Consider the following 72089-nt stretch of genomic DNA (forward strand, 5'->3'; position numbering starts at 1 on the left):
ACTTTATAATTTGCAAAAAAAAAAAAAAACGAATATCCTTGTTTATCCAAAAGTGAAAGGGAAACTAAATTTCTCTTATGTAATTCAAGAATAAAGGTGCCAACATAGCAAACTTCAAATCCAACATCATTTCCTACTTTAAGTTTTGACTCCCTATGATTTGGTTTCCTAAGATCCTTTGGCCCCTGCAAGGTAGTAGTAACATGAACTGTGGCACCACTATCCAACCACCAAGAATCAATAGGAACATCAACTAGATTGGATTCAAAACAAACACAAGCTAAAGGAGTACCTAGTTGTTTTTTCTTATTTTCTAGCCAAATCTTAAATTTGTGACAATTAGTTCTTCTATGGACCATTTTATCACAGAAGAAACACTTAACATTAGCATACTTCGATTGGGCATTCTCCTTTTTCTGTCCATTGTTATGCTCCTTTTTATTATCAGCGTTCTTAGAAGTGTTGTTCCTCTGATGTTTGAATCTCCCTTTTCCTTTATTTGGCTTGAGTTAAGAAACATAATGAGCTGATGTAACGCCCCATGTCACTATGGCTGCTTCCTGGAATGACGACTGGCCCTACAAACCAACACGAGTTTTTCCAGCATGCTTTGTCCTCATACACACGCTTCCTGGGAAACTTCCCAAGAGGTCACCCATCTTGAGATTACTCCAGGTCAAGCACGCTTAACTTTAAAGTTCTCAAGTGATGGGCTACCGAAAAGAAGATGCATCTTGTTGATATAGGTAGTACCCATCAATCCATTTAAGCCCCCTTCAACTTTGTAGTCCTATACCTACACAGTCTTAGAATCATCACACTTGACCTTCCTCAGGCGGTGTGGGATTGCACAACTTTTTACCCGGTCTTTCCCCTTACGGATCACATGATTCTGACTGTCACAGCTGACTCATTCTTCTCCTTTTTTACATCTAATGAGTCTGACATCTTCAGGTGGGTCTACAAGATTCTAGACAGAATTAGAATACATAGATTCCATTTCTTTGTTCATGGCTTCTTGCCATTTCTCCTTTTCAGGATCATCCATAGCCTTTTTAAAGGTTAATGGATCGTCCTTATCTGTATCAGAAACAAGGACACGTGCCTCATGTTTGTGGCGAACTAGTTGTCTCACAATCCTCCCACTACGATGTTGCAATAGGTTTCCTTTTCAGGAAAAATATTCACATCAGTTTGTCGTTTATCATTTAATGATGATGGTAAAGGTGATGGAGTCTTATCAGCTGTGAGTTCCTCCAATACTACCTTGCTTTGAGGTTTATAGTTATTCATATAATCGTATCCAAGGAATGTTGCATTTGTTGAAACAAATACAGTTTGTGTAATGCCCCGGAATCCCTAATGTGGTTTAATGGCTGGATTAGTAGGTCGGGAGGGCCATAACTATTTAATTATGCCATTAAATGATAATATGCATGTTTATGGGAATTGTATTATAATATGATGTTATATGCATGCATGTGAGTCCACATTTAGTTATTATGATATTTCGGTAATTTGGCCTGTTGAGGGCATAATTGTATATTTGTATGCATGTTGGTGATATATTGTTGAGACCACATTATAGTGTGGGTCCGTTCGAGCTATTCGGCATGAGACGATCTTGGAATATTAATTAGCGGATTAGTCATAACAGGTTTAAGTTCGGGGCTCGGGATGAGTCTTGGGGTGTTCTTAATGATTAGAGCGTTACCGGGAATTAAATGGTAATGGGATATGGATTATTGGTGTTTAAGATTATTGAGAATAGCGAGAATTGGAGAGCGTTAATTATGATTAACGAGATAGGTGGGAAATACCAACTTTGCCCTTGGGAGCCTTTAGAAACCTTTAATTGACCTAGGGGTGGTCTTTTCACCCTTAGTATTGATATAAACCATTTTAGGCTGTAAAAGAAGTAGAAAAACAGAGCATCTTCAAGAGCCTTCCCGTATCTTTTTCTCCTTCAGTTTCCTTTGAGATTTTTGAGCCATTCTTGAGGATTCAAGCTTGGGAAGTAAGCCTTGGGAGTTTGGGAGAGTGTTCCACCATTGAAAAGCATCATAATTTGAGCTTGGGGCAAGTTTCTAGCCATTGAATTCTCTGGTTTGCCCTGTTTTGGTTCTAGTTTTCTGTTGTGATTTCTAGGTTGAATACTTGGTTTTGTTGGGAGATTTGGCTAGGGTTCTTATGGTTGTGATGTTTGGGGTATGTTAGGATGGTTTTTGAGTTCATTTGGCACCAAAAATGGGATTTGGAAGCATTGGAAATAGGTTGGAATTGAAGGAGTCGAAGAAGAAAGTTTCAGGGGAGTTTCAGTCTGGGGGTAGCGCTACAGCGCCCACCCTAGGGCGCTATAGCGCTACACATGATTCTTTTGGGCGTTACAACTTTGTATCAGAGCGTGCCAAGGTTAGGGTTCCTGTAGATTGGCTGGGCATGTACACACATCACTGAAGTCAAGCTTGACTCATGGTACGGTAACTATTTATGTAGTTATATGTATAACTGCTTAAATATAGTATATATGCTTTACCTGTATGCATGAGACACCATGTTAAACCTGTGCCCAAAAATATTATATCCTCAGCAAATGTGTGCTAATTAGTACTGAGATTGCTGGAACATACTTATCAGTATTGTTGATTGTGAATTATTATATGATACATGTTGAGTGCTAAATGCTATAAACATGTATCTTCCTTTATAATTGTATGACTGTGGAATATGATAGTTTTCTACTTATTCTTGGATCGTAAGGCGGCAAGAGGTTTAGTTATCACTACATGACTGGCCGTATTGATCATTGTTTCAGCAAGGTATAACAGATAAGAATGAATCCAGGCTAGACAGATACTTTAGCTGGCCAGAGTGATTAGGGTCAGAATAATAATAATAGTTAGGGTCAGGAGAATGACCAGTCATAGATTCCACAGCCAGCTCCTATAAACTGGCAGCAGATAATCAGTGATCTGCATGCAATAGTGTTAAGGCAGGGAGAAGAACTTCGTCTCCTGAGACAGCAGCAAGTGCTTGCAGTGGCTAGTGTATCAGAGGCATCCCCTGTGTCGGTGCCAGCAGCGGGGCAACTGCTTGAGGTTGGAAATAAGTGGGAACCTCTCTATGAAAGGTTCAGGAAGCAGCAACCTCCAGTATTTGAAGGCAGTGCAGATCCTGCCAAGGCAAAGCATGGATGAGTATGATTACCACTATCCTTGATTTCATGAGGGTATCTGGTAATGAGAGGGTGGCCTGTGCCACTTATATGTTTCGGGAGGATGCCCGGATTTGGTGGGAGGTGATTACCCAAACCAAGAATGTTAATGCCCTGAGTTGGGAAGAGTTTCAGACTCTGTTTAACTAGAAATATTACAATGATGCCATCAGGGCCGCTAAAGCTGAGGATTTATTAGGCTACTTTAGGGAAGTCTATCAATCACTGAGTATGCCCTGAAATTTGATCGTTTGGCGAAGTTTTCCATGGAACTGGTGCCCACTGATGGGACCAGAAGAGAGAGATTCCTTCAGAGGCTTCAGCCCAGATTAGCCCGTGATGTACGTATCACCACTGTGGCTGGGGTTACTACCTATGCATAGGTGGTTGATAAGGCACTCACAGTTGAGAGTGCAAAGAACAGGATCTGGCGTGATTGTGCAGCCAGAAAGGATTTTAGGAGGACAGTTCCTCCATTTGTGGGTTCTGGTAGGGGTATAGTCCCTAGTGAGTAGAAGAGGAAGGTTCTTGATACCATCCCAGTTCCAGGTCATGATAAGCGGCCCCGTGGTATTTCAATGGGTTGTCCAGGTGGTAATGAAGCCTGGAAGTCTTTTCCTGAATGCCCTAGATGCAAGATGCGTCATTTGGGAGAGTGTAGGGCAAGGGCCTGCTTCTCATGTGGAGCAGTGGGTCATCTTAAAAAGGATTTCCCTAAGGCAAGAAAAGAAGAACCCAGAAAAGCAGACAGCTTGGCCCCAGCTCGAGTGTTCGCATTGACACAAGCAGAAGCTGAGGCTTCTCCCTCAGTTGTTATTGGTCAGCTTCTTAGTGCTGGAACCCCTTATAATGTATTGATTGATTCTGGTACTACACACTCTTTTGTTGCTAGTAGTATTATTGATAGATTGTGTAGACCCTGTGATTTTATGTTGTGGGGTTTGAAACTTTGTTACCCACTGGAGAGTTAGTGGTCTCCAGGAGATGGGTTAGATCTTTGCCAGTGATAGTGGAGGGCAGAGAGTTGTCAGTGGATTTGATAGAATTGGTTATGACTGACTTCAATATGATATTGGGTATGGATTGGTTGGCAAAGTATGGGGCAACCATTGATTGTAGAAGGAAGATGGTCACCTTTGAGCCTGAAGTTGAGGATCCTTTTGTGTTTGTTGGCACTGTGCATGGACCTCGTATACCTATGATTTCTGTGTTGAGGGCTAGGGATTTATTACAAGGAGGTTGCATTGGATTCTTGGCCAGTGTGGTTGATACCACTCAGGTCATGCCAGTGAGACCAGAAGATACCAGACTTGTTTGTGAATTCCTGGATGTGTTTCCAAAAGATTTGCCAGGGTTGCCACCACACAGAGAAATTGAGTTCATGATAGAACTGACACCAGGGATGGAGCCAGTGTCTAGAGCACCTTGCAGAATGGCCCCAGCTGAGTTAAAAGAATTAAAATTAGAGTTGCAAGAACTGTTGGATTTGGGTTTTATCAGACCTAGTTTCTCACCTTGGGGTGCGCCAGTTCTGTTTGTAAAGAAGAAGGATGGTTCTCTGAGAATGTGTATTGATTACAGAGAACTGAATAAGTTGACAATTAAGAATAAATATCCTTTGCCAAGGATAGATGATCTGTTCGATCAGTTGCAAGGTAAGAAGGTATTTTCAAAGATCAACCTTCGTTCTGGTTATCATCAGTTGAGGGTCAAGGAAGGAGATATACCGAAGACGACTTTTCGCACCAGGTATGGGCATTATGAGTTCTTAGTTATGTCACTTGGATTGACTAATGCCCCTGTTGGTTTTATGGATCTGATGAACAGAGTGTTCAAGGTTTATCTGGACCAGTTTGTGATCGTCTTCATCGATGATATCCTGGTATATTCTCAGTCTGAGTCAGAGCATGAGCAGCATCAGAGGATGGTTCTACAGAGACTGAGGGAACACAGACTGTTTGCAAAATTCAAGAAATGTGAGTTCTGGTTATCTCAGGTATCATTTCTCGGGCACATTGTCAGTAAGGAGGGGATTAAGGTAGATCCAGAAAAGATTGAAGCAGTCAGAGATTGGCCAAGGCCAAAGAATGCTTCTGAGGTTAGAAGTTTCCTTGGATTGGCAGGTTACTATAGGCGTTTCGTGGAAGGGTTCTCAAAGATAGCTAGTGCATTGACTTAGCTGACACGCAAGAGTCAGAAATTTGTGCGGTCAGATAAGTGTGAGAACAACTTCCAGGAACTGAAGCAGAGGTTGATTACAGCTCCAATTCTGAGTCTTCCAGCGGATCAAGAGAAGTTTGTGATTTATTGCGATGCTTCTCATCAGGGTTTGGGCTGTGTTATGATGTAGTCAGAGAAAGTAATTGCTTATGCTTCTCGTCAGTTGAAGGAGTATGAAAAGAGATATCCCACTCATGATTTAGAGTTGGCGGCTATGGAGGCATTATCTTTATGGAGAGAAGTGTGAGATCTATACATACCACAAGAGCCTGAAATACTTCTTCACCCAGAAAGACTTGAATATGAGGCAAAGGCGTTGGCTGGAGTTAGTAAAAGATTATGATTGTGAGATTTTGTATCATCCAAAAAAGGCCAACGTGGTAGCTGATGCTTTAAACCAGAAGGGTCCGGGACAGATTCATGGAATGAGGCTGATAGCCAAAGAATTAGCTGATGATATGACCAGAGCTGGTATAGAGTTGCTGGTGGGCCAGTTGGCCAATATTACGCTACAGTCTACGCTGTTGGAGAGAATCAAGGAGGGTCAATTGAGTGATCCATAACTGATCAAGATCAGAGAGGATGTTCTGGCTGGAGCATCCAGAGATTATACAATGTCTGAGATAGGATTGTTGAGATACAAGGGGCGGATATGTGTTCCGTTAGACACTGCTTTGAGGCGAGAGATTCTGGATGAATCTCATACTACACCTTACTCTTTGCATCCAGGCACCACGAAGATGTATCAGGATGTGAGATCATTATATTGTTGGCCGGAGATGAAGAGAGATGTAGTAGAGTATGTGGCTAAGTGCTTGACTTGTCAGCAGGTCAAGGCTGAGCATCAGAGGCCGGCAGGGTTATTGCAGCCTCTGGATATCCCAGAGTGGAAGTGGGAAGACATCACGATGGATTTTGTGGTGGGCTTACCCAGGACTGTTGGTCAGCATGATTCTATTTGGGTGATAGTGGATTGCTACACCAAGTCAGCTCACTTCTTGCCAGTGAGGACTACTTATACAGTTAACCAGTATGTAGGTCTCTATGTGAGAGGGATCGTGTGCCTCCATGGAGCACCTAGATCGATCGTGTCAGATTGGGACCGTACTTTTACTTCCAAGTTCTGGGGAAGTTTGCAGAAGGCCATGGGGACACAATTGAAGTTCAGTATTGCTTATCATCCTTAGACAGATGGGCAATCTGAGTGGCGATCCAGATTTTGGAAGACATGCTGCGAGCATGTGTGCTAGACTTTGGTGGATCTTGGAGTAAGTATTTGCCTTTGATAGAGTTCTCCTACAACAACAATTATCAGTCTACCATTGGAGTTGCACCTTATGAGATGCTGTATGGTAGGAAGTGCATATCTCCAATTCATTGGGATGAGACAGATGAAAGGAGATACTTAGGTCCTAAGGTAGTTCAGAGGACCAGTGTGGCCATTGAGAAGATTAGAGCTCGGATGCTCGCTTCTCAAAGTAGGCAGAAAAGTTATGCAGATCCCAAGCGTAGGAACGTGGAGTTTCAAGTGGGAGACTATGTCTTCCTTAGAGTCTCTCCATGGAAAGGGGTGAGAAGATTTGGGAAGAAAGGCAAGCTAAGCCCCAGGTTTGTAGGTCCATTTGAGATTCTGGAGAGGGTTGGTCAAGTGGCTTACATATTAGTTTTGCCTCCGGCGTTGTCGACCGTGCATAATGTATTTCATGTTTCAGCTCTTCGAAGGTATGAAGATCTGGAGCTTGAGGCAGATCTCTCCTTTGAGGAGCAACCAGTTCAGATACTTGACAGAAAGGATAAGGTCCTTAAGAATAAGACGATGCCTTTGGTAAGGTTTTGTGGAGGAACAACAAGGTCGAGGAAGCGACCTGGGAGCTGGAGTCAGTATCCCGAGTTGTTTAGGTAAATTTTGAGGACGAAATTTCTGTAAGGAGGGGATAGTTGTAATGCCCCAGAATCCCTAATGTGGTTTAATGGCTGGATTAGTAGGCCGGGAGGGCCATAACTGTTTAATTATGCCATTAAATGATAATATGCATGTTTATAAGAATTGTATTATATTATGATGTTATATTCATGCATGTGAGTCCACATTTAGTTATTATGATATTTCGGTAATTTGGCCTGTTGAGGGCATAATTGTATATTTGTATGCATGTCGGTGATATATTGTTGAGACCACATTATAATGTGGGTCCGTTCGAGCTATTTGACATGAGACGATCTTGGAATATTAATTAGCAGTCTAGTCATAACAGGTTTAAGTTCGGGGCTCGGGATGAGGCTTGGGGTGATCTTAATGATTAGACCGTTACCGGGAATTAAAGGGTAACGAGATATGGATTATTGGTGTTTGAGATTATTGAGAATAGCGGGAATTGGAGAGCGTTAATTATGATTAACGAGATAGGTGGGAAATACCAACTTTGCCCTTGGGAGCCTTTAGAAACCTTTAATTGACCTAGGGGTATTTTGGTCTTTTCACCCCTAGTATTGATATAAACCATTTTAGGCTGTAAAAGAAGTAGAAAAACAGAGCATCTTCAAGAGCCTTCCCGTATCTTTTTCTCCTTCAGTTTCCTTTGAGATTTTTGAGCCATTCTTGAGGATTCAAGCTTGGGAAGTAAGCCTTGGGAGTTTGGGAGAGTGTTCCACCATTGAAGAGCATCATAAGTTGAGCTTGGGGCAAGTTTCTAGCCATTGAATTCTCTGGTTTGCCCTGTTTTGGTTCTAGTTTTCTGTTGTGATTTCTAGGTTGAATACTTGGTTTTGTTGGGAGATTTGACTAGGGTTCTTATGGTTGTGATGTTTGGGGTATGTTATGATGGTTTTTGAGTTCATTTGGAACCAAAAATGGGATTTGGAAGCATTGGAAATAGGTTGGAATCGAAGGAGTCGAAAAAGAAAGTTTCAGGGGAGTTTCAGTCTGGGGGTAGTGCTACAGCGCCCACCCTAGGGCGCTATAGTGCTACACAAGATTCTTTTGGGCGTTACAGTTTGGTCCTTGGGACTATAGAAGTAACCGCCTCTTGTTTCTAGAGTGTAGCTCACAAAAATGCATGCTTCAGACCTCGAATTAAGTTTCCCTGATTTAGGTCTAAGAACATGAGCAGGGCAGCCCCAAATGCGGAAATGGTGCAAACTAGATTTTTTTCCATTCCACAGTTCAAGTGGTGTTTTGGTTATGGTCATAGATGAGACAACATTCAAAATGTAAGTCACTATTTGAAGTGCATATCCCCATAATGGGAGAGGAAGTGAAGAGTAGCTTAACATAAACCTGACCATGTCCAACACTTAATTTTACTGTTGGGGGCTCCTGTAGCCCATGCCGGATTAATTGTATTCTGGGCTGGATCAATGAACCTATTTGAAGTGGCTCATTTTGTCCCAGAGAAGCCTATGTTTGAACAAGGCTTAATTTTACTTCCCCACCTAGCTACTCTAGGTTGGGGGGTAGGGCCCGACGGGGAAGTTCTAGACACCTTTCCATACTCTTTGTTATTACTTTGGGGTCCTGAAGCATAAAGAGATTTTACTCGTTGGTGTCAATTAGGAGGTCTGTGGACTTTTTTTGCTCTCCACGACGCTTTCGCACTAATAGGTTTCATGTTACGTCAATTTGAACTTGCTCGATCTGTTCAATTGCGACCTTATAATGCAATCGCATTCTCCGGTCCAATTTTTGTTTTTGTTTCTGTATTCCTAATTTATTCGCTAGGTTAGTCTGGTTGGTTCTTTGCACCAAGTTTTGGTGTAGCAACTATATTTTGATTCATCCTCTTTTTCCAAGGGTTTCATAATTGGACATTGAACCCATTTCATATGATGGGAGTTACAGGGGTATTGGGTGTTGCTTTGCTATGTGTTATTCATGGTGCTACCGTAGAAAACACTTTATTTGAAGATGGTGATGGGGCAAATACATTCAGTGCTTTTAACCCAACTCAAGCTGAAGAAACTTATTCAATGGTCACCGCTAACCGCTTTTGGTCCCAAATATTTAGGGTTGCTTTTTCCAATAAACGTTGGTTAAATTTATTTATGTTATTTGTACCAGTAACCAGTTTATGGATGAATGCTCTTGGAGTAGTCGGTCTGGCTTTGAATCTACGTGCGTATGACTTCGTTTCTCAAGAAATCCCTGCAGTGGAAGATCCTGAACAAGGTCTTGTTTCTTTTTTCTAAAACACTATTTTGCTGTGGCGTTCCAAGTGTTGTGAGTTAGGATAGAATACCATGCTCCCGCATGAAATCTTTGAATTTTAAATCCAAATATTCACCACCTCGATATGATCAAAGTGTTTTAAGAGTCTTACCTAATTGCTTCGGTAACGTCCCAATTTCCCTAATATGGATTAGTGCCTTGATTAGGGGTTCAGGAGGGTAATAATTGATTTATTATGTGAGTTATATTATAATATGACTGTATTTGCATGTTTAGGTGTATTAAGCATGCATGTGGGCCCGATTCTTATTATAAGGATATTTTTCGTAATTTTGGCCCATCGAGGGCATAATTAGAATATATATGTGCACATTGATTGAGACCACATTATTATGTGGATATATTTGGGTTATTCGGCATGAGGCGATCCTAGGGAACAAGTTAGCGATTTAGTCATACGGGGTCAAAATACCCGTCTCGGGGTGGGCCTAGGGGTATTTTGGTAATTTATTACATTACCAGGATTTATTGGGTAATGGAGAATTATTTAGTGATTATTTGAGGATATTGAAAGTAACGAGAATTATGAGGCATTAATTGAGATTAGCGGGAAGTGGTGGCAAAGGACAATATTGCCCTTGGGGACATTAAATGAGTAAGGATTGAGCAAGGGGCATTTTGGTCTTTGTGTCAAGGTAGTGACTTAGTCACTTAGCAGCTCAGTAAAAATCAGAGGACCAAAACACCTCACACACACTCTCTCTCGTTCTTCTCTCTCGATAAAGAAGCTCTTGATGAGTTTTGATATTTTTAAGGAGGAAAATCTTGGAATTAAAGGGAGTTGAAGCTAAGGATTGAATTGGAAACAACTCAGGGGTCATAATTCTCAGTGGAGGTACGATTGTGCTTTGGTTTTTGGTAAAATTCTGACGTGGTTTAAGTTTTGGTTAAGTTTTAAACTTATGGTTGGGTTTTTATTTGGGTTAATGATTTATCTTGGTTTTTGGGATGTTTCTGTTGCTCATGATGTGTTAATGAGAGTCTTAGACTCATTTGGGACCTTGGTGTAATTTTTGGATGAGATTTTGTGAGTTTTGGCTCGGAGAAAATGGCGGAAAAACCCAAAAAATCTGGGTTCGTGCAGGGGTGCCGCGGTGCTGGGGCGGTCCAGGATAAGGTGGCTCTTGCTGGGTGTCGCGATGCTAGGCCATTTTCTAGGGCCTTAGTTTTGTAGATTTTAGGGCATAGGCCCAGGGGCTCGGAGGACAATTTCACCACCCTGTGTGGTTGAATTGGAGATCCCGAGAGCATGGGATTAGTCACATGGTTCATTTATGTAATTAAATGGTAATGAGAACGTTATTTATGGGTTGTGACTAGGCTACCGCTAGGACTTAGGAGAGGATCGTTCTTAGGAGTCGTGCTTCCTTTCTTGCTTGCTTGGACTAAACGTAAGAAAGCTACACTCAATACGTGATATATGTGATTAGGGCTTGACCCAGTTGCTAAACATAGTTATGATAAGGGCTGAGGCCCCTGTGAATTAGCATGATTATGATTATGCCTGTGATTGTTTGATTAAGAATGTTTGAATGCTCTGTATTTGGATAATTTTTAAATGATGTATGCTTGTTTGCATTATCTAATTGAGAAAGGCTTGAATTATAAGTCAAGGACCGCAATAGCACGCTGAGCGTTAGTCAAAAGGCGAGTCTTGGATAAGGGTGCAGTCCCTACTCGATCGGAAAGAACTGTGAGCTGAATGCCTGAGTACGCATGTCGCTCGGTTGGGCCGCTCAGCAATGCATGTTGAACTAAACAAGATAACAATCAAGAACAAGTATCCTCTGCCAATGATAGACGATTTGTTTGATTAGTTGCAAGATAAAAGGGTATTCTCTAAGATAGACCTTCGATTCGGTTATCATCAGCTGAGAATCAAGGAGAGAGATATAACAAAGATTGATTTTCGCACCAGATATGGGCATTATGAGTTCTTAGTCATGTTCTTTAGGTTAACTAATGCCCCAGCTGATTTTATGGATTTGATGAATAGAGTGTTCAAGGATTATTTGGACCAGTTTGTGATCGTCTTCATTGATGATATTCTGGTTTATTCTCAGTCAGAATCAGAACATGAACAAAATTTGAGGTTGGTTCTACATAGACTGGGGGAACACATATTGTTTGCAAAATTCAAGAAGTGTGAATTCTGGTTATCTCAGGTAACTTTCCTTGGGCACATTGTCAGTAAGGAGGGGATTAAGGTGGACCCAGTCAAGATTGAGGCGGTCAGGGATTGGCCAAGGCCAAAGAATGCTTCAGAGGTTAAAAGTTTTCTTGGGTTAGCAGGTTATTACAGACGTTTCGTGGAATGGTTCTCAAAGATTGCCACTTCATTGACTGAATTGACACGCAAGAATCAGAGGTTTGTGTGGTCAGACAGGTGTGAGAACAGTTTCCAGGAACTGAAGCAGAGGTTGATTACAGCTCCAGTTTTGAGTCTTCCAACAGATTAGGAGAAGTTTGTGATATATTGTGATGCCTCACATTAGGGTTTGGGTTTTGTTCTGATGCAGTCAGGAAAGGTGATTACTTATGCCTCACGTCTGCTGAAAGAGTATGAACAGAGGTACCCCACTCATGATTTAGAGTTGGCAGCAGTGGTTTTTGCATTAAAGGTATGGAGACATTATCTTTATGGGGAGAAGTGTGAGATTTATATTGACCACAAGAGCTTGAAGTACTTCTTTACATAGAAAGATTTGAGGGGAAAATAGGAGGATTAAAGGAAAACAGTTAAGTGAACCACATATGGGAGAATTGAGGGGAATGTCTTAGCTAGATTAGCTAAGAATTATACAGTGTCAGGTATGGGTTTATTATGGTATAAGGATTGGATTTGGAATCCAATGGACACTGGGATTAAATGGGAGATTCTGGATGAATCTCATACTACTCTCTTATTCTCTTTATCCAGGCATCATGAAAGCTGTATTAGGATATGAAAGATTTATAGTGGTGGCCTGGGATGGAGAGAGACATAATGGAATACATGTTTCTAAAAGATGCATGATTAATGAAAAATTGCGTGGGGTTTCATGAATGACATGTAATTGACTATTGCATTATTATGTTATCAATCAAACATTAATTAACATTTATTTAAATAAATACAATAAACAATAATTGATGAACTGAGTATTATTGGATATTTCTAAATTTACAACATTTGAAAAATAGAAATAAAATTACAAAATAACCTTTAATGTTGTTTGCAAGACTCCAAGAATGCTTCTACTCTCTTTTAGGCTTTCTTGCTAATCATTAGGACTTTGTTATGCCCAACTAATTAATTAGAAATTGACTTTCTAACTAATTTATTTAATTAAAACTAAGTTTTAATTAAATAACCATTTTGTCATATTTTTAATTTAGTTGAATTTAAATAATTAAAGAATTAAATTCAATTAATTATTTAAACTTAAGATAAGATCTTAACCAACTAAAAGATATTTCATTTTTCTAATAAAAATAAAATAAGATAATTAAACTTTTGAATTCAAATAATTTAAAATTTAATTAAATAAAAGATTTATGCTAAAAAAATAGGATCTATAAATTTGGGCACCAAATGTGATGCCCTAGGGTTAGGGTCGGTAGCACAAGGACATGAGCCAAGGGATCGGGTGGCCTCTGCATGGTGGCTGCGTAGGGACACGACACCAATTGCGCAGGTGCAGTACCAGCGGCATAGGGGCGCGGTATCAGTGGCACAAAAGTCAAGCTCAGGGCCTGTGGCACGCATGAGGCAGAGCTAAAAACCCAGTAAGGAAGTACAACAAAAACAAAGACAAGACAAGAAAGACATGTATAACATAACAGAACAATTCATAATATCATCATACTCACATCTCATACTCAAAAATGAAACATAGTCATACATCACATTCATTCAACATAAGAATACTCTTTGTGATCATGGCACCTCGGTTGTCCATGTCACATCTTGAGGTAACCAGTATAAGTGGGCTGGTAGAACCTCCTCTATGAGGTAAACAGGATCTCAGGTCCTTGAATAACCTCGGCGCGTCCGCCCTTTGGGTTAAGTCATATCCTTAGTAACTCCTTTGTTGCATTGTGTTCAGCACACTAGCATCCTTCTCTTTTCATTCATCATACAAACACATGTAATCCAGTTCACATCAAAACAAAGAAAATACATGTTGCATCATACTTGTCATAACATATCAAGTTAGAATTCTACTTTTCCATATCACATGGTTTATCATCAAAACATAGCATCATCATTTACATAGCACATTATTTCTTGTACCATTTCATAGCATAAACATAGAAATTTTATCTAAGTTCCTTACCTCAGGTCCGAGCAAAGCAAAAATAAGAATACTTCACAACGAGCCTATAATCATAACCAAACGTTCTTCTATTAGAATCAAGTAAGACTACTCATTCCCAACATACATGCCCCACGTATTCATGGGCCATGCACACGTGGCACAAGTTGCTCAATAATTGCAAACATACAACATTTCCACATAAAATCATAAAAGAATAATGCTAATTCTACCTATTAACCCTTCATGGTTACAAAGTATAAGTCATGTGTTTGAACAATATGCATATATTTGAACGTAAAAATGCATTTGCATGCGACATGCATACGTGAGAGTGTTCTTAAAATTTAACGTTTTAAAATGATAATTTCTACATGCTTATTTCTTGCCTCTTCAAACAAAATTCAGCAACATAATTTAAATACCATTATTTATTTCTCTAAATCCCAAAATTTGTCAAACAAATTTTAATACATCATATTTACTTTATAAAATAATCCATTAAGCCTTTTCTAATTTCTCATAAAATAATAATTCCATTTATTATTTAAATAGCATAAAAACATGTGACAAAATTTGTAGCTATTTTGAATAACTAAATAAGTTTCTTGTTTCATTTAGAAAATAATTTTAGTAATAAAAAAACGACATGTTTTTAAATGTGAAAATTCATAAATAAAGTGTGAAAAAATTACATTTTCATATATATATATATTATTTAAGACTTAATATATTGGGGTGTAGGACATATTCATCTTAAATAAAATAATTATTTTGTCTTAATAACCTAAAGTTTCAGCAACTATTAATTTGTTTAAAAAATCACAAATGTATTTAAACGATAATCTTTTTCACATTTTAAATAAAAAAAACTGCACATAAATAATAATGTGAAAAATACATATTTACACTAGTTTAGGGTTTAATTTTATTTGATACACTAGTTTTATTTACCTCATTTAAAAGACTTTTCTTACTATTTACCAAAAATTCTAGCAACTATTTATTCAATCAAAATACAAACTTGGATTGAAACTATATTCTCTTTCATAAAATTTACAAAATATCTGCATGTATTAATTTGACAAAAATACCATTAACATGTGAAAAAAATATGCCCTTTTATTTACTTAAAATCAAATACCACTTTGAGAATTCATATGTGCAATTCAAAACATTAATCTACCATTATACTCACAAATTATAAAAAAAAAAAAAGCAAGCATAATTAACATAAAATCCACTTTTAATCATGTTTAAACAATTGCTTAGACCAAAACTTCATATACCAATTAGATCATCATTTGTAAGGGACTTAAAACAAGTTCTCAAATTTAACAAAATAGCCTATCATGTTTTCAATGAGTATATGTGACATAAAATAAAAAAAAATAAAAAAAATGACCAACATGCATTAATAACCCCTATGGGCCAAAACCTACATGAACATTAAACATAAAATACTAATAATCTCATTAACATTCACATGAACCTTAGCATGTTTCTACACCTCTTTTATGCATTTTAATAATACCATTATCATGCAATAAAAAAAAATCAAACCATCCTAAATCATACACACAAGGCCAAAACTTCATGGTACCAATCATGAACACAATACTGATAAACCCATTCCAAAATCCTCATATCAAGACCCCTTCCATCAACATCCATAAAAGCATGACAAAACCCAAATACAACCAAATCACAACCTTTCATCATTAACCTATATTGACCAAACCATAAGATATCACAAAAACCATAACCAAAAATGGATTCATCAAATCAACAAAGGTAGAGAAAACCATTACCTTCCTTGGTAAAAATCAAGGACTTAAAACAAATGGCCACAAAAAAACCTTTACCTAGGGTTTTTCAAACCCACACAAAGAGAAAAGAAAATCAACAACAACCAAGAGCAAAACTTAGAAAATCGGAAGAAAAAAAAATGAGGAGATGAACTAGAAAATCACAAATACAAAAACTCAAACTCATACCCTAGGATTCGAAATTCTTTACTCTTCTTCTTCTCCTCCTCCTTTCTCTTCTTTCTTCCTTTCTCTCTCTCTCTCTCTATCTCACACACTCTCTCTCACTCCCTTCTCTCCTCTAGCCGTCGGTTCCAAAAGCCAAAATGGTTCTCTTTTTTCTTTCTTCCCTTTTTATCTAACCCTAGAGATAATAGCTAACCTAATGGGAATGAGAAAGTTTCCCAAATCTAATAATTTTCTTTATTTATTTTATTTGGTTTTCTTAAATAAAGGAAATAAAGAATACATAAAAAAAAAAGATGACAACTTCTTTTTCACAGTTTAACTATTATCACAAATTTATTTCATTTAATTTCCAAACAAAATAGGAAAAGAAAATATCTCTTTCCCACTCTACCTCACACGCCCAACACTCATCTCCTCTTCTTTTTATTTTATTTAATTTTCTTTTTTAATTCTTATAATTCCTTAATTGAAGAAAATAAAAAGGAAATAATGTGTAGGAAAAACTATTGCATGCTCACCATGCAACCATGCACATGCACACACCCAATTGCTCATGTGCATCCATACTTACCATGAACCTTGGTGCATTAAACCAAAACACATTTTCTTACAAATTAAAATAATTTAAATAAATATAACAACAAACAATTAAATTTACATAATTCCTACCAAAAAATTTTAACAATTAAAATAATTGCTAATGCTTAACAATTATTAATAAAATAAAGCAAAAAATTAGTTAATCTAAATTTTTTTTTGGTGCGCTACATATTCATACCTGAGTTCAAATACAATATGTTTTCAGTTAATACTTTTTTACGAAATAATTTTAACTCTCTAAGTTTTACGTCTTCTGATTACTTTATTCCGGCACCCACTCGGACTTCCAAGATTGGGATTGCTAAGAAAATGGGCAAGCTATTCTTTTTTGAGCAAGATAGATGTATTTTATAATCTGTACAATCTGCTTTAGCTATTAACTCTTGTACTGAAATGGACCAATAACATTTTCGCCTTGGCCATCCTTTTATGTCAATATCAAATTCCATCAATAAAACTCTTTTTTTTTTTTTTTGACAAAGCTCATGATAACTTGTGTTCTATTTGTCACTTGGCTAAACAAAAACGTCTTCCTTTTGTCTATAATAATAATATGGCTTCTACTCCTTTTGATTTAGTGCATTAGACATTTGGGGACCGTTTCATGTTCTTAGCATAGAAGGGTACAAATATTTTCTTACCATTGTAGATGATCACACACGGTTTACTTGGGTATATATGCTTAAAGCAAAATCAGATATACAAATTATTATTCCACAACTCTTCTCTTTAATTGCTACTCAATTTTCTACTACTATTAAAGTTGTTAGATGCGATAATGCTAAAGTAATTAATCTTACTAATTTCTATGCCACTAAAGGTATTGAACAATTCCATTCATGTGTTGATAGACCACAACAAAACTCTATGATTGAAAGAACACATCAACACATCTTCAATGTGGCACGTTCTTTATCATTTCTATCTCACATCTCCCTTCCATATTTGTCTGTAGAGTCCAAGAACTTTACTTAGCTAATTGTTTAGTAGTATTATAGTATGTTTAGTGTTATCTTTGTTACTATGGATTTTTGGTTCAGACCGGGAATTATTTGGACACTCATAGTAGTACTTATAGATTTTCTAAGTTTAATCTATAGTTTAAGAATATTAAGTATAACCTAAGGATTGATTAATGTGACTGATATTAAGGATTATATTTATTATATTATAAGGTTTAGACATCAACCAATAGGATTTTAAGCACATGTTATGAATGGTGATTAAGGATTAAGTATTTTTTTGGGATTAAATTTAATAAGGAGTAAAGTTTGAATGTTATAGGGTCAGTCATCAGCTTTGAATACGTTGAGGGCTTAGTCAAGGCTGTTTACTCCATTCAAACTTAGCTAAAAATGTGTAATTTCGTGTTTAAATATTTAGCGTGTGCCGATATATCGCAGCTATAGGGGGCGATATGTCGCAGCACGTAGATATGAAAAACACGAAACGATGCACGGTCGCCTCGGGCATACTGGCCCAGGCGATATATTGCCTACAGGGGGCGATATATCGCCTCCTTCAGCATAAATTCAAATACTTTTGAATTCATTTCCTTTCAGCCATTCAAACTCCTTCAACAGTCCAGCATCTTTTGAACGAGTCTTCAGCCTCTGCTGAACGATTATTCAAATGATTTTCACCTAAAAAGCCATTATTTTATTCAAGTAAAATCAAGATATTTTCATTCCCAAACTCTATAAATAGGACCTAGTACCCAGCCATTATTCACCATTTGCTCTAAGTTCAGAAGCTGCTAGTGTTAAGTGAGTGTGAGAGTGTAAACACTTGGTTTGGGAAAAACTATAAGCTTAAACATCATAAGCTTATCAAACACTTTGGGAAGTGAGTTCTATAGTATTTCGGTGGAGGTTAGAATGATCTTGCAAATCTTTGAGGTAAACCTGAAACTTTGTTTCATTTATTTCATGTTATTTCCTTTCTCAAAACCTTCTACTCAGTCCCCTAACATCATTCTTATTTTGGTTAGGGAATCCAAGTTCTTAAGCATATAAGTTGGTAAGTATGTTTTTATGGTTTAGTCTTTCCATCTCTTTCATTTCATCTCCTTTCTTTAGACTCACTCTTTCTTATGGTTTTAGGAGTGTTCCAAAAAGTCCCAACTCAGTCCATTATATCCCGGTAACTTTGGTAAGGAAAATAGGCTAGAATCAATATGTTATGTGCTTATGTTATCTATATGTTTTATGTTATTAATGTGTTATGATATGTATGTATGTTTGTAGGCTTGGGCATATGACCCATATGACTAACAAGACCCCAAATGGATTATGGGCATATGACCTACTTAGCTAGTAGGACCCCACTAATTCCATGGGCATATGCTTGTTTAGTCTATGGGACCCCAAGTAATAATGACCATTATAATAAGTGTATGTTATATGTATTATGTTAAGTCTTTATGTTTTTTTTATGAAATTATGTATATGACTATGTGTTAGATTTTCCTTGCTGGGCATTAGGCTCACTCCTTTCTGTTTTATGTGCAGGAAAATAAGCTTTAGAGGCGGTAAGATTCGTGACGCTTGGAGGATATGTATCGATGGTGAATGGAGTCAAGGGGCCGAGCGTTATTCGATTCGAGGATGTAGTTTCGGTTTTATGTCTTTTTACATGTATTTTCCGCACTAATTATGTAATGTCTTATTATTTTAAATTATGTTTTTGTTTTAAAGACAATGGGATCCCATATCCGTTTTGGTATTTACTTTGTGAGTAACTCTTATTTTTATAAGTTACTTAATAAAATTATGGTATTTTCGCAAATGTAAGTTCTTTTAAGGATTTTATGTATAATTTCGTTAATGGTCCAAATAGTCTAGAGTAGTGGGCCATTACATTGTCATATCTCATTAATACATCTGTTTATCTCATTAATAGAATTCCTTCTTTATTATTGAAGAAGAAGAATTCTTTTGAGTTACTTTACAATAAATTGCCTTCATATGATCATCTTAGATGCTTTCACTGTCTTGCTTATGCCTCAACATTAGATATGAATCGACATAAATTTTATCCAATATCTAAAGCTTGTATTTTTATTGGTTACCCATATGGAATGAAAGCTTATACTTTACTTGACATTTAAAGCCAACATATATTTCATTCTAGAGATGTCATTTTCTTTGAGGAAAATTTTCCTTTAAAACATGACAAGTCTAATGTTTCTACTGATCAGTTATTGATGTCTAAAGCGTTTCTTGCAGGACCCAATACTTGTCCTTCTCCTCTTTCACCAAAGGAGTCTCATGATGATCTCCCTAATGTGTCACAACCGCCCACCACTTCAAAAAGTTTTAGATTTGTAACTCGCCCCTCTTACCTTAAAGACTATGCTTATAACTTTGGAATATCTGATTCTGTTGGTATTAAATGATCAAATCAAAGGTACGCAGCAGAATATATGGACCCATTTTAATAAATATTAATACTAGCCAGGATCATACACACATATATATATATATATTAAATCACATACAAATAGATCAGGGATTACCTCTTGTAGCCTATCAAGTGTCCTTGAGTATTTTTGTATAAATCAATGATATTCCTATCCAGTGTTCTAAGATCTCACACCCTGATCTTCCAGACCAATCCTCAAACACACAAGGACGTGTGTGGGCATGTAGGATTCAAAATGTTGATTTATGTGACTCCCTAGATGTACTCAACACATGAGATCTAGAGAGTTTTTGACAGAGAGAAGGTTTGGAATAGTTTTCAGGTTTAAAGAAAACTATCGCTTTTTAGAGAGAGTTTGATATTCATCCTTTTTTTGAATATCACGTATATTAGATTTATAAATATATTTAATTTAATTAAATAATCTTTATTCAATTAAAATATAATTAAAATTAAAAATTTTTAATTGAAATTCAAAATTTAAATTCTAGGGATAAAAACCTTGATGCTAGGCGCCACACATTGTACTGTACAGTGTGTGTCGCCCAGCCCTATTAGGGTTGCTCTAATTTTCTCATTTATTTATTTAATCAAATTTTAAGACAAGATATTTATTCTAACATAAATATCAATTAATTCAAAACTAACTTTATCTTAAAATATCGGTTTTAAATTAAATAAATAAATATCATATTATAAATAAGATAATTATTTTTTCTCTCTTTTTAACCTATAGTTTTTCAAAATAAAAACTATATAGTTAAATAATTAATTAATTCACAAATAATCAATTACCCATAATTATCAAATAATTATTTTCTTGCCCTGGAAAATTAATTCCTTTGCAATTTAGTCCTTCAGCTTGAAATATTTCTTTTGACATCCTTACCCTTGATAGTGTAGGACATAGGTGATCTGGGGACCATGGACCTATAATACAAAGGTCTAATAAACCAGATTATTAATTAAACTCTTTAATGTAATAATCTTATTTATTAATTCCATAATTACTCCACTATATATATGGAATTGCACTCTAAGTATTTATAGAATTATATTTACAGAGTTTTCTCTAGTATTCCATTGATATAATGAATACATGTAGTTTTATCCTCCATTATTGGTTCGTTAATTAGAGCTGGTCAAAATTACCGTTTTACCCTTATAATTACCTCTTGATCCTTAAGTACCATTAGTTCACTAACGAATAATTAATCTATAATCTAATTATAGATTTGAACTCAATAACTATTAAGTTCCAAAATCAACCCTTAAGGGAACCAATATTCGATTCATTAGGAAAGCATGGATTCCATTATTGTAATTCATGTTCCCAGCCATCCATGATATTTAATCTCCAAAACAAAAGTCATTAGCCTCATTATTATAAGAGACCTTAACGAGTAAATCAAAAGATCCAATAAACATAAACAGGAGTTCATGAATACTCAGGATTTAGACTGATCTACAAATGATCATCTATTATGACAAGAATTAAATCTTTACGTCAAACGATAAGTTTATAAAGATAATTAATTCTTATCGGTGATGTCATATATAATCTCTATTATATATATCACCTTTACTAAGATGTCAATCCACATTAGTAATCTGAATCTAGATTACTTTCATCTCGTATGCTTAGCAAACCGTACTAGTAACCATTCATTAAAGATTCCTTACTTTAATATGTTATTGACTATTTTATTCATTATATATGATCTTAATTCTCTCGTACTAAGACAAGATCATATTCTCATGAATAATAGGGAATTTTTTTGATATTATTATATAATTAATTCAAACAATAATTATAACATTCAAATATAATAAAATTGTACTTTTACTTTAAAACCAATGAAATGTCTTTACATGCTTTTAGGGCATTAATCCTAACAGATTCTACTACTGCTCACCCTTTATCTAATGTTCTATCTTATGATAGGTTAAGTGATGAATTTCGGGTTGCCATTATTTTCGCTAATGTTGTGGTAGAACCGTCAAGTTACAAGCAAGCTTCAAACATTCCATAGTCTCAAAAAGCAATGAAAGATGAAGTTCATGCTCTTGAAAGTAACAAAACTTGGAAGATTGTATCTCTTCCTTCGGGACAACACACTATAGGAAGCAAATGGCTCTACAAGATCATATACAAAAAAAATGGAGCTATTAATCGATACAAAGCAAGGTTAGTGGCTAAAGGATACACTCAAAATCAAGGTATTGATTACTTTGACACTTTTGCTCCTGTTGAAAAATTTAATACTCTCAAATTGCTTCTTGCTATGGCTGCCATAAAAAATTGGTCCTTATTCCAAGCAGATATAAGCAATGCTCTTCTTCATGAGGATTTAAATGTAAATGTCTATGACAATACCAAAAGGGTATCAACCCAATATTCCCCTTCCTACAAATGCAGTTTGTAAGTTAACCAAAAGTCTCTATGGCTTAAAACAAGCCCTTAGACAATTGTATCACAAACTTAGCACATATCTCCTTTATAATGGTTTTAGACAATCTCACTTTGACCATACTTTGTTCATTAAGAGCACAAATCATATTTTTATCGCTCTACTGATCTATGTTGATGACATCGTTGTTGCTTCAAATAATGGTGTTGCTGTCTCTGAATTTAAAAATCAATTACATTAAGTATTTCAACTAAAAGACCTTGGTCCTTTAAGATTCTTCTTGGGCCTAGATATTGGTCGTTCTAATAGTGGAATCTCTATGTCTCAACGCCCTTTTACCTTTCAATTATTGAGTGATATAGGTTACTTGGGTGCAAAAGCCTCCTCCACTCCAATGGAGCCTAATACTAAACTCAACAAAGATGAAGGGGATCTCTTGTGGAAATTGTGCCCTGAAAGCATATGTAGTAGACATTATTTTAAGAAATACATAAATAAATTGAATTTGTTATGCATATATTTTATGGACTATATTATTATGTGATAATATTAAGTAAATATAAACAAAATTCCTTAGTTCATATATGTGATCTCAACCACGTATTGGTACGAGAGGATTGTGTTTGAGATAAATGAACTTGAATAGTTCGCAGTAAAATAAAGTTATGGAATCCTTAGATTAATTACAGCAAGTATGATCTACTAGTATTATGAATACATGTGATCTAGATCCGGATTACTAGTGTAGTAGGACAATTTAGTGGAGGTACTTTATATATTAGAGAATATATAGAACTGGACCAGATATGTTTATTAATACTTAGTTAAATACCATTTCGAAGTATTAATTAAATATATCAACTGATGATCATATACAAATAGATCTTAATCCTGAAGTTACTATGAACTCTTGTTTATGTTATATGAGTTATTTGATTCACTCGTTAGGGTTTGTCAGAATGATCAGGCTAGAAACTTTTGTTTTGGGAACTCATTAATGTAAATGGCTGAGGACATAGTATAAAGATATGGAATCTATACCTTCTTGTAAGAGATTGAATAATGGTTCTCTTAAGGGTTGACTTTTGGGACTGAAAGGTTATTGAGCTCAAATTCATAATTTTGTTATGAATTAACCTTCACTAGTAAAATCGATGGTACTTAAGGAAAAAAGATATAATTGAAAGGATAAAACAGTAATTTTATTCCCAGTTAATTATGAACCATTATTAGAGGGTTAATTTGTATGTAATGATTATATCACTGGACGCTTTATTGTTATAAAGTACTCAGTAAATGAAATGTCTATAATTACAAGAGTGCAGTCTCATATTTATAGTGGAGTAATCATGAGATTAATAAATTAAGATTATTTAATTAAAGAGTTTAATTAATCATCAAAAATTTATTGGAGCTTGGAATTATAGGTCCATAGGTCCCCACAACGGCTCTATCAATACTATTCAAGGCAAGAGTTGATATAAATGGTAAAATGGTAAAAAGACATATTTAAGAAGGAATTTGTTCTTTGGGCCAAATATGTAATTATGTGATAATAGTGATTAATTAATTAATTACAAATTATTTTTCATTATCAAAATTAATTAATAATTAATTATTGTGTAATTTTGAAAACACATATATAATTAATTTATTATAATTTTTGAACTTATAATAAAATAAATATTAAAATTTCAAAATTAATATTTAATTAAAATTGGTTTTAATTCATTAGTAGAATTAATTAAATATATTTATTTGAGTGGGAGATAATAATCTGACAAGTTCAAATTAGATTTGAATTTAAAAGATTAATATTTATTCAAATAATTAATTATACGTGATAATTAATTAAAAAGATAATAGATTCAAATTTGAATTAATTATCAAGTTGTTGGATTTTATCTGATAAGGTAGTTTGAATAAATAATTAAATAATTGTGGAAAAAATCTTGGACCCTATTTTGTAGGGAGCTACACTCACCAAGAAGTCCCAGGGACTCACTTGGGTGTGTAGCACACTAATGAAACAAGATTGAGTTTTTCACTTCTATTTATTTAATTAATTAATTAATGGTTAAGCCAAAATTTAGTTTTGATGTTTACATTATTAAAATAATTAAATAATAGTTGAGAAAATAAATTCCCCTATTTTATGGGTACTGCACGACACACACAGTCCCTGGACTGTGTGTGGCGTGCAACTATAGTAATGAGGGTGTGGATTTTTTCACTTTTATTTATTTAATTGATTAATTAATGAAAAATTCAAAAAGATAGTTTTGATATTTTTATTAATAAGATAATTAATTAATTAAAAGATAAATTGTAATTGGTTACATATTTATTTTTTAAATAAAAATATTTTCTATATAAGTTAAACTTATTAGAAAATAACAATATACTTATTTATTCGCTCTAAGAAAAGAACGATACTTTCCATCTCTCCCTGAAAAGATACAGAACCAATCTCAGGCCTATTCTCTTGATCTCATGTGTTGAGTACATCAAGTTGAATCAGAAATATACCATCCTTTATTCTCTAAGCGCCCACACACTTCTTGAGGTGTAGAGAACGCTGTGGAAGATCTTGATGTGAGTACCTGGGATCATCTTGGATAGGAAGATTGCTTATTTTACGAAAAGATTGCAAAGGACACTTGATAGGCATCAAGAGGTATGTTCTTTATTCTTTTCTTGTTTATGATTAATGTATGTATATCAATGGATCCGCATATTTAAAAACAGTTTAAATATGTTACAAAATTTTTGTTGTACACTGGGCCAACCCATCACACAATTCCGCTGCGTATTAGGAAACTCGTTCCTAACATCTCTAACATGATCCGACAATGTATAGGAGTTTAATTGGTAAATTGATCTACTTAACCATTACTCGTCCTGGCATTTCTTATGATGTCTATAAGCTAAGTCAATACTTAGCTACTCCTCGGACTCCTCATCTTCATGATGTGAGCCGTATCCTTCAATACCTCAAAGGGATGCCAGGCCAATACCTCTTATTTTATGCTAAATCTCCTCCTCAACTCAATGCATATGTCTAATTTTACTTGTGCATATTTATCTCTTAAAAAATTTCATATGCAGATTGGGCTTCTTGTAGTGATACCAGAAGGTCAGTTTCTGGTTTTTGTGTTTCATTGGGCAATCTCTCATATCCTAGAAGTCTAAGAAGAAACAATTGTCTGTCGTTCTTCAGCTGAAGCGGAATACCGAGCTACGACCAATGTCGCGTTTAAAATTACTTGGCTACCTTCTTTGCTAAAAGATATTGACATTCAACTCACCAAACTAGCCATACTTTATTGTGACACAACGACTACCATTCACTTCTTTGAAACTCCAGTCATTCATGAAAGAACAAAGCACATTGAGATCGACTGTCACATCGTTCATGAAAGAATGGAAGATGGCTCACTCAAACTCATTCGTGTTCCTTCAAAAAACAACCTTGTTGATGTTCTTACAAAGCCCTTGTTCCCAGCTCAGTTCATAGAGTCCAAGATGAGTGTAAAAAACTGTACATTTCATCTTGAGGGGTGTCTTAGAATAACTATTTTAGAGGTTGTTAGTAGGTTTGTTGTGTTGGTTGTAACCACCTTGTGTTCCTTGGGCATTTATATACTCGAATTCCATTTGTACCTTTGAGTTGTTTTTTATCAATATATGGTGCTTTTGTTCTCTTTTAGTTTTTTTTTACAATTTTTTCCTAACAAGTACCAAATCAATTTTTTTGATGACATTAATACCAAATTTTTGTTAATAATTGTACTTAAGTACCAAATTTTTTTTTTCGGCAACTTGCCGTAAAAACATCTTTGATATTATTATTGTAAAAAAATTAATTTGTATTTAAGTGCAGCTATTAATAAAAATGTAGTATTCCTGCCGTAAAAACAATTGATTTGGTACTAAAGTACAACTATTATAAAAAAAAATTCTATTTTTTCCCACAAATAACATTTTTTAGTATTTACTAATAATGAACAATAAAAACTAATAAAATTAGTAACATTAGTATGTGGTTACTAACCATCGAACTAAGAGACACAATTCATCTCTTATTAATAATCCCTTTCTTCCTCTCTTTTATTATTCTTGTCATTTTATATCTTCTCGCATGTTTTTTATTATTATTTCTAGTTTAGTTATTCTGTACTCAATTTAATATAATTTATACATGTCCTATAATACAAGTGAAAAAACGTTAGATTGTATTATATTAATCCATAGCCTATATTGTGAATTCTAATGTGTACCGTAGATAGTCCCTATTGAAGTACTAATATTGTTAATGGAGTAATGATGAATGAATATGTACTATCCGAACCTAATAATGAAACGTGGATCACCTAATATTTATATTATGTGTAAATATAAGTTGAGAGTGCAAAACCAATTTAAAGTCATCATCAACATGCAAAACTAATATTGTATAGCATTGTCATTTGGATTAGACAAAGTTAGGAATAAATTTAGATATGTACAGATCTTACACTTAAGTTAAATTATCAAGATTACACAATGAACAAATAAGATAACATACCTGATTATATGTTGGATATGAGAAAGAATTATGGGTTAATGGTCTTCTACAAACTAATATTTTCTATATGGATTCTCACACAGTTGATGGGAATGGAGGAAGAGAGGTGATTAGATATTAACCTTGGGGACCAAATCCTATAGCATTTATTATATAGTAATGAAATTAGAACCCAGTAACCCTAATTAGCTTGACTATTGGGTATTACACATTACAAAGCCCATACTATTGGGTATTACACATTACAAAGCCCATACCGCATAAGATGTTTAATTGGTCTCTTTTAATTAGATCACTTAATTAGCCCAATGTAAAATATTAGCTAAAATATAATTGTCTTAATTTGTTAGTCCACACATTAGGTTATTAAAAATAACCCAACAATCTCTACAAATTAATTCTAAGGACAATTATATTTGATAACCTTAGGTACGCATAAATTTGCTAATTATTTTCAAAACATCTTCTTTAATCAATCTTGTCCATCTCCTATACCAATATGAGACCAAAGCAACCTCTGTTACATTTATTGTAACTTGATCCATTAATGATCACCATATCCAATATATTGTTATTATTTGTTAAAATACAAAGACTAAGTGTTGTCACACAAGCTAGGTGTAAAACACTTAATAATTTCACATGGTGAAGATGTGAAATTTGACTTTCTATTGTCGGCACTTAAAAATTGTGTTTTTTAGTCCAAAGTGATACAATGAGGTATTTAAGGATGCCCAAAAAGTTTAGGAACATTTGGAGGTGTTTAAGGTCAATTTCGGACGATTTGACCTGTTGGGGGTGGTGTTTAAGATTAAGTTTTTGCTAACCACTCTCAAAGTGTTCTATGTCTTGGATAAGGATCTAAAAGCTATAGCACCCACAAAGGAGGATGACACTCAAGAAGACATTAAACAAAGGAAGAAACACGAAGAAGACGAGTTGATATGTAAGGGTCATATTCTCAATGCACTATCGGAGCGGTTCTATGATCTCTACACCAACACAAAGACCGCCAATGAGATATGGGAAGCTATAGATAAAAAGTACAAAGTGGAAGAAGGTACAAATAAATTCGTTATCACTCAATACATGGAATTTAAGTTTTATGATATGAAACCCCTTCTTCCCCAAATCCATGAGGGGCTATCTACCCTTAATATTGTATTGTTCGAGAAATTTCTTGTTGGTGCCATAGTAGCCAAGTTGCCTCCATCTTGGAGGGGCTATAGGAAGAAAATCCTCCACAAGAATGAGGAGATTTCCTTGGAGGAAATTTTTAAACAATTGAGGATTGATGATGAATCTCGTTCTAGAGTAAGAATGAGGAAGAGTCTAATGGAGAAACTTCAAAAGCCAATGTGGTGGCTAATCCTCCTAACAAAGGCAAAGGGATTGGCAAGAATAAATGCAAGGGTAAAAAACCCTTAAGGCCTAAGAAGAATGAGGGGCAATTCAAAAGTTCCAAGGGACCTTGCTTTGTATGTGGCAAGAATGACCACTTTGCAAGAGATTGTAGGTTCAAGATGAACCATAATAATGAATCAAGATTCCATTAAATGGAAGAAGAGATAGTGGAAACACTAAGCGAAATAAATGTCATACATGGAAAGGTAAATGAGTGGTGGTATGATACTTGTGCTACCATCCATGACCTATGGTAGATCTTTATTCAAGACCTTTAAGCTTCAAAGGAAGGACATGAGATTCAAATGGGCAATGAGAAAATGTCCAAGGTTGAAGGAAATGGAACAATTGACTTATTCTTCACATTCAGCAAGAAGGTTCTACTCAACAATGTTTTGTATGTAGCGGAAATGAGTAGAAACTTTGTGAGTGGCAATTTTCTTGGTAAACGAGGATCAATGTATAGATTTCGACAAGCTTACATTGTCAAGGGGAATGTATTTGTGGGGAAGGGAGATGTTTGTGATGACATGTTCAAACTTTGTACCTCTATTGATAATATGAACAATAAAACTTCTTGTTCTTTTTGTTATATGCTTGACTCAAATTTCAGTACTTTGTGGCATGTTAGACTTGCACATGCATATAAAATTTAGCACAATTAAAAGAGAAATTAAATGTGGATTGATTAATTTTGATAATGTTGAGCATAATAAATGTGAATTATGTGTTAAATCTAAGATGGTAAAGATATATTTTCCACATGTTGAAAGAAGCTCTAAGTTATTAGATTTGATACATAGTGACTTACGTGAACTAAATAGAATGTTGACTAGATGAGGAAGTAGATATTTTATTACTTTGATAGATGAATGCTCTAGGTTCACATATGTATATTTTCTTAAGAATAAAGATGAAACATATAATGTTTTTAAAGCATATAAAGCGAAATTTGAAAATCAATTAGAAAGGAAAATAAAAGTGTTTAGAAGTGATAGGGGTGGTGAATATTTTACAAATGATTTCAACTTGTTTTGTGAAGAGCATGGAATGATACATGAATGTACCACCCCTTATACTCCACAAAAAAATGGTATAGCAGAAAGGACAAATAGAACATTTCTTGAGATGACTAATGCTATGCTATTACATTCAAAATTGAGTTTTAATTTTTGGGGTGAAGCATTACTATCTGCATGTCATATTTTCAATCGTACTCCCATGAAGAAAAATAATATATCTCCATATGAGTTATGGAAAGGAAAGAAAACAAACATTGGTTATCTTAAAGTGTGGGGGTATCTTGATTATTGGAAGAACATGGATCCTAAAAAATCAAGTTGGGTCCAATGGCTATAAGATGTGCACTTGTGGGCTATGCCTCAAATAACAAAGCTTATAGATTATTAGACTTGGAGTCTAATGTGATGATTGAATCAAGAGAGGTTGAGTTCTTAGAGAACATGTCATGTGATGACAACAAGTTAATAGAACCAACTCAAATTAGAGAGCCTTAAGAGGAGACTCCTAAAAGGGTTTGTGAGCAACCTTTATTGCCTAGAAGGAGCCAAAGGCTCAAAGATTTGGGATCAAGTGGTAAGTTCTCTCAAATAGAGACACTAGACCTTATAGAAGGAAATAATGAAGAAGTCACTTGGCAACATCATATAATACTTCAATTAGAGGGTGTTCCTAAAACTTTCAAAGAAGCCATGTCCTCCAGGGACTTCGCTTTTTGGAAGGAGACAATAAATGATGAAATTGATTCAATTATGTATAATCACACTTGTGAATTGTTTGACCTTCCAAAGGGGTCTAAACCAATTGGGTACAAGTGGGTATTTAGAAGATAATACCATACCGATGTCACCATACAAAACTTTAAGGCTAGATTAGTAGCCAAATGATTCAAACAAAAGGAGAGAATATATTACTTTGACATATATGCACCAGTAGCAAGAACTACTTATATTATATTTTTATTTGCCTTATCACACACACACACACACACACACACACACACACACACACACACACATATATATAACCTTTATGTTCACTAAATGGATGTCAAAATGACATTCCTAAATGGAGATCTCGAAGAGGAGGTCTATATGGAACAACCGTAAGGTTTTGTACTTCAATGAAATGAACATAAAATGTGTAGGCTTATCAAATCATTATACAGTTTGAAACAAGCTCCAAAATAATGGCATGAGAAGTATGATAAGTTTGTTGACGCATTTTTTCGCCAACAAGGGATTAAGAAATCCGATTAGAGAGATTAAGCTTGTTAATAAACCATAAATGTAAACACACAAAATTTTAACGTGGTTCAGTGGTTAAAATCCACCTAGTCCATGAGTTACTCTTACTCTTGTTTAGGAACTCTTGAAGAGATTGTTTATGACAATTTCAGTAGAGTTTTGGCATACAAGATGTCGGTCCCTTTTAATGTCAATTTCTTTTGTATTTATAGGGAATTATGATGGACAATAGTGGGTAACCGTATAATAAATTGTAACATACAAAATTGGGTAACTTCCCAAATAAATGGGTACGTAAATTCCCTAATTAAGTCTATTGTCATTTACATTGATCAATAAATGTATATAACAATTATACGCACTTATTGCACATATTGGTCATTCGAGTCTGTTGGGATTCTTCCATATGCGCGCTCTCGAAACACCTCAAGCTCGATGCCACTCTCGAAATGTATACGATTGGAGCAGGACGACTTGACTTAGAGAATGCTCGGGCTTGATGAGGGTGATCTGGACATTGGACACCTCGATCTCTGTTATTGGTATTCCAAACGATCTGGAGATCCTGGGCTGTCCTAGACTTAATGACACAACCTCAAGTTGTTTGGTCTGGAGTTAACAAAATGTCTCTGAAGCCTTGTATCCTTTATTTATTACGTGCCAGCTGTACCCCGAAAATTGAGCTCGTATGTTTTGGGTACAACATTTGCCCCCCAAGTCCCTACTCATGCATGACGTCACTTCTGACACCCATAGTAGGGGATTTTTGACATCTGTTGTGAGAAAACGTGCCCATCCACTCACTCGAGTATGGGACATGTGTCTGTTTGTTATAGGCATCTGTTCGGATTTCGAGTACTGTGACAGTTGTCTTGTCAACATTTTGCTGTCATTTGGTTTATTTAATTCTAACCCTTGGATCTTAACTTGCTTTAATTGTGTGGTCCAGATTTGTCCCCAAATTTGACAAATAAATAGAAGAAAAAAAAATATGGCATTCACCACCTTTGCATTCAAAATTCCTTTTCTTCTTTTTCTCCAAAAAAGAGGTATTTTTTTTCGGGTTTAGAGGTTGAATGTATGGGTTTTTAGCCTAGAAGGTGAAGGATTTAGGCTCAAATCTAGGTAGCATAGGGGACACGGTACTAAGGTGATTTTGCATTAAACCATCGTGTTTGACACAGGAATCCCGAAGCTTTAGTACCTTCCTGAGATTAGGGCGCACGTGAGGCAACACATCAGGGTATTAAGGCTAAACTTAGTCCGTAGATACTTTAGGTCGAGTAGTAAAGCCTTAGAATCTTAGATCCCCATTTCTTCCGTTGTTATAACTAGGTTGCATCCCTAGGTCGCATCTAACGAGTCATTTTATGATTAGGCAAACCTAAAATAATCCTTATGGTCTTTCAAAAGAAAAATACTATTGTAGGCTCTTCTTTTTAGAGCAAGGATAAACAGGCTACCTCTGAGACCCCCATCCCCCACTTTGGTCTTATAGTGGAGAAGGAGGTCGAGGTAGGACTTGATAGTTTCTTTGAGGTCGAGAGGATCTTGTATCATATTACTTCTCAGTACAATGTGAATAAAATAATGCTAAGTCATGAAATCGAGATGAACCCCAACTTCTATGCTCGACCTTCTTTGGAGGGTGAGCGGATTTGTGCCCCATTGGAGGACGACTTCGGGGCCTAGAGCGATGAACACATGAAGGCTGGTGCCTTCCTCTTGCTGGATTAGTACTTTGTGGACTTCTTGAACTATGTGAAGCTCACCCCATTTCAGCTCTCATTAAATTCTTATCTTATGCTCGCGGGATTAAAGTATCTAGTCCTCGAGAACGAGTGGTAGGTCCCCACCTCAGAGGATATTTTATAATTTTTCTGTCTGAAGTCCAATCCATATGTTAAAACTTGAGGTGATGGTTTTTATTACCTCGCCCGGTTTCCCAAATCCGCCAGCATCATTGACCTCCCCAACCATCCAAATGACTTCAAAGGCTAGTTTTTTAAGTCAAAAGAATTCCAAAACTGTGAACACCGTTACTTCAACTGACCTCGTAAGTATCTTAGCTTTTAAGCTCTTCATATGAATTTCTTACTTTTGCTTAGTTTTACTTATTTTGATCAAGTTTTTATCCAGCGTAGCTATTTTCAAGAAAACGAAGCGGTCTGAGACCTTTGGGGGTCGATTCAATACTTTGGTCAGCGCTCCTACCGAGGAGGAGTTCAAGGCAGCGGTAAAAAAATGACCCCATGGTGGCTTGCAAGCTGATCAGGGAAGATCAAACCCTGGCCATCAAGCCTTGAGGTCCTCCCAGGAGGTCAACTTTAGTCATTGAGGAGGTTGAGGAAGAGGAGGAGGTCACATCGTTGGTGCATAAAAGAAAGACTACTGAAGGCGGGCAAAATACTAACCAAAGTCATGCCGAATTGGAGGCAGCAACCAACATCTCCAGCCAAGGTAGTAAAGATAGGGAAATAAACAGAGATGCTGCCAGCTTTGTACTAACTCGATTCAATTCGAGGCAACTCGTGAGAAGACATCCCGAAGACCCAGACCTTGTAGGAAATACATATTGCAGGATCTTTATTTATTTTCATGAAATTTACATATTATCAAGCAAACATGAAAATTCCTAGAACATGCTCCTATGAAATTGATACAAATACAAAGTAAAGTAAAAACTTACATTACGCAGCGGAACTGGAACAACTCCATCCTTCAATCTCTCTAACCCTTGATTCATTTCTGTAGCAGAGTATTATCAAGAGATTGAACAAGATCAACAACATAGTATTCTTCACCAAGCCTTTGATCAACCTAGAACTAGTGTGGGCTGGTTGTCAACACATGAGATAGAGATCTTCAAGAGAAGAAGAAGAGAGAGTGGCCAAGAAATGTGAGACTGTCTAAGTTTTTACTTACCAGTCAACTGAAGCTTACTTCCTTATGAAAACCCTAGATATCATATTCCTTATATAGGAAACTTAATGGGTTTTATTTAAATTTAAATTAATTAAAAATAATAAACAAAAATAAAAGCCTTGGGCTATCGTAAATGGACTTAGGCCCATTCTCTTTGTTTTGAATTTAAATCCCAATTGGGCCTAAATTCAAAACTTTTTTTTTTAATTAATTAATTAAATCCTTATTCAAATTAACTAATTATAATTTGAAACTTGATTTAACATTATTTATTTATATTGACACAAATTTATCAATATTAATAAATTTACCCAAAGATTCTCTTTTATTCTCGAAATTTCATATCTCTGTAAATTTTCCAAAATTGACCAAGTCAACTTTAAAAATCCTAATTGATAATTAAATCAATTAATTGAGACATTCTAGATGATTTACTCAAAGGTGATGCGGGGACCATGGATCCATGAAATCAAGCTCCAACAAGTTACCGTGAATTTATTTACGAACAATTTCACTACCTTATTAATTCCTCGTGACTCCACTATAGACTTGGAATTGAACTCTTGAATTCATAGAACGTATTTTCAAAACCATAAATACGTTATCCATTGTTATAACCATTACAGTCAGTCAATCCTCTATCGATAACTTACTAACGAGATGGGTGCAAATTACCGTTTTACCCCTCATCAGTATTTTATCCTTAACTCCCACTAAGTTCCTTATAAATGATATTTATGTGAACTTAATCACAAAAATGAGATCTCAATCATTTAACCTTTTGAACAAAGAAATTAAGGAAATCATCTTTTCACTTCTCATACAGAAGTTATAGATTTCATATCTATGAATAATACTCCCACTCAATTACACTACTAAATCTCCAAGTTGTACGTATGGGCTAGAACGTAGGGTAAGCTAGTAACGAACAAGTCAAAAGATTTAAATAATATAATTAACAGAATATTATCACTCAGAATTAAGATCGACTTAACATATGGTCAACGTTGTGACATTGATTAGATTCGATAACAACGATACTTATTTATCAATCAATAATCAATATCGGTCCTAGTCTGACGTAACTAAATACATCCGATCTTATCTACTTGGTCGATGCCTTGGACAAGACATCACCACTACAAGAAAAAATGCTTTTAATAACACCGAAAATGTGTTATCAAAACATACCATAACACTTTTTGATGTGTTAAGACCGACTATGTTATCGTAGGTCATGGTACTTTACATAACACTTTATCATTGTTATACAGATGTGTTATTATATTGCCAACGATAACACAATTTCTGTATTATTTTAATAAATAGATAAGTGTTTAATTATGTTATTTATAGTCGATTATATAACACATTTCAATACTTATAAATTTGTGTCATACTACACTTTAGTATAACACTTTTTTGGTGTTATACTATACTTTAGTATAACACATTTTTTGTGTTATATTATACTTTAGTATAATACATTATTTGTGTTATACTACACTTTAGTATAACACATGTGTTATATTAGCTTAGAGAAACATAATCTTTTTTTACTTACACAAAACTAGGAAAACAAATATGAAAGTTGAAGCCAAATAAGGTAACATAAATAGATTTTTATTAATTACTCAAAATGTAATTACAATACTTAGTCTACTAGTCTAGGCTTAAGAAATCATATTACAACATAATTTATGCCCAATTTAGATTCCTTTATCACTAAATACAAAACAAAAAATGCATACACAAATTAGTGAAATACATTCTTCTATTCTAAAGGCCTCAACTACAAATGTTGTCAAGAATTGCTCCAAAGAAATCATCTCAATATACCTGCACATTGTAAAAAAATAGTCCTTTTATTATTAATATGAAGAAACAATTCATATAGTTTGTACTAACTTCTATCCCCATTTATTTCTTCTCTAAAGACCTAGCAAGGTTAATTCCTTTCTGTAAAGTTCAATACAAACATAGCATTGATGTGTAAATAGCTTTGGCAAAATTCTCTCTGTGATAGGTAACCAACAGGGCATCAAGTATGGCATCCAAATTAACAAGTAGAATGTGAATATGGCTGTTAGAGGTCCTTTATGAAGCCCATGCTATTCCTCTTATTCTCCCAAAGTTTCTCTTTCTTTCTAAGTTGGAAGTGGGAAATGTGTTTAGAGTTAGGTTATGGGAAACAAGACAAACAAAAACTGGGAAAAAAAAACAAAAGTGGAAACAAACAAATTACCCTGTTTCTTTAAATGAATACTCTTTCACTCTCTTAGCTAATTCAATTTTAGTAGCACCCCCAATTTCTTCTACTGAAACTGAATCAACATGTCCCAGGTCATCTGGGTTTGGCTTGCTAAGCTTTAACTGTAACACAAATAGGAATATTGCAAAATACATTTATCATCTAAAATGCACAATACAGCATAGGAAGAATGAAAAATGATTGAAAAAAAAGCAGTATCCTTGGACGATGAAGCAATATTCTTTCAGTCGAGCTTCCATTCTTTCCACTCTTTCACGATCAATGCCCTGAAAGAAGACATCCTAATTATAATTTCCCCAAAAATGGACAGAGACAGTTAGGGAAGAAGTATCCCCAAAACCTGCAAGATAAAAGAAATAGTAGTGCTTCAATTAAGTGTTGTTGTAGTGTACATGGTTCTAACAAAAAACGGATCCTATGTAATTTTCCAACTCCATGGTTTTAAACAGGCAGGGGAAACATGAAAAGAAAGAACAACATCTCTCTGTCCATTGAAGCTAAATATTAAAAACAAGTGAGAAACATCAGTACTAAAATCCTTCATGTTGAGAAGGTTTTCTCTGGGGCTTACATGAGTTGTTCAATACTAGTTCTGGTTCTGATACTAATTTGGGGTAGCTGTTTGGGAAATTGAGTTCAAGGCTAACACTCAACTTGGGATTTTCTATGTTTGTTCTCTCTTTAATGGTGGCTCCGCTGATAGAATGAGTGTGGTGCACAAAATCAAGTGAGAAAACCTATGGTGTTTAGTTGGTTGAAGCTTGATGGGATCAGCTGGAAGGCTTCCAAAACAGTCAATGCAAGCTGTTTTTGCTGGAACTGCTTCTTCAGGTACTAACTGTATTCATACTTTTTCATACTTGTTACTTGTTTTGCCCTTCTTATTCAACACAAATAATGTTTTAAATTGTTATATCAGCAGATGAAAACTTAAAATATATGATTAAGCATGCTATATATGTTGTAGTGCTTCGTTGATCCGTTTGTGTTTTTTTTCCATAATAAGTGCCTAAATAGTGTTATGATTTAATAGAATTATGGTAATGTCTTATGTGTGTTCTTTCTCTACTACAATAGAGAAAATAAGAAGAAAAATTCTTGATCCTACAAACAAAGAAATGGATATTGAATTAGCAGTCAGTGAGTCTAACCTAATTATTTGAAGATTGTTCATGCAACTTATGAGGCTTTATATTCAAATCAATCATTTTAGAGTTTTTAGACATAAAATAAACCCCTCTAACATTTGTAAGGAAACTGATAGTCAATGCAATGAAACAACCAACAAATTAAAATTAATGCATATAATATTGACTAAAAAGAAGACCAAAAAATACTCAATATAAATAGAATAAATATACTAGCATAATCAAGAACAACGATTCTTTGAGAGACCATCATGGTCGAACCCTTTAAGAAAACCAAAGTGTTACATACCCCTTGCTCTTGAATTCTCTAAGCCGAGACTATGGAGTTTCCTTCTCCAAAGTTGGTTTTCCAATTCCTTATAACATCAAGAGATCTCTAAGGACATATTCATACTAAAATACTTAAAGAAAATCCAAATGAAACTTACCCTAAGAAGAATTCTTAGGCTGGCTGAACCCCCTCTACTCTCCCTTACGTAAGCTTTTAGTCAAAATCATGATGAGTGCAATCAAAATTAGCATTAGCAAAATTTTGACACATACAAAAGTTTCATTAGAGAATTAGATGGTGTGAGTGAATTTCTACATCAAAAGCCCACACTCTCACTAAGTTTAACGTTTAAAGATATATGTGAGACTTTCTTTTGTCCCCAACAAACAAACAAATATAAAAAACATATATATTCACTTTATTTCCACAATTAGAAGGAATTGATAGAAAGAAAGAATAAAATCGTATGCACAAAGAACTAAAGCAATGGTCAAGTTGGATTTAGGATTAATGATTGATTTCTCTGTATTTTAAATACCATGTCAAAAAAAAATTATTCTACTAAGAAAATTGAATATAATGTAACCTAATTCTACCTACAAAGACAGGCCATCAATACCACATCACTATCATCCTTTGCAAACAAACACATGGCCCAAACAAAACAAAAAAAAGAACTCAGTAATTTCAAAACTAAATAAATACTTAAAAGATAAAGGGAAAAAAAACCAAATTGAAAGAGAATGCTGCTGACTTTTCTACATCTTTTTTTTCTAAATTAATATATTCATTTGTAGTATAGGAGGAACTCACGAGCTAATGCATCCCAACCCAATTTGAAAACTAACTAAATAAATAAAAGAATGTGAGAAAATTTTACAAAATTATTAAGTTTTAGTGAAAACCACACTTCTAGATTTTGGGCAAATATTATATAATATAAATAAAAAAAGAAGTTAAGAGATGTGAGACCTTTACATTATTATAAAGTTGGAAAATGTGCATACAATTACATGAATTGTTATTCTAAAATCGTTATTTACTCTCATATCATTGTTTCAGTTCTCTTGGATTCTATTCACTATAATGAATGAACAAAAAAAAAAAAATTGAAAAATAGAAAGTTAAGGATCATAGTCAAAAAAACCTAATCTATTGAATTGTGCCATCATAAGAAACAAAATCAACTATGGTAAAGGTACACCACAACTTTAGATAGTCAAAAGAATTTTTTATCAAAAAAAAAGTACTCATTAATTGTAATAAAAAACTCACCTCTATGTTAAGAAGTTCTTAAGTGTGGGAGGATCTTTTAGTAAAGATCTTCTGCTTCAACCTTATTAATTACAAAATTTTGTAATTCAATAAATCTCAAGTAAAAAGCTTATTCACTTCAGCAATATCAAATAAACAAGAATGAATGTCTTTCTTGACATTCTAATTGTCCTGAATATACAAAGAACCATTCAATTAACAAGAAAATAAATAACAAACCAAATTATAAATTCATAATCATCAAGAAAAAAGCACAAACTGAATCACATGCATTTCGAAGCTACATAGTATCCCATCAGTCCAATCACCAAGTGGAATTTCTTTCAAGCATTCCAATCTACAACAATACAATTCTCATTGACATTAACTCAATGAAACCTCTTTTTACACATAATATATATTTATAAAAGCATAAAAAAACCTACACATGGTTAATGTAATCGAGTTCCAAGAAAATCCCCACCGATATAGTCGAACTATGAAAATGCTTACACGTGATTAATTCACACAAACCAAATGTTTTCTATTCTAAATTAGTTAGTCAGAGTTATATACTACCCATTGAACTTTATTTTTTCATTTTTTTTCTGCTGATATTAGCTTAATATATATATTTATATATGCACACGCAAAGACCTTTAGTTGATTTTTAGTAGGTGGCAAAAGTAAGGGTCCTTTTCTGGTTCTAGCAAAAAGGCATAATATTATATATAATAATGATTAAAAACTAGTTTAGTTACTTGTCTAGGTACTTAAATGCCTTAGGAACCTTCAGCAAGAACTGGGATTGGTGCGTTTGGCCAGCTGTTCTCTGGTACACTTGGGAATTTAATAGGCATTTTCACCTTATTCTCCTGTCTGTGTATGTTTTAGACTTTTATATGAAAACAGGGCATGAACAATCTTTATGTTCATGAGATTATTGGGATAAATTAACTATCTTTGAATAATAACTTGATATTAGGATTGAATGAAAAACATGGCATTGCGTGGTTATTGTGAATGTGAGATGGAGATAATGTTAGCAGTAAAAGAAAAACAATGTATGGGAGGGGCATCGCATTTTCAATTTTCTTTAATAGACGTATCAACAATCAGAAAACTAAATACTTGACAGTCCAATATAAACTCTAACATTCACAACCAAAAAACGTTATGCTTAGATATTAATAGATACAAGAAAGTGTAAACCAAAATGTACATAGCTATGTGGACTTGAAGCACCTTTGTTGACATTCATAAGTTAGATAACTTAACATTCTTGATCTACTGATCTCTTGTTATTAGACATCATATGAAATAAGCTCTCAGTCAATGGAGATGTTAATGCAATCTGCAGATAGAAAGTAAAACAGCTTACAGTAGCACGGGTAATGCCAGGAAGACAGTAATCAGCATGAGGTGTCAAAAAATGGCCTTTCTTCACTACAAACTGCACAGCAAAACAATTGGATTGTCAGAATTTAATGAGCAAAATTTTCGCATTGCATTTAAATATAACTTGATATTCATAATCATAACCATCCATAGTGGGAATGTTTTTCATAATTAAACAAATGTAGTCTGGAAATTACTATAACAAACAGGGTTCAGTTAATAATTGTTAGTTAAGCATAAAACCTTACAATATTTGTAGCATTTGTTTCGGACACGAAACCTTCATAGTCAGGCATGATTGCATCACCGACATTTCCATTATTTCCTTCTATCTGCACCATCCAAGAAACATGTTAAAATTAACACAAGAATAAATCCATGAGAATCAACACATTAATATATGCCATAGAAGAATGCAAATCTACCAGGCTGGTACAGTGTCACTGATTTGACCAAATCATGTTCTGCACATTCTTTCACTGAAGACCTCACCATATATCCTACCCTAGAACTTTCCTTTTTTTTTCTTCTATCATTTGAATAGATGCACACGATGAATTACTTAAGTTTTTGATAGTTTAGTATTCTACTAAGTTGTAAACTCAACATTCAATTTCAGCAAGGAACAGTCAACAGTATATGTATTAAAAGAATGATCAGTCATTTCAAAACAAAACAATATCTGAATATCATATTCTTGGATCTGTATCATAGAGAATAGGAAGCTACCTTTGCTAGTATATTATTGAGAAGGTTATTGTGGTGAATCTTGGAATCCAAATTCTGGTAAAAAACAAGGGAAAAAATGAGTCAGCATAACAAATTTATTTATTGATATCTTAGAGTACTAAAAAAATACTGTACAATATATTATGGTAACCCTGAAATGTATACCACGTAAGAGAAAATTTTACTGCAAGACATACTGTCAAGGTTAGCCAAAACTGAATCATATGTAAGTTGTTTTTGAACTCGTATTTCTCATTTTGTCAATCCTTAACAAAAATAGTTATATATATATTTACCAAACCTATTAGCATCATAAAATGATTTCAAAACATTCATTTATCATCAAAATTATAACTCAAAAAAAAAAAAATTAAAGATATACCCATTGAGCTTGCTCAAAGAACCTTTTTTCCAAATCCACTAGTAGATTCTGCACACAATCACCACAATTAGAAATTCATAATAAATAACAACACATAGATTTATGTTTAAACATACCATATCCAAAGCATAGTTTTATTGCAGGTTGATTTAATTTATAACCTGTCTTCAACCCAAAAAAGAGAGCAAAACTTAGTACAAAAAGACTGAGTAGAGTGAGGAGAATAAAGTCGAACAAACAAATCAACATAAGCCCGAATAAAAACCCCCAAGATTTTCAAAACCAATAATAATAATAAAAAATGGAAAGAATAAATAAGAACCCTAGAAAACCCACATTAAAAGTTGAATATAAATATATACAAAATCAGATTTAGGGTAAAAATAATGATACTTTCATGCTTCAATACACTACCATCTAACCTTAATTCTGGCTGATGCCATGGATTGGACCCATTCCTAGTGGGTCTCCAAAAGAATGGCAGAGGGAAGAGGGCATGGAAACGACTAGGATTGAGAGAGGAAAATGGGAAATGATCACAGGGAAGACTAGTTGACTGACTAGAGAGAGAGACAATGTATGTTTTTGGTGAGAGTTTATTTTTTTGCTGACAAGAAGAAGAACAATCTATTATATATTATAGCTTACTTCTTGTCTATATATTATAGCTTACTTCTGGCCAGTATATGAAAAAATATGATTGCACACTACAATCTATTTCACTAAGGCATTTTAACAAAAAATTAATGTGCAACAGACAAAACAAAGAAAAAGAATATTATAAGCATATATATAACTACTCAAACACATTCTAAAAGGGAATGCTACAAAAGTAGAAGAGCATAGAAGATTAATTATAGCAAATATACTTCCTATAGTTGAGCATGTGCACCCATTACACCACCAATAAGGGCTGACGAGAGAGCATACCGTGTATGTATATCCATGGAATAGATCTGGAATCAATGAATATAACAAATAGATATGCCCTCTAAGCACAACCCAATGCTTCGATATATACCTTACACCAAATAATATACACATCAAAGCTCATGAAATGAGGCAATTCTCTGAGAAGGGCCCTGATTTTGAAGAAGAAGCTATTAGGAACGAAGAGGCCAATAGAGGTGAAGTCATTGAGATATCGCCTATTCCACAAATTATTGCTAAGGATTCAAAATGTATACATATAGAAATATAGATAGACAATGAGAAAAAAAAAATAGAGCTACTCAGAGAAAAAGAAGAGAATACCCAAATGGCTGGTGTTGACCCTGATTTTGGCCAACTGACACGGAGTCAAATTTGCTTGATGTGGACAAACATGTTGAAATGAATGTGATGACAAAAAACAATAAAGAACACAAGAATTTATAGTGGTTCGGCCCTAGAATCTGGTAACAACCTACGTCCACTTGAATTATTATTGATGTAGGATCCAAAGGAGTGATCAAAGAACTAGGGTTCAATAAGTTTCACCAACCTCTGAAGAACAAGACAATATATCAAATAGAATCACTCTAGTCTCAAATAATTCGAAGGCCAAAAGTCCCTTCCTTGAGCTATCTTTCTCTATTTATAGGCTCAAGGGGGATTACATTAATTTGTTACAAATATTCTTTCCTAAATAATCAGATACTCAGGAAATCATGGGAGTCAATCTCGGGATTGACTAAGATCTTTATAAAAGTATCATGAGACACGCGGAACCTGCGACCATACTGGTCGCAGGTAAACTTCGACTGCCTTTTGTTTACAATATCTCCACTTGTCGATACCCTAGCAGAACTTCGCCAGGTGTCAGCCACGTGTCCAGAAATCACTTGCCATGTCATTTGTGCCTGTTTTTTGGATAACATTTTCCCCCAAGTTTATTTATTACGAGCAATAAATAAACTTTTGAGGAAACGACCCTTCGGTTACCCCACCATACCTGTCAGAACACTTCGTGCAATCTTGGAAAAAGCAACCTACCCTTGTCTAATCACACCTTTTCGTTTCCCAAGTAACCTTTCGACGACTATCACCCTTCCCCATGCTTCGAAAAAGGGGAAGCTGATGATTACTTCCTTTTAATGCTTATGGACAAAAATATATATAGCCTCTTTGAAGTCTCCTTTTTCTTTTTACGCAAGCCATCACTCTTTCAAGAAACCCTAACACCAGAGCCCCTGTTTTCCTTTGAAGACTGTCCTTTGGCGTTTCAAGATTCAGTACGTGAGCCCCTTTACGCCCGAAAAATTTCTCAAATCTCCACAATCTTTATCTTGGTAAGTTTCTGGACTCTTACGCTTTATATTTTTGCCATGCATGCTTCTGTAGACCGACTGTTGGGTTCATTCATTTCTGGGCTGAAATGCATGTCAGTAGGGGGGATTAATAATTGATACTGAATGTTGTGTGAAATTTCTCTATTACTAGGGAGTTACGAGTTAGTTTGATAGTTAAGATCATGACTTTAGGACGTAAAAACGAAGTAAAAATTCAATTTTTATGCTAGCTGAAAAACCAGGTTTTTCCCGCCCTAAAAGGAGTTGAAAAAGCTTCTTTTTTTTTAAAAAAAAAAAAACTTTTTACTTTCACTTTTGATCTATTTCTCAAATTGTTCGTGTGAAAAAATGTAAGTTTTTGTTAGAATGCTGCTGTATAAAAGCTTAACTTTTATACTCGACCAGCGTTATTCTAAAAAACTTTCAAAATTCTTCATCCTCACCTCCCCATTCTACTGTTTGCAGACTTTAATGCCAGATTTGTGGGGAGGTGAACGGCCCATCGACGACGATCTTCTTGCCCAGCTGCTCGAAGGTGAAGAACAACCGATCGACCGAGTTCATGAGATTCCATTTTCACGATCTTCTTCTAGACCTCGTCCATCACCACCTCAAATGGCCCGCTCTAAGTCCTTGGGCAAGAAAAGACCTGACTCCGAAAACAGTCCAAACTCTCCTGCCTAGCCTGATTCACAGGCTAGGGTTCCCTCGACCAGTGGTCGAGAAAATGCCACCCCAGACCCTCGTATCCAAGTCAAAGCCTGCCCTTGGCATAAAAACCTTCCTGATGTCGAGTGGTATCTCTCCCCCACCAGCCAAGTGACTCCTCGGATGCTTGCTAATTATCGCAGGAAGTATCCTCTTATAGGAGTCAATCTCACAATCCTAGCTGCTGACCAAAGAGCTAACCTTCCCGGGGGTGCCTATAGCGCTTGGTCTAGATATCACATAGAGGCGGGGGATATCCTCCCTCTACATCCTTTCTATCAGGGGGTGGCCAACTATTTTGGTGTCGCCCCCTTTCAAATTACTCCAAATGGATATAGAATGCTGGATGCACTCTATATCCTGTATAAACTTAAAAAATGACCAGAACCTACCATTCATGAGGTCAATTTCCTCTTCGACCTTAAGTCCAACCCTCAACAATACGGGACGGGCTTGTTCCATCTCTGTCACCAGGAAACTAGCCGAACTTTCCTGAGTGACACTACCCATATTTCCAACGTGGGGCAGTACAGTAGGGAGTACTTCCTCATGCCGAACATGATTACGAACAACCTGGCCTGCGCTCGCGGAGGTAAATGCTTTCTTCACTGGTCGCTACTTTTCCTTAACAAATTCTCTTGAACCTTTCTAAGTATACTATGCCTTTCAAGACCATGGTAACGTCTGAACCCAACACCAGACATGGTATTGAGGTCCAACGCACTGGCCAGGATGGCAGACGCAGAAAAAAGCATCAAGTCCCTGGTCACTGATGAAAATCTGAGGCTATCTGGCCTCCTGGCTCCTCGCCATGAAACAAGAGGACCTGTGGTAGCAGATGCCACACCCGAGGGGGATCCCGAGCAGCAACCCCCGGCGTCTCCTCCCCGAAGGAGGCCAACGGGGGTTACAATCAGGGAACCCACTGGCGTCCCTTCAACAGAGAGGCCTTCTGCGCCCCAAGGCAAGGAGAAACAAAAGGCAACAGATTCTGTCATAGACCTGGATGAATCGTCGGACGAAAATGGTATTGTTATCTTGCTTTTAAATAGCTTGCCAATTCCTTGTCACTTGTTTGACGGGGACGACAATTTTACGTATACTCCAAATCTAGGGCCAGACTTCTTCGTGCCAGATAGTGAGTGTGTGACTAATAGAGTCAGTAGTATAGCGACTAGTAGTTGTAGCTCGGGTATTAAACTTTGTGACCTCTTTTCTGTTTTACCAAGAATTTTCATCCGCCTTCATCTTATCATCTGCATATTTTTCTTTGTACGCAGAGATGGCTACTCCCAACATTTTCGATCTGTACCAGGCTGAAGAGGAGGAAGAAGTCCCCCTGGTTCGACGAAAGACATCCAGGAGGCATAATGGCAAATCGAGCCAAGGACCTCCGGCCAAGAAGGGTCGAACAGAAGATCCTTCCAAGGATGCGCCAACTGGACAAGCTTCTGCTCCTGCTGAGAAGGAGGCTGCCCCTGCTGCCAACCCTCCGCCTGCGGCCCGAAGGGAGCATACCCCGCAAGCAGAGCTTCCTGGGACAAAGCTCACGAACTGCTCCCTGTGATCGGCCAAAGATCGCCTTGCCCATATCTTGAAGCACGACCGTTGCAGGGAGGCAATGGCTGAAGCTGAGGGCATGGGGGTTGACCAGATCCTCAACAGGGCTCTTAACGAAGTGGCCAGTGTAAGTATTTTTACTCTTGACTGTAGGCCATGCTGACAATAACTGCCGCTCGCACCCGTGCCCTAGCTACCATCGACTAGGCTTGGGCAAAGGCCGTCGAGGAGTTCCAGGTTAGAGCCACCGAGGAGCTTCATGTTGGAAAAAACTTATACTGGATCTTTATTTATTTTCATGTATATCTAATATTAAACAAATTAATACGAGATAGCCTAAAACATGTTTCTAAAATTGAATTCAAAGAGAAACAAAAATAGAATACTTACAGTATACGCAGCAGAATTAAGAGTCCTTCCTTCAGTTTCTCTAACTCTTGTATCCTCTCTGTCGCAGAGTATTATCAAGAAACTGAACCGATCTTCTATTTTCTTCACGATCTTCCAATGTATCCTTAGAACCACCTAGACTAGTGTGGGCAATTCTCAACACATGAGATAGATATAGAGAGAAGAAGAGAAAATAAGAAAGTGGCTTAGAAAAGGATTTGTGTTTAGAGAGAATATAAAACTATCAGAAAATTTGACTTATCAAAAACCCTTCTTTTGACTTCTCTATAAGCACTCCTTTTATAGACTCAATTAGGCCATTTAATTTAATTAAAAAATCAATAAAATAATAGCCATTTTGAAGCCCTAGGTCGAAATTATCATGGGCTATAGGCCCGTGAAATTTCCCATTTGATTATAAGCCCATTGGACTTAAAATCAAGGCCTGTATTATTTTCTATTGATTTAATTAATTAAATAATTATTTAAATCCTTTATCAAATTAATTATTTATAATTTGAACCTTGATTTAAATTTATTTATTAATTTAGATACCAATTTATCTTAATTAATAAATCTGCCATAATTTCTCTTTTCTTCTCAAAATTACACAACTCTGTGAAACTATCCAAAATTGACCTGGTCAACTTTAATAATTCTAATTGATGATTAAATCAATTAATTGAGACTATCTAGATGATTTTATCCAAGGTACAATGGGGACCATGGGCCTATGAAATCAAGCTCCAATAAGTTATCATAAATCTAACAAATAAATTTACTAACTTATTAATTCCTCGTGACTCCACTATAGACTTGGAATTGCACTCTTTGAATTCATAGAACGCTCTATAACAAATATAGATACGCTATTAATTATCCATTGTTACAACCATAATTGTCACTCAATCCTCTATAGACGGTCTACAATGAGATAGGACTAAAATACCGTTTTACCCCTCATTGTATTTTATCCTTAAAACACTTAGTTCCTTGTAAATGATATTTCAGTAAACTAATTTAATTACTGAAATGAGATCTCTATCATTTAACACCTTGAACCAAACAAAAAGGAAACCATCGTTTCACTTATTCATCAGAAGCTATAGATGTTCATATCTATGATTAACACTCCCACTCAATTATACTACCGAGTTCCCAAGATGTAAGTATGGGCTAGTCCGTAGGGTAAGCTGGTAACGAACAAGTCAAAGAACTCAAATAATACAATCAGTTAGAATACTAACCACTCAGAATTGAGATTGAATTGACCTATGGTCAACTATATGATATGACTAGAATAGATAATAACGGTATGTTTACTTATCTTATCAACTGTCAATATCGGTCCTGTCCGATGTAACAAATACATCCGATCTTATCTACTTTGCTAATGTTCTGGAAAGAACATAACACTGTAATGTGTAAGTAGATCATATCGTAGATTGGCAAGTCAGTGTAAATCCGGTGCACTGACTAATCTTAGGACTAACTTATTTTTGAACATATAATCATATTTATATTCCACTGTGATTACGTCACTATAAATAAGATTAGCTATATGCTCGGGATTTAACAGAAGTTTATATTAAACAAATAATCATGAAAATAAAACATGTGAGCAAAGTGATTGACCAAGTCAAAAAATGATTTATATTCTTTTATTGATAATAAAAATGAGATTACAAAGAATTTGGGTTTTAATTAGGGCATAAAACCCCAACACTTCAGGCTGCAGAAGCCAGGCACGCTGGGGAGTTGGAGTAGTTGTTGAGAATGCGGCCAATCAGACTGTTGAGCAAGACCCTCCTGCTCCTTAAACTTATTTCTCTCTCTTTTTTCTTCTTCAATTACACGACCCACGGGTCGTGTTGTAAAGATAATTTTTACTTTTAAATTTGCTGCACGGGCAGCAAACTTTTCCTTTTACTTTAAACAATTACATCCAAGCAGTGATGCTTGCGGTGTAAATGAATGCCTTTTTTGATATTATAATATTTTCTCCTATTATAACATCTGTTCGTATGACCGAACTTAGTATAGTACTTTGGTTTGATTTAACAAAATATGAATTTTGAAAAATACTCTAAGTACCGTAGCATGCTTTCACTCATTTTGTTCATGTGTTTACATACCTCTTGGTATGCTTTGCTATCGATGTACCTTATATGCCCCCCAAGTGATCGAGGAGCTTTAGGCCCTTGGTCACTTGCCTTGACCACGACCTGTGCGAACATTACTGCTCGATAGTAAACATAACTCTTATAATACAGCAAAACAACACACGTAATGAACAAATACTTGTAAAAATAAATTTACAAAGGTTAGCAAGAATGACTGGCTGCGCACAGTCCCTTATAATCTCGTATTAAAAATGGACTAAACATGTCATTACGAGTGATCTTAAAAAGATCTTACACTTATAAGCGATTAGCCATACAACGTGGCTAACCCTTTTTCGAAACTTGTAAAAAGTAAAAATTAATACAAGCCAGTCCTTTAAAAAGGACTGTTTATTGGTAGTACTTGCGCAGGTGTTCATCGTTCCAATAGCGTGGAACGAGATCTCCATTTAAGCGTGCAAGTTTGTAGGTGCCTGGATGAAGGACTTCTTCAATCTGGTAAGGTCCTTCCCAGTTTGGTCCGAGCACTCCAGCAGTGGGGTCGCGGGTATTCAAGAAAACTCATCGTAGCACTAGGTCGCCAACGTTGAATTTTCTTTCTTTCACCTTTGAGTTAAAATATCGGGCGACCTTTTGCTGGTACGCAGCAACTCGGAGTTGGGCTCTTTCTCGTATCTCCTCAATTGAGTCTAGGGACTCCATCATCAGTTGGCTATTCTGGCTCTGGTCGTATGTAATGCCTCGATGTGAGGGGGGATCTAATTTGATAGGTAACATAGCTTCATACCCGTATGCTAAGGAAAATGGGGTATGACCTGTCGTTGTTCAATGAGAAGTTCTATACGACCAGAGGACTTCGGGCAACTGTTTTGGCCATGATCCTTTAGCATCTTCGAGCCTTTTCTTCAGGGTATCCTTAAGCGTTTTATTCACTGCTTTAACTTGCCCATTTGCTTGTGGATGTGGAACTGAAGAAAAACTTTTAATGATCCCGTGTCTTTCTCAGAAGTCTGTGAATAAGTCACTATCAAATTGGGTGCCGTTGTCTGAGACAATTTTTCGAGGCAAACCATATCGGCAAACAATGTTTTTGATGACAAAGTCAAGAACTTTCTTGGTTGTTATGGTAGCGAGTGGCTCAGCTTCGACCCATTTGGTGAAGTAGTCGATTGCTACAACTGCGTACTTCACTCCTCCTTTTCCCGTTGGCAGGGATCCAATCAAGTCTATTCCCCATACTGCGAAAGGCCAAGGACTCTGCACCTGTTTTAACTCCTTGGGAGCTGCGCGTGAGATCTTGGAAAATCTCTGACACTTGTCGCATTTTCGCACAAACTCCATTGAGTCTTCGTTCATAGTTGGCCAGAAATAGCCTTTCCTTAGAATCTTTTTCGACTAACGTTGCCCCCCAGCGTGATCCCCGTAGAAGCCTTCATGTACTTCCCTCATCAGATCCTTAGCTTTTTCTGGTGTAATACATCTGAGCAGTGGCATGGAATATCCTCTTCTGTAAAGAACACCATCGACCAGTATGTACCTAGCAGCCTGCCTTTGAAGAGTTCTGGCTTTGTTCCTATATGCCGGTAGTACAACATTTGTAAGATACTCCAAGTAAGGCGCCATCCATGTGTCTCCCATCCGGATTTCCATACTGGTTTCATTTGCTCGTATGCTCGGCTCGCCCAATCTTTCTACTGGCACAATATTCAAAGTGTCAGCATCTTTCGCGCTGGCGAGTTTGGCTAAGGCATCTGCGTTCAAATTCTGATCCTGAGGTATTTGCTGGAGGGTATACTTCTTGAACTGGGCCAACAGATCTTTAGTTTTGTTCAAGTAGGCCACCATTTTTAGGCCTCGTGCTTGATATTCCCCTAGAACTTGATTCACTACCAACTGTGAATCACTGTAAATATCCAGCACCTTTATACTTATGTCTTTTGCCATTCTTAATCCAGCGAGGAGTGCTTCGTATTCAGCTTCACTATTTGACGCTGTGAAGTCGAACCTAATGGCGCAGTGAAATTGATGCCCTTCTGGCGTTATCAAGATCACCCCTGCTTCTGCGTGAGATTCATTGGACGACCCATCTGTGAATAACTTCCACGAAGGAGCTTCATCTTGAGGCTTAGGTGCACTAGGCTTTTCGCACTGCTCGTTGTTTGGGAGTTCGGTGAACTCTGCAATAAGATCAGCCAAGACTTGTCCCTTTACTGCTGCCCGCGGTGAATATGTAATATCGAACTGCCCCAGTTCGATTGCCCATTTTAATAAACGCCCAGCCGCTTCTGGTTTTTGGAGGACTTGCCGAAGGGGCTGGTCAGTTAAGATTGTAATGGGATGGGCTTGGAAGTAAGGACGTAGCTTCCTTGAGGCCAAGATTAAACAATATGCTAACCTCTCAATGGGGGGATACCTCAGTTCTGCTCCGATTAGCCTCTTGCTTACATAGTAAACCGCTTTTTTGTACGCCTTCTTCCTCTCGTACTAGTACCGCACTAGCAGCAACTTCAGTGATCGCCAGGTAAATGAACAAAGTTTCTCCTTTGATAGGCTTTGATAAAATAGGAGGTTGTGCCATATGGGCTTTTAAGGCCTGAAAAGCTTGCTCGCAGTCTCCTGTCCATTCAAACTTCTTGTTGCCCCCAAGTAGATTGAAGAAAGGGACGCATTTATCCGTTAACTTGGAAATAAATCTACTTAGGGCCGCAATTCTCCCAGTTAAACTTTGTACATCCTTGATCTTCTCTGGCGATTTCATGTCGATCAAGGCTTTTATCTTGTCGGGGTTGGCCTCGATCAGCTCGATCCGACTCCAAAGGAACATTTGAGAGGATTTAGTTTCATCTGGTACTTGTTCAATACATCGAAACACTCTTGCAAATCCTTCACATGTCCTTCTGCTTTTTTTGACTTTACTAGCATGTCGTCCACGTACACCTCCATGCTTACTCCGATCAATTCTTTAAACATGTGGTTAACCAATCGCTGGTAAGTCGCACCTGCGTTTTTCAGTCTGAAGGGCATTACTTTATAACAGTATAATCCCGTATCGGTCCAAAAGCTGGTGTGATCCTCGTCAGGGGGATGCATACTGATCTGATTGTAGCCTGAGTATGCATCCATGAAGGAGAGGATCTCGTGTCCTGCAGTAGCATCGACCAACTGGTCGATCCTTGGGAGTGGGAAGCAATCCTTCGGGCAGGCTTTATTGAGGTCTGTAAAATCCACACAGGTTCGCCATTTTCCGTTAGGCTTGGGAACCAGCACTGGATTAGAGACCCACGATGGATAAAACTCCACCCTGATGAACCCATTCTCCTTTAATCTTTCAACTTCTTCTTTTAAGGCCCTCGACCGATCCTTATCGAGCAACCTTCTTTTCTATTGCATGGGTGGAAAACTCTTGTCTATGTTCAAGACATGGCTGATAACTGCATGATCTATCCCAGCCATGTCTTTGTGCGACCATGCAAATACTTCCTGGTTTTTTCGCAAAAACTCCACCAGTGCATGCTTCGTGGTTGGTTCTAAGTTTTTCCCGACCTTCACGACTCTGGTCGGGTCTTTTTCGTCAAGTTGGACCTCTTCTAGGTCCTCGACGGGTCTAACATTTTCCTCAAAATCCCCAAAGCGAGGATCTAAATCTCTATCCTCATTTTAGGCAACACCCTATTTGGTGACTTCACCACCGGATTGGGCTTGTGTATCAATTTCCATCTGCAACCTATCTGGGGGAGTGCTTTTTGACGTTCCCTTCTTCGCCTTCGTGACTGAGGCGTTGTAGCACTCCCTAGCCTCCCTTTGGTTTCCCAACACGAGTCCTACCCCTGCGTCTGTTGAGAATTTCATGGCTAAGTGCCAGATAGAGGTGACGGCCCGTAGATCAACCAGTATAGGCCTCCCAATGATGGCATTGTACGCCGAAGGACAATCGACTACTATGAAAGTAGCGAGTAATGTCCTGGTAGCAGGCGTTGTACCTGCTGTCATTGGTAGTCTGATTGACCCTGCTGGGGCGAGTCCCTCACCAGAGAAGTCGTATATTGTTTGGTTGCAGGGCTCCAGGTCCTTAACGGACAACTTCATGCGTTCCAGCGAAGACTTATACAGGATGTTCACCGAACTTCCTGTATCAAATAGAACTCTCTTCACCATCATATTGGCCATTTGGATATCCACGACCAGCGGATCAGAATGTGGGAACCGGACATGTTGGGCATCGCTATCAGAGAAGGTTATTTCGCCTTCTTCTGACCGAGCATTTTTAGGCGCGCAGTCATCATCTCGATGTCTTGGTCGTGGCGCAGAGTCCGAGCATATCATTCTCTGGCCTTTCTGCTATTTCCCGCGAGGTGCGGGCCTCCACAGATGGTTAACAATGTGCCAGTTACGAGATCAAGCTGCAAAGGTGGCGAGCATTGGCGTGTGGGCACTTGCTCGTTGCCACCTGGAGCTTTTCGTTGGGAATTTCCCGAGGCCCGTATATACCTTCTCAAGTGTCCTTGTCTAATAAGGAACTCGATCTCATCCTTCAGCTGGTTGCATTCATTGTTATCATGTCCGTAGTCGTTATGATAACGACAGAACTTGATAGTGTCTCTTCTCAAAATATCCTTTCGAATGGTAGCAGGTTTCTTATAAGGCACACTGGAACTCGTGGCCTGATAAACCTCTCCCCGAGACTCAATAAGGGCAGTATAGTTAGTGAACCGAGGTTCATAACGATTACCCTTGGCTTGTTTATTGTCAGAGGTGGAAGGCTCATTGTGCGGCCGTTTCCCCCCATTCTTGCCATTGCTGTTGCCGTTCCCGTTCCCGTTGCCTTTGTCATTGTCGTTGGGCTTGAACCCATTGGCGGCTTTGGCGGGCTCGGCAGTCCCCTTGTCCTTGCCTGGGGCCTTCCCTTCATTGGCGATGGCATCTTCGAGCTTGATATATCAATCAGCTCGATCCAAAAATTCCTAGGTAGTTCTGACCCCATGTTTTCTGGGGCTGTCCCAGAGAGGCGTGCGGCGCTTAACCCCTGCAGTTATGGCCATCATCTTGCCTTCGTCTCCCACTGTTTTTGCCCCAGCAGCTGCTCGCATAAAGCGCTGGACGTAGTCCTTCAGTGGTTCTCCGTTTTGCTGGCGTATTTCAACCAACTGATTTGCCTCAGTCGGGTGCGCACGACCCGCATAGAACTGTTCGTAAAACTCCTTTACGAACATTTCCGAAGATACTATACTTGCAGGAGGGAATTTGAAAAACCATTCCCGTGTGGCATCAGAAAGCGTTGCAGGGAAGATCCTACAGTGAGCGTCTTCGGACATTTTCTGAATGCCCATTTGTATCTCAAACTTGTTGATGTGAGATACCGGGTCACCATACCCGTCAAAGTTCAAAAGCGTAGGCATCTTAAACTTGCTAGGAGTTTCTGCCATAGCTATCCTCTGGACGAAAGGAGTGCCCTTTCTTCTATCGTGGTCGATATAAGATGTTCTTCCCCCGACCAGCTACTGCACTGCCTGGTTGAGGGCATCTATCTGGGCTTACACGGCGCCAGGAATCGTCGTGGCCTCTGGTGCTCGGGGGACGTTATCGTCTTGCCGCTCCCGGCGATCGTTGAGTATGTCTCTTAAATCCTCGTCTCTCCTCTGCTGCTCGCTAGCTCCGAGCTGGTTGAAGACGTTATTTTGTCTGGGCTTCCCCCCAGCGTCCCGTCTATCGGGTTGGTCATCCCTAGGCGGTAAGCTTCTGCCTCCACCTCTTTCTTAATTCCTTCGACCAGCATTTCCTTTGCCTGAGTCGGCCTCGTTATAACCATGGCCATCTCTGAATCTTGATTGGCTATGGTGGGATCGACTGTTCCCTCGGTTACCTTCCCGGGCTGGAACCTCCTGAGCATTAGAGGGTGGCCTGCGTTGGTCGGTGGGTCCCCGTGCATTATCATGCCGTGGGGGGTCCCGGACCGCAGAGCCTGACTCTGAGTTCCTTCTGTTACCAGGAGGAAGCTTTCCTCTGCTCGGAGGGTTTGGCTCGTCGCCCCTATGGCATCTAGGACTATGAGGCGGCTGCCCGACCCTATTCTGCCTCTGCTGCGGGGGATTGCCACGACCAGTTTGGGATGGAGGTTGTGCTTCAGGGTCTCTTAGCGGGACATCATCCTGAGGCGCCGGTGGCTGCTCGGGCCTTTGTGGGCTCGAGGGTTGGATAGGTGGGCTAGGATTGGGACCCCTGTAGGGCAGCCCATTCGTAGGTTGATCAGGCTGCGAGGCAGGTGCAGCCTGATTCGTAGCTAGTTATAGGGCTGCCTCGAGGGCTGCCATGGCCTCCCTCTGGCGACGATCCATCTCCGCCTATCTTTCACTCAGCTCCAGGCCCTGCCGTTCAATTTCTTGTTGCTGCCGCGCCATGATTTCGGCAGCACTTTCCTGGCTGGCCCTTAGATTGGCCAGTTTGTCCTGCAATACCCCCAAGGTATTCTTCAACGTCTCAGAGTCCATTTCTTCCTCATCAAATTCCAAATGTGGCTCATCCTCCGCCACGTTTTGAGAAGGAGGAGGCGGGTGAGATGGTGCAGCGCCGGCCGCCTGTCCAGTTTTCTTGGTAGTTTTCGCCATTGATCTTTCAACGATAATGTATCAAGCTCTCAATGAAAGCACCAGAATGTTGACCCTGATTTTGGCCAATTGACACGGAGTCAAAGTTGCTTGATGTGGACAAACACGTTGAAATGAATGTGATGACAAAAAACAATAAAGAACACAAGAATTTACAGTGGTTCGGCCCCAGAATCTGGTAAAAACCTACGCCCACTTGAATTATTATTGATGTAGGATTCAAAGGAGTGATCAAAGAACTAGGGTTCAATGAGTTTCACCAACCTCTGAAGAACAAGATAATATATCAAATAGAATCACTCTAGTCTCAAATAATTCGAAGGCCAAAAGTCCCTTCCTTGAGCTATCTTTCTCTATTTCTAGGCTCAAGGGGGATTACATTAATTTGTTACAGATATTCTTTCCTAAATAATCGGGATTGACTAAGATCTTTATAAAAGTATCATGAGACACGCGGAACCTGCGACCATACTGGTTGCAGGTAAACTTCGACTGCCTTTTGTTTACAATATCTCCATTGGTCGATACCCTAGCAGAACTTCACCAGGTGTCAGCCACGTGTCCAGAAATCACTTGCCATGTCATTCGTTCCTGTTTTTTGGATAACAACTGGTAAGCTTAAATTTGTCAAAAATAATAAGCCAAAACCAAATATCTCACATTCTTTCTCAAGTCGAATATATATATATATCAAAATAAATAGGTCCTGGATATGTAGCTTTATGGCTCCAAAAAATTATGTGACAGTAATATATTCTGAAGAAGAAAAGGAAACAAAAGAAAGAACGTACAAGAAGAAGAAGAAAGTCATTCTTGACATTGGTGAGCACCTCCAGAGATATTTCAGTCCAATTTCCATAGGGATTGAAGTTGGAGTTGAAGTTGAAGGAGCGGTGGTTGAGAGAGTGAGGAAGAGACCAAGGACTGCACATGAGAGAGAGAGGCCAAAAAAAAAAATATATAAATTTTACAAGTTTCAGGCGGGCCCCCAAAGTACTTTACCGCCATTTTTTTTCCATTTTCCATTGAAGGAAATGGGTCTAAAAAATGTTGAAGGAAAGGAAATGGGTCTTAGAAATGTTGAAGGAAATGGTCAGGTCTCAGAAATGTTGAAGGAAAGGAAATGGGTGTCGTTGAAGAGAAAGGGGGTCTCAGAAATGGGTGTCTTGGGTCTCGAAAATGTTGAAGAGAAAAGGGGTCTCAGAAATGGGTGTCTCAGAAATGTTGAAGAGATTCTTAGGTCTCAGAAATGAAAAAAAAAGAAAAGCTAAGTGGCGGGATGCTTCAATATATTACCGCCCTTTTTTCTTAAAGTTGTCCAATATAATACACTACCGTAATACTTTTTTATTAGTATTATATTCATGTGTTATGGAAATGGGTATTTGGTGTAGTGCACACCCCGAATGTGTAAATAGATCATATCGTAGATTGCCTAATCAGTGAAAATCCAATGCACTGATCTAATATTAGGACTCATTCTTTTGAACATATAATTACAACTATAATCCACTGTGACCTAGTCTCTATAATTGTAACTATCCATATGTTCGAGATTTTATAAATGTTTGTATTATTTCAATAATCATGTAATAAAACAAGCAAGCAACACGGTTGTCAAACTAAATGATTTCTACTACTTTTATTGTTAATATGAAATCTTGCTACATGTCCGACATGGTTTTATAAGGGCATAAAACCCAACAGACCTAGATGTAACCTTGCATAAGTGCGTCGACCAATTGGTTGTTTGCCATGACTTTGCCTACCCTAACTGTAATGCACCAAATTTCCTAATATGGTTGAGGACCTTGATTAGGAGGTCGGGAGGGCCATAATTGATTTATTTTGTTATTAAGTGATCATATGCATGTTTATGTGAATTATATTATTATATGATGATAAATGCATGCATATGGGTTTATTTTAATTATAAGGGCATTTTGGTAATTTGGCCTGTTGAGGGCGTGATTGTGTATTTTCGTGCATGTGGGTAAGTTATGAATGGTACCACATTATATGTGGATTTGTTCAAGCTTTTCGGCATGAGACGATCATGAAGTGCAAGTGTTCGGTCTGTTCATAACGGGATTAAGTTCGGGGCTCAGGGTGAGTCTCAGGGTGATTTTAATGATTAGAGCGTAAACGGGAGTTAAAGGGTAATGAGATATGATTTATTGGTAATTGAGAATATTGAGAATAGCGGGAATTGGAGGGTGTTAATTATGATTAACAAAATAGGTGCGAAAGGACGGTTTTGCCCTTGGTGGCTATTAAGGCTTTATTTTAGACTTGAGGGCATTTAGGTCTTTTCACCCTTAAAGATTTATATCAGCCATTAAGGCTGTAGAAGTTTACCAAAAACAGAGTGTTGCTTCCTCCTTTTCTCCCGATGGTCTTCTCCCTCATTTCTCTCTGAATTTTCAAGCTCTTTTTGAGGAACCAAGCCAAGGAACTAAGCTGGGATAAGCTAGGGTTATGCTCCACCATTGAAGAGGGTGTGTTTCTGAGATTGAGGTTAGTTTTTAGCCATTAGAACTCTTGCTTTTGCTCTGTTTTCTTAGTTAATTTCAGTTGGTTTTTGAGTTGGAAAGTTGGGAATTGGTTGGAGCTTTGGCTAGGGTTCTTGTGGTTGTGATGCTTGGGGCATGCAAGGATGATTTTTGGGTTCATTTTGCATAAAAAATGTTGTTTGGAATCATTGGAATCAAGTTGGAATTGAAGGAGTCAAAGGAAGAGATTTATGGGAAGTATCTGGCTGGGGGTAGCACTACAGCACCCACCAGAGGGTGCTATAGCGCTACACAGGATTTGTTTGGGCGGTTTGGGGTTCTGAGTATAGTGCTGGGGCACTATTGAGCAGTGCTGTATGGCTACTCTGTTTCTTCATAATCCTGTTTTGAGTGTTTTTAAGGGTTTTTTGCTTGGGGTTTCAATCCTTAAGGTTCGGGATCGAATCTACTCACCGTGTGTGTACATTTTGGGGTCCCGAGAGTGGGGTTTAGGTCAACACCCTTTCTTTGTTGATTTTCATTAATCGGAGATTGCATTTGGTTATGACTAGGTGACCGCTAAAGGATTAAGGATCGATCGTTCTCAAGGGTCGTTCTTGTTCTAATTCTCGCTTGAACCAGAGGTAAGAAAACTGCACCCTGTGTATATGTGACATGCATGGTTATTCTTGATGCATGTTGGATGTTTAAATGTAATGCATGTGATGCACAAGAAACATGTGATTAGGGCATGCTATGAATAGTGAATATGAGATTGTTTAAAGCTTGAGCCTCTGTGTTTATGCATGATCCTAATTGTGTGAGTAATTATTGAGTAAGCATGCTGAATGCCCTGTGTTCGGATATTTGACATACGATATATAGTTGGTAGCATTGCTTACTTGTGTATGGCACTGACTAGTCAGGGATGGCACTGGTCGCATATCACTGACCTAAGAGCCGAGAACGGCATAAGCGTCATGAACGCAGGGCCGATAAAAGATTAGATCTAATCGATATCAGTGTTGAATGACTCTAGGAGCATTAATGCTGGACCGACCCGAAGGTCGATGAAAATTATAAGCGCTTGTCTAGTCTAAGACTAGTTACTTAGAGCCACGGCCAAAGGCCTAGGTGACTGTTTTGTCACATGGCTAAGGGAGCGGAATCCCATGTTAGTGACCTTGTGGTAACTCGATAGGTTTATGCTGGTGACTATTTCACCAGATACCTATCTTGTTTAAGATAGTGAAAGTATCACTTATTTATAAAGGGAACAAAACCCACCTTAGTGACTTGTACCACTGTCACTCTTTTATTTAGGGCTATAAGCCTGGTATGGTTACCGGAACCATCGATGTTAAATCATTTATCTTATTTGGATTGACTTGATAGTCATCCACTCAGGAGGGTAGGATTCCTTATCCTGGATACCCATCATTACGTGGGTTTGTTTGCCTGCTTGATTAGGGCTATATCTGCTAGGCGTGTGCCTTATGATTTGATGACATATTATTACTGTTCATGAGCATATTAAGTTCTCTTGCTGGGCTTCGACTCATGGGTGCTATGTGGTGCAGGTGGAGGCAAAAGAAAGCTGAACCATCCTTGAGTTGGAGAGCTTAGGTGATGATGTGTACATATGCGGTTGCTCGACCGCCATGGCCGAGGGTTGAAAGAGAAACTAGGGTTAAACCCTGTTTTGCCGCTTAGATCGGCCTGTTGTAAATATTTTCTTGTAATAGACCTTTAAATTATATTTTTTTGGGATCCTAATGTATACAGTAAACGTTCTAATGAAACGTTATATCTTAACCAAAAATTTTAATCCCTAAACCGTTAATCATACTTAGTTACACGATTTTGGCCAAATGACTCGATTAGCGAGTTTAGCACTGTTTATAAGGCACACCGTAACGGTCCCTGGAGTTTGGGGCATTACACTAACTACACAGTAGTAGTAGATAACACTTTACACTTCAAGGCCCTTATTTTTGAACAATATGGTACAAACCTCCAATCATGGAATTCCTTGTATCATGGTTCCTTTACCCCAAGTATTAGGCAGACCGAATATGAGCCTAGTCCAGATGGGAACCCGGACCTAGTGAGTCCCACGAAGTAGTAATGTTAGAATCTCCCCCTCCCTCAATAATCTAAGAGTTAGAGGTTGTGTCTAGTTCGATTGATTATATGAATTGATCGTAGTACTTTCCTCCTCTAGCTCAGAGGCTAGGATTCTTGTTTTGTTACTTTTTGTTGTTTACACAGTTAGAATTATAAGTCTTTGTTCTAACTTTTTTGTTCGTTCTTCTAGAAGAAGATATGATCCTCCACAACATCTTCAGCATCGGCCCTACCGTCAAGAGGTCGAGGATTTTGAAGAAGGCTGCATCCAGAACTGGAGCTAGTGCTAGATCTCCAGCCAAAACCAAGGGAGCCAGCTCCAGCCAGAAACAGCCCCAGTCCTCTATGGTTATGACCAAAGAGTCTCCTCCCCATGTACTCGTGATCCTGTGAATATCCCCCACGTTGTCCAAGCCACAGCCCTAACTGTCCAGATCCCATGTCCTCACATCAAGGTGGGGAAACATATGGAACCCCTCCGTAGTTCACTCCAGGAGATCGTGAACCACATGATGGGGCATGCACACTAGGTCAGCATTAGAGAGTTGCAAGCCATAAAAGGGAAACCTTCAGCGACCGTCCTCTACTCTGCTCTAGGGATGTCTCTAATCGCAAGTCCTATCCTTATCCTCCTTCTTTAGTTCCATGTTTTCACGAACTAATCCCTCATTAAATATTGGTTGTAGTCCTGCATGGCTCAGATCTGGAGCATTGATCGGATCTGTGGTGAGGTGGAAGAGGCAGGCAGCTCTGGAAACTTCCCAGAATATTAAAAAATTGCTAAGGCGCAAGCTTTGGAGGTGATCCAGGGTCGCGATCATTTTCGTATCCCCATCTTGGAGGTCAAGGAGAAGCCCATGTACAAGGCCAAGGGGATGCTGCATGGATCAAGGAGCTTGATCTTTAGGTGAAGGGTCACAGGGCCAATACAGAGAGCTCCTTGGAGGAAATGTTCTATCACTTTTAGGCATACAGTAGGATGGGGATTTCTCGTTCATCGATGCCAAACTTTGGGGGCGCTATCTCTCCAATTTTCAGGATCAATTGGCAGCAGAGCCCATGGAGATAGTGGAGACAGCTTTTAGGGCCAGAGCTTATGGAGGAGAGGAAGAAGTGTCACTCCAGGAAAAAACTGCCAGAGCTCAGGGATGAGAGGGTTCTTCCATATATCTGTTTATTATTTTTTGTTTTGTTTTTTTTTTTGGGAGTATTACAAGCCCTTGTACGGATTCCTTTTAGGCTGAGACTATCGCCTTAAGGCACGACTCGAGGTTAATTATCCTTGTCCAATTTATGCACACTTTCCTTATATATGTTTTTTTTTAATGCTCAATCTTTCCGCTCCCCCTTTTCGTTAATTACCATCGTGTTTATAAACATTTGAAGTTGTTATACACTTACATAGTTGTTGGAAGTGCTTTTTAGATCGAGATATGTGCTAGATGGATTAACTGGGTAATTTCCAATCATTGACCAAGCTATATCCAGGTGTAATGCCCTGGTTACCCCGAGACCGTTACTGTGAACTTTAAACAGTGCTTAACTCGCTAAACGAGTCGTTAGGTTATAAACGTGCATCTAGGTGTTATTAATAGGCTAGGGTGAAAAATTCTATTAAATGGAATGGATATATTTTATTTAAAACATTAATCTGTACATGGGCATATAAAATCGTTTACAAGTTATTTACAATCCAAAAGGGTCATTACAGTGTAAAAATTACAACCCGTCGACCTAAGCAGAAAATATAGGGTTAACCCCTAGTTCCTCTGAGAAACACCTTGGCCGTGGTGGTCTAACGGCTGCACATGTACACATCACCACATAAGTTCTCCACTCAAGGCTGAGTGAGCTTTTCTTTCCCTATATCTGCACCACATAGCACCCATGAGCCAAGGCTCAGCAAGAAAACTTATTATTGCATGTATACAATATCAATTGATGATTATGATAATCATACTGGGCTTGTAGCCCAAATCAGATAAGTGAAGATCAACAAATGATTATGGTAATCATTCTAGGCTTGCAGTCCAATCAGATAAGTGACTATTGGGACACACATTGTGCAGGTGACTATTAAGTCAATCTCTAAGGATCTGTTCCCTGTATAGATGACTAATAAGTTCATCTCTAGGGTTCTTCTCCTTAAATGGATGGCTAATAAGTCCATCTCCGCGGATCCGCTCCCTAAGCCATGTGACATGTTGGTCACCTTAGACTTCTGGCTTTGGCTCTAAGTAACTAGCCTTTAGACTAGACAAGCACTTTTGTTTTCAGCAAACTTAAGGTCGGTCAAGCATTTCATGCTTATGATGATAATGCTTATGTCGATTAGATCTAAACTTTTTGGCTTGCGTTAACACGCTAATACCATTCTTGACTCCTAAGCCAATACCATATGACCAGTGCTTAGTATTACTGTCAAACTTGACTAATAAGTCACAACTTTACAGTCAATACTGACACCATTGCCGATCTGATTAATAAGTCAGTACCATTCACAAGTAAGCAAGATTGTTAAGCATTTAATATGTAATCAATGTCCACATATAGAGCACTTAACATGCCTCATCAATAACCATGCATGTCACATACTGGGTGCAGTTTTCTTACCTCTGGTTCAAGTGTGAAATGATAAAAGAATGACCCTTGAGAACGATCGATCCTTTGGTCCCTTAGCGGTCACATAGTCATAACTAAATATGGAATTCCATTAATAACATAACTCAATAAAAGGTTCATGGTCTAAAACCTCGCTCCCGGGACCTCGAATCATACTAAAACGGTTAGTAGATTCAATTCCAAACCTTAGGAATTGAACCCCCAAGCTTAAGCCCTTGAAAACTCCTCCCTGGTACAAAAGGAAGGGGCAAGTCATGGCGCGCCCCAAGTCAGAGAGAATGCTTAGCCTGGGCACTAGGGCGGGTCGCGACTTGCCTGGCCAAGTCGCGAGTTGACCCCACAAACAGAGCCCCCTTGCCATTTTCTCCATTAAAACCAGCCAATAACCTCAATTAAACCTCCATTAAACCAACCCAAAATCAAAGTCAACCATCAACACGTCATATCCACTAGTTTAACCACAACACCCAAGCTTTAAACCAATTAAAATCACCTCAAATAACCACTTCTATAATAAAAAGTTCTAGCTCAAAAACTAACTTCTAAATAGAGCAAAACCAGAAAAACCATGGTTGAATTCTCATCTCAAACTTGAATTGAATCCTCTTAAATGGTATAACACAATCCTAGACCCTCAAGGCTTGATTCCCTAGCTTGAATCTTTAATTAGAGCTTCAAAAATATCAACCTAGAAGAAGAAGTGGAGATGATTGTGGGAGTGGAAGGAGAGTTTCTGTTTTGGTTTTCTAATGTCTTCTACAACCAGCCTAATTCAAATATATCCTAAGGTCAAATGACAAAAATGCCCCTAGGTCATATTTATTTCCTTATCAGCCCCTAAGGGCAAACTCGTCCTTTCCTGCCTATCTCGTTAATTATAATTAACGTCCTCCAATTCCCGTTATTCTCAATATTCTCAAACGCTAATAAATCATATCCCATTACCCTTTAATTCCCGGTGATGTACTAATCATTAAATTACCCCCGGACTCACCGCGAGCCTGGTAATTAATCCTGTTATGACCAAACCGCTAACTTACATTCTAAGATCGTCCCATGCCAAATAGTTCGACCATATCCACATAATAATGTGGCCTCATTCATAATTCACCAACATGCATGAAAATATACAAATATGCCCTCAACAGGCCAAATTACCAAAATACCCTTATAATAAAAAGTGGACCCACATGCATGCATTTATCATCATATAATAATATAATTCACATAATCATGCATATAATCATTTAATGGCATAATAAATCAATTATGGCTCTCTTGGCCCCCTAATCTAGGCTCTAAGCCACATTAGGGAATTTGGGGCGTTACAACTATCCCCTCCTTACAGAAATTTCATCCTCAAAATTTACCTGAACAGCTCGGGATACTGATTCTGCATATCCGTCTCCAGCTCCCAGGTCGCTTCCTTGACCTTGATGTTCCTCCATAATACCTTAACCTAAGGTATAATTTTATTCTTGAGGACCTTGTCTTTTTTGTCTAGTATCTGGACTGGCTGTTCCTCATAGGAGAGATCTGCCTCAAGCTCCAGATCTTCGTAACTCAAAACATGAGTCCCATCTGATACATACCTCCAAAGAGCTGAGATATGAAACAAATTATGCATGGCTGAAAATGCCGGTAGTACGGCCAACCTGTAAGCCACCTGACCAATCCTCTCCAGGATCTCAAATGGACCTACAAATCTAGGGCTCAACTTGCCCATCTTCCCAAATCTTCTCACCCCTTTCCATGGCGAGACTCTAAGGAAAACATAGTCTCCCACTTGGAACTCCACGATCCTACGATTGGGATCTGCATAACTTTTCTGTCTACTTTGCGAAGTAAGCATCTGAGCTCTAATCTTCTCAATGGCCTCACTGGTCCTCTGAACTGCCTCAGGACCCAAGTATCTCCTTTCCCTTGTCTCAACCTAATGAATTGGAGATTAGCATTTCCTACCATACAACATCTCATATGGTGCCATCCCAATGGTCGACTGATAACTATTGTTGTAGAAAAACTCTATCAAAGGTAGATACTTACTCCAGGATCCACCAAAGTCCAGCACACATGCTCGCAGCATGTCCTCTAATATCTGGATCATCCTATCAGATTGCCCATCTGTCTAAGGATGATAAGCAGTATTGAACTTCAACTGTGTTCCCATGTCCTTCTGTAAACTCCCCCAGAACTTGGAAGTGAAAGTGGGGTCTCAATCTGACATGATCGACCTCGGTGCTCCATGAAGACGCACGATCTCTCTCACATAGAGATCTCCGTACTGGTCAACTGTATAAGAAGTCCTCACTGGTAAGAAGTGAGTTGACTTAGTGTAGCGATCTGTAGAGTCCAAGAACTTTACTTACCTAGTTAGATAGTAGTAGTAATAGTAATAGCTAGTAGTAGTTATAGTATGTTTATTACTGTGGATTTTGGTTCAAGTTGGGACTTAGTTGGACAATCGTAGTAACACTTGTAGATTTTATAAGTTTAACCTATAGTTTAAGAATATTAATTATAACCTAAGGTTTGATTAATATGATTGATTATGGAGATGATATATATTATACTATAAGGTTTAGATAGACCCAATAAGATAATAACACTTGTCATGAGTATGTTTAATGAATAATTAAGTATTTTTTAGGAATAGTTTATTAAGAGTAATATTTGAAAATCCCAAAGTCTGCCAGCAGCTTTGAAATCATTATTAGACTCAGTCAAAGTTGTTTACTTAATTCAAATTAGGCTGAAAAAATGTAATTACGTGTATAATATTTCAGCGTATGTCAATATATCGCAGCTCTAGAGGGCGATATATCGTCACATGGGGATACGAAAAACACGTAACTTCGCACGACAACTTTGACGAGCCTCAGGTATATCAGCCCAGGCGATATATCACCTAGCATGGGCGATATATCGGCTGTAGTGCATAATTTTTGAATAATTTTGAAACCAAGCTCATTTTAATCCTTAACCTCTTGATAAGTCCAAAATCTTTTTGACCGAGTCTTCATCCTCTGTTGAATGATTATTCAAATGTTTTTCAATTAAAAATACATTATTTTATTAAAGTTAAATGAAGATCTTTTCATTCTTGAACTCTATAAATAGGACCTAGTACCCAGTCATTTCTTCATTCTTCAAGCTGAGTTCAGAGCCTACAAGCTGCTAGGATTACTTTAGAGTGTTAAACACTTGGGTTGGGGTTATAAGCTTTATCATTATAAGCTTATTAAACACTTGGGAAGTAAGGTTCATAGTGTATTTCGGTTTCGAGGTGTAGTTCGGGTATAGAAATTTCAAAGGTATCCATATTCTTAGTTCCTTTCTGTATTGTTTCATTAAGTTCTTATAGTTTTTCTCTATTCAAATCCTAACTCAGTATTCTTTATTCTTGATTAGGTGTCAAAGTTCTTTGAACTTGAGGTTCTTGTTGGTAAGTATCTTCTCAATGGTTTAGTTTATTCTTTTCATCTCTTTTCTTTTACAATACTCACCTCTCTATTAATGGTTTTTAGGAGTGTTCCAAAGTCCCGACCTTGTTCTCATCATCCCGATATTTTGGTAAGGAAAATAGGACAGCTCTTATGTGATATGTGCTATGTTTATATAAAGTGTTATGATTATGCTATAGTATGATTTTATGTGTTATGATATATGTGTGTGGGGCTTACAGTTGTTATATAGCAAACCCTATCACTTTTATGTTTTGGGGCTTATAGTTGCTATATAGCAAACTCCAACGCTTTTATGTTTTTGGGGCTTATAGTTGCTTAACTAGCAAACCTCATTGTAGTTTGAGGCTTATAGTTGCTTAGTTAGCAAACCTCAATAGTCACCATGTACATGGGGTAGAATTATGATATGTTATAGTATTTGATATATGTTCATAGTTTATGTGTATGATTATGTTTCATGCTTGTAGTAGATTTTCCTTGCTGAGCATTAGGCTCATTCCTTTATGTTTTATATGTGCAGGAAAATAGTATGGCGGCGGGAAGGCTCTTGGTAGCTTGGGAATGTGTATTGAGGGAGAATGGAAATCGGTGGACTGCGCGAACGATTTGAGGAAGAAGTTGTTTAAGTCTTTTAAAATTATGTTTTATATGTATTTTTCGCAAATTTGTTTTGTAACAAATTTTAAGATTTAAGTTATGATTATTTTAATATTTTCAAAACAATGGGATCCCATATCATAAATGAATTTTCATGTATTTAACCTTTGCTTTACAGTTTATAATAAAGTTATGGTTATTTCATATGTATGTTTTCTTAAGATTAGTGTTTGTGTATAGTAGTCATTAATGGTCCAAAGTCTAGAATAAGTTGGGTCGTTACACGATCCATAATAACCCATACTGAATCATGTTGACCAACAGTCCTGGGTAACCCCATCACGAAATCCATCGTGATGTCCTCCCATTTCCACTCTGGGATGTCTAGAGGCTGCAATAACCCTGCTGGCCTCTGATGCTTAGCCTTGACTTGTTGACATGTCAAGCACTTAGCCACATACTCCACTACATCACTCTTCATCTCAGGACACCAATACAATGACCTCACATCCTAGTACATCTTCATGGTGTCTGGATGCAAAGAGTAAGGTGTAGTATGAGATTCATCCAAAATCTCCCGTCTCATAGCAGTGTCTAACGGAACACATATCCATCCCTTGTATCTCAACAAACCCATCTCAGACACTGTGTAATCTCTGGATACTCCAGCCAAAACATCCTCTCTAATCTTGATCAGTTGTGGATCACCCAACTGACCCTCCTTGATTCTCTCCAACAGTGTAGACTATCACGTAATGTTGGCCAACTGGCCCGCTAGCAACTTTATGCCAGCTCTGGTCATATCCTCTGCTAACTCTTTGGATATCAGCCTCGCACTGTAAATTTGTCCCGGACCCTTCTGGCTTAAGGCATCAGCTACCACGTTGGCCTTTCCTGGGTGATACAAGATCTCACAGTCATAATCTTTTACTAACTCCAGCAAATGGCTTTGTCTCATATTCAGGTCTTTCTGTGTGAAGAAGTATTTCAGGTTCTTGTGGTCAGTATAGATCTCACACGTCTCCCCATAATGGTAATGCCTCCATACCTTTAATGCAAAGACCACAACTGCCAACTTTAAATCATGAGTGAGATATCTCTGTTCATACTCCTTCAGCTGACGTGAAGCATAAGCGATCACATTCCCTGACAGGATCAGGACACAACCCAGAAATTAATGTGAGGCAACACAGTATATCATAAACTTCTCGTGATCTGTTGGAAGACTCAGAACCAGAGCTGTAATCAACGTCTGTTTCAGTTCTTGGAAGTTGTTCTCACACCTGTCTGACCACACAAACTTCTGATTCTTGCGTGTCAGCTCAGTCAATGAAGTGACTATCTTAGAGAACCCTTCCACGAAATGTCTATAATAACCTGCCAATCCAAGGAAACTTCTAACCTCAGAAGCACTCTTTGGCCTTGGCCAATCTCTGACTGCCTCAATCTTGGCTGGATCTACCTTAATCCCCTACTTATTGACAATGTGCCGAAGGAAAGTTATCTGAGATAACCAGAACTCACACTTCTTGAAATTTGCAAACAGTCTGTGTTCCCTCAGTCTTTGTAGAACCAACCTCAGATGTTGCTCATGTTCTAACTCTGACTGAGAATAAACCAAGATATCATCGATGAAGACAATCACAAACTAGTCCAAATAATCCTTGAACACTCTGTTCATCAAATCCATAAAAGCAGCTGGGGTATTAGTCAATCCAAAGGACATGACTAAAAACTCATAATGCCCATATCTAGTGCGAAAAGCAGTCTTTGGTATGTCTCCCTCCTTGACCCTCAACTGATGATAACCAGAACGAAGGTCTATCTTTGAGAATACCTTTTACCTTGCAACTGATCAAATAGATCATCTATCCTTGGCAGCGGATACTTGTTCTTAATTGTTAACTTATTCAGTTCTCTGTAATCAATGCACATCCTCAGAGAACCATCTTTCTTCTTCGCGCACCCCAAGGTGAGAAACTAGGTTTGATAAAACCCAAATCTAACAGCTCTTGCAACTGTACTTTTAATTCTTTTAACTTTACTGGGGCCATTCTGTAAGGTTCTCTAGACACTAGCTCCGTTCCTAGTGCCAGTTCTATCACAAATTCAATCTCTCTATGTGGTGGCAACCCTGGTAAATCTTCTGGAAATACATCCAGAAACTCACAGACTAGTCTAGTCTCACTGGCATGACCTGGGTGGTGTCAACCACACTGGCTAAGAATCCAATGCAACCTCCTTGCAATATATCTCTAGCCCTCAAAACAGAAATCATAGGTATACGAGGTCCATGCACAGTATCAACAAACACAAAAGGATCCTCAAGTCACGGAAGGGACAAGTCGCAGAGCGCCCTAAGTCAGAGAGAATGCTTAGCCTGCGCACTAGGGCGGGTCGCAACTTGCCTTGTGAAGTCGCGACTTGACCCCACGAACAAAGCCCCCTTGCCATTTTCTCCATTAAAACCAGCCAAGAGCCTCAATCAAATCTCCATTAAACCAACCCAAAATCAAAACCAACCATCAACACATCATAACCACTAGTTTAACCATAATACCCAAGCTTTAAACCAATTAAAATAACCTCAAATACCCACTTCTATAATCAAAAGTTCTAGCTCAAAAACTAACTTCAAAACAGAGCAAAACTAGAAAAATCAGGGCTGAATTCTCACCTCAAACTTGAATTGAATCCTCTACAATGGTAGAACACAATCCTAGACCCTCAAGGCTTGATTCCCTAGCTTGAATATTCAATTGGAGCTTCAAAAATTTCAAACTAGAAGAAGAAGAGGAGATGATCGTGGGAGTGGAAGGAACATCTCTATTTTGGCTTTCTAATTTCTTCTACAACCAGCCTAATTCAAATATATCCTAAGGTCAAATGACAAAAATGCCCCTAGGTCATATTTATTTCCTTAACAGCCCCCAAGGGAAAAATTGTCCTTTCCCGCCTATCTCGTTAATTATAATTAATGTCCTCTAATTCGCGTTATTCTCAATATTCTAAAATGATAATAAATCATATCCCATTATCCTTTAATTCTTGGTAATGTACTAATCATTAAATTACCCCCGGACCCACCCCAAGCCCGGTAATTAACCTTGTTATGACCAAACCGCTAACTTACATTCTAAGATCGTCTCATGCCGAATAGTTTGAACATATCTAGGTAATAATGTGGCCTCATTCATAATTCACCAACATACATAAAAATATACAAATATGCCCTCAACGGGCCAAATTACCAAAATACCCTTATAATAAAAAGTGGACCCACATGCATGCATTTATCATCATATAATAATATAATTCACATAATCATGCATATAATCATTTAAAGGCATAATAAATAATTATGGCCCTCCCAACCCCCTAATCCAGGCTTTAAGCCACATTAGGGAATTTGGGGCGTTACACCAGGAGTTTTGACCGCCTATTTGCACATACCCGTTAGGATTCAGGCATCACACCTGGTTTAGCTCTAGGATGTTTGTACCTAGTTGAATTCTAGGAGTTTTGTTTTTGCTTTGAATTTTCTTAACTTAGCTCTTATTTGGAATTGCTTTGAAAACTACGAGCTTTAAAAAGCTGCAGATTTTCCAAATTTCCAAATTCTATGTTGCAAAAATTTACATTAAGTTTGTCGAATATTCCAAAGACTATAGAGGGTTATAGGCCCCCCAAGCAATAAGAATTTAAAAATACTCTAGATCGATTTTACATTATCAACTCGTGCTAAATAACAAGAATAAATTGAAAAATTCTGACACCGTGTTTAAATTACACAACAACCTTATACCATTCAAATTCAAACAACAGAAAACATGGCTTATATACATGAGCCTCACAAAATATGATATAAATAAAGTCTAACAAAGATTTCTTATCACTGGTAATATGTTTTGAGATGTAAGGCATTCCAAGTTTGTGGAACAATCTCTCCATTTAACCAAGCTAGTCTAAAGGTTCCTTCCCGTAAGATCTCCACGATCTGATAGGGTCCTTCCCAGTTCGGTCTGAGCACACCGTCTTTAGGGTCTTTGTTAGTTAGGAATTGTTAGGAAAAATAGTTTTGCCTCAATGAAAATGGTAAGATTATACAACTCTAAACAAAAATATTACAAATAAATAATGATTGATTAAATAAAGTTACAACTCTATGACTGAAAATACAAATAAATAAAAGAAGAAATAGAGGAAGAGAATAGAGAAATACAACTCTATGCAAAAGATTACAAGTATAGTAAAGGTGTTTGAAACAAAAGAAAAGAAGATTACAACTCTAAACAAAAGTTACAAGTAAATAGAATAAGAAAATAAGAAGAAAAACAATAGAGAAAATGTAAGAACAAAACAAAAGGAAACTCTCACTTACACAACCTAAGTGAAAAGTGTTGGGGATCACCAACTTGAACAAGGTTTAAAACCTTGGTCCAAAAGCTTATTTTCCCCTAACTCAAGTACTAAGGGATCTCTCTCAGATATTGGAAAAGCTTTATGGAATTATCAAGCCTCAAGGTGTTTCTAGCCAAGTGCTCTAATGGATAGAAAAGTTGTGTCTTACAAGTGAGCATTAGGCTCCTATTTATAGAGTTTTGAGACACCCTTTGAATTTCAAATTCACTTGAAAATTGGAAGATGCTGTCAGCCACTTGGGCCGCGGCCCTCAGTGTGTTTTTTCCTCTTGGGCCGCGGCCTGAAAAACTCAGGTCGCAGCCCAAGACGTTTTCCAGCAACCAATTTTTTCAAAATTTCCAAAACGTTCCAAATTCATTCCCACTTGATTTTTTAACTTCCATACACATTATGGGAGTTAAAGTCACATATATATGAGCTATTTCACATATGGCTTTAAGAAATTCATCTCAATATTGTGTAGCAACAAATCTACACAATAATGGATAATATTTGGAAGTTACAAATTTGTAACACCAAATATGTTACATATTTGGATATATCTCATATATCTAAATATTGTAACTCTCTATTACATGATACAATATGTGACACTCTTTGTCACATTTATTTAATCTAAAACATTATAATATAATATAATATAATATTACATTATATTATAAAATAATATAACATTCCCCCACTAGATTAAATAGTTATCTATTGTACCACTTATTTAATCAGTCATTATATTTTTAAAATATAACATATCCCCCACTTGATTAAATAATAACTCTCTCTTATAGGAGTCATTTCATTAGTGCATAAAGCAAAGTGTTTTTCAACTTGAACTTTACTATAGTGTAATTATCACAAAATTTGTCGAAAATTTGGTTGCACTAGGCATTGAACCATCTTTTCATGATAACAAATCGGTGATAACACATACACCTTTGTGATGTTCACTTGAGACCTCTATGTCTCGCTTTTCACCGTTAATGGCCATGTGCACTTTCCATTCATGGACGTTCTTGAGAATACTCCCAATTCTCATGAGAGGCGACACCACCCCTAGGTCTATATAGGTAGAAGTCTTACTGTATTTTGTTGCCAAAAATACTTGTCTTCACAAGAGTGAATTCTATTGAAAAACCTTTCAATTTTAACCCTCAACTTGGTAACTCACAAGTACTCAATATCTCAGATGGGACTTGTTTTGAGTACAACTAATATTCACTTGATTGACTTGTTGTTACCTATTGAACCTAACACTAGTTAAATAACTAGTGTTAAGATAGGTTACCATCAATCATGAATCTCTTTAGGGAGTTTAAGTCCCATCCCTTGAGATGATGTAGCCACTAAATCCCTCATTAGTGGCTTGGCGAAAGGATCCGCCAGATTTTCACTTGTTCTCACATAGGATATTGAGATGACTCCTCTTTGAATCAATTCTCTTTACATATCCATGTCTTAGACTAATATGTCTAGACTTCCCATTATACACTCCGTTGTATGCTCTAGTCAATGTCGCTTGGTTATCACAATGTATCGATATAGTGGATACATTCTCTTTGATTAGGGGTATCTCTATCAACAAATCCCTTAACCATTCGGCCTCTTTGCTGGTAGCAGCTAGAGCTATAAATTATGCTTCCATAGTGGAATGAGATATACAGTTTTGTTTCTTGGAACCCCAAGAAATTGCACCCCCACCAAGTGTAA

The 72089-nt window shown here is 37.3% G+C and overlaps 1 protein-coding gene across 14 annotated transcripts; it reads right to left on the bottom strand.

Annotated features, from left to right (window-relative positions):
• Positions 1–35169: 35169 nt before the first annotated feature.
• LOC133822685 (branched-chain-amino-acid aminotransferase-like protein 2) lies at positions 35170–55602 on the bottom strand. 14 transcript variants are annotated; one of them, XR_009887966.1, is made up of 9 exons: positions 55450–55602; positions 41875–41961; positions 41122–41170; positions 41006–41053; positions 40624–40677; positions 40143–40226; positions 39878–39949; positions 35797–36089; positions 35170–35390 (listed from the first exon to the last, which is right to left on the bottom strand). XR_009887966.1 is itself a non-coding variant. In XM_062255103.1 (7 exons), the coding sequence occupies exons 1-6, from the start codon at positions 41446–41448 to the stop codon at positions 38555–38557; spliced, it is 303 nt and encodes a 100-aa protein (XP_062111087.1). In that variant the 5' UTR covers positions 41449–41834; the 3' UTR covers positions 35948–36163; positions 38518–38554. The 14 variants fall into 14 exon arrangements, 6 of the variants coding, with proteins under 6 accessions (XP_062111083.1, XP_062111087.1, XP_062111085.1 ...); XR_009887967.1 differs by lacking the exons at positions 41875–41961; positions 55450–55602 and adding an exon at positions 41428–41836 and having other exon boundaries at positions 41122–41166; XR_009887965.1 differs by lacking the exons at positions 41875–41961; positions 55450–55602 and adding an exon at positions 41428–41836.
• Positions 55603–72089: the final 16487 nt, after the last annotated feature.

Source organism: Humulus lupulus, chromosome 3 (genome assembly GCF_963169125.1).
Source record: "Humulus lupulus chromosome 3, drHumLupu1.1, whole genome shotgun sequence".
Classification (NCBI taxonomy): domain Eukaryota; kingdom Viridiplantae; phylum Streptophyta; class Magnoliopsida; order Rosales; family Cannabaceae; genus Humulus; species Humulus lupulus.

Bases quoted from the DNA above. Each gene is read 5' to 3' on its own strand.
- LOC133822685 (XM_062255099.1), bottom strand. From the start codon at position 41,448: ATGGCATCAGCCAGAATTAAG. The intron at 41,054-41,427 runs GTTAGATGGTAG...GATTGTGTGCAG, and splicing joins TGGCATCAGCCAGAATTAAG to AATCTACTAGTGGATTTGGA. The intron at 39,950-40,142 runs GTAAGGTTTTAT...TTTGCTGTGCAG, and splicing joins AAACAAATGCTACAAATATT to TTTGTAGTGAAGAAAGGCCA.